General features: G+C 40.7%; 2 protein-coding genes and 1 long non-coding RNA gene across 3 annotated transcripts; 2 read left to right on the forward strand and 1 right to left on the reverse strand.

Annotated features, from left to right (window-relative positions):
• Nucleotides 1–1,884: 1,884 nt before the first annotated feature.
• On the reverse strand, nucleotides 1,885–26,141 carry LOC106583432 (interferon-induced protein 44). The gene is made up of 9 exons (XM_014167588.3): nucleotides 26,053–26,141; nucleotides 25,878–25,909; nucleotides 6,626–6,706; nucleotides 6,302–6,335; nucleotides 5,957–6,161; nucleotides 5,682–5,825; nucleotides 5,071–5,242; nucleotides 4,811–4,911; nucleotides 1,885–4,682 (listed from the first exon to the last, which is right to left on the reverse strand). Exons 5-9 carry the CDS (start codon nucleotides 6,140–6,142, stop codon nucleotides 4,509–4,511), a joined length of 777 nt encoding a protein of 258 aa, XP_014023063.3. The 5' UTR covers nucleotides 6,143–6,161; nucleotides 6,302–6,335; nucleotides 6,626–6,706; nucleotides 25,878–25,909; nucleotides 26,053–26,141; the 3' UTR covers nucleotides 1,885–4,508.
• A 9,388-nt stretch (nucleotides 26,142–35,529) lies between these two features.
• Nucleotides 35,530–40,059, forward strand: LOC106583377 (uncharacterized). Its single transcript, XR_014382198.1, has 2 exons — nucleotides 35,530–38,367; nucleotides 38,950–40,059. It is a non-coding gene; the product is annotated as an uncharacterized LOC106583377 (long non-coding RNA).
• Nucleotides 40,060–67,134: 27,075 nt separating this feature from the next.
• On the forward strand, nucleotides 67,135–71,155 carry LOC106583430 (interferon-induced protein 44-like). The gene is made up of 7 exons (XM_014167581.3): nucleotides 67,135–67,170; nucleotides 67,626–67,659; nucleotides 67,799–68,003; nucleotides 68,137–68,280; nucleotides 68,643–68,814; nucleotides 68,963–69,063; nucleotides 69,284–71,155. Exons 1-7 carry the CDS (start codon nucleotides 67,137–67,139, stop codon nucleotides 69,485–69,487), a joined length of 894 nt encoding a protein of 297 aa, XP_014023056.3. The 5' UTR covers nucleotides 67,135–67,136; the 3' UTR covers nucleotides 69,488–71,155.
• The last annotated feature ends 934 nt before the right edge of the window (nucleotides 71,156–72,089 follow it).

A 72,089-nucleotide genomic window follows, 5' to 3' on the forward strand; every position in this document is an offset into this window, starting at 1 on the left:
TGGTTGCACTTTGAGTTTAATCCACCTGAAAAGACAGCACAAATAATACACCAAATATTGTGGTTAAACTCAAATATACTGATTGATAAAAAAAACGTATTTTTTTGAAGAAATGTTTAAAAAATGAATAATTTTTGTGAATGATATCATAAATAGGACTGGTGCAGTTATGTCACACATGCAGCTAACACAGACATGGAAATGTCTGCTCTACCCAAAATTACAACCAACTAATTGCAGCATTAACACAAAAATGGAAGAGGCAAGTACAGTTAGGGAAAAAAGTATTTGATCCCCTGCTGATTTTGTACGTTTGCCCACTGACAAAGAAATGATCAGTCTATCATTTGAATGGTAGGTCTATTTGAACAGTGAGAGACAGAATAACAAAAAAATCCAGAAAAACGCATGTCAAAAATGTTATAAAGTGATTTTCATTTTAAGGAGGGAAATAAGTATTTGACCCCTCTGCAAAACATGACTTAGTACTTGGTGGCAAAACCCTTGTTGGCAATCACAGAGGTCAGACGTTTCTTGTAGTTGGCCACCAGGTTTGCACACATCTCAGGAGGGATTTTGTCCCACTCCTCTTTGCAGATCTTTTCCAAGTCATTAAGGTTTCGAGGCTGACGTTTGGCACCTCGAACCTTCAGCTCCCTCAACAGATTTTCTATGGGATTAAGGTCTGGAGACTGGCTAGGCCACTTCAGGACCTGTGCTTCTTATTGAGCCACTCCTTTTTTGCCTTGGCTGTGTGTTTTGGGTCATTGTCATGCTGGAATACCCATCCACGACCCATTTTCAATGCCCTGGCTGAGGGAAGGAGGTTCTCACCCAAGATTTGACGGTACATGGCCCCGTCCATCGTCCCTTTGATGCGGTGAAGTTGTCCTGTCCCCTTAGCAGAAAAACACCCCCAAAGCATAATGTTTCCACCTCCATGTTTGACGGTGGGGATGGTGTTCTTGGGGTCATAGGCAGCATTCCTCCCCCTCCAAACACGGCGAGTTGAGGTGATGCCAAAGAGCTCCATTTTGGTCTCATCTGACCACAACACTTTCACCCAGTTGTCCTCTGAATCACTCAGATGTTCATTGGCAAACTTCAGATGGGCATGTATATGTGCTTTCTTGAGCAGGGGGACCTTGCGGGCGTTGCAGGATTTCAGTCCTTCACGGCGTAGTGTGTTAACAATTGTTTTCTTAGTGACTATGGTCCCAGCTGCCTTGAGATCATTGAAAAGATCCTCCTGTGTAGTTCTGGGTTGATTCCTCACCGTTCTCATGATCATTGCAACTCCACGTGGTGAGATCTTGCATGGAGCCCCAGGCCGAGGAAGATTGACTGTTCTTTTGTGTTTCTTCCATTTGCGAATAATCGCACCAACTGTTGTCACCTTCTCACCAAGCTGCTTGGCGATGGTCTTGTAGCCCATTCCAGCCTTGTGTAGGTCTACTATCTTGTCCCTGACATCCTTGGAGAGCTCTTTGGTCTTGGCCATGGTGGAGAGCTTGGAATCTGATTGATTGATTGACTGCATCTGTGGACAGGTGTCTTTTATACAGGTAACAAACTGAGATTAGGAGCACTCCCTTTAAGTGTGCTCCTAATCTCACCTCTTTACCTGTATAAAAGACACCAGGGAGCCAGAAATCGATCTGATTGAGAGGGTGTCAAACACTTATTTCCCTCAATATAATGCGTTTTTCTGGATTTCTTTGTTGTTATTCTGTCTCTCACTGTTCAAATAAACCTACCATTAAAATTATAGACTGATCATTTCTTTGTCAGCGGGCAAATGTACAAAATCAGCAGGGGATCAAATACTTTTTTCCCTCACTGTAGGTTCTAATTTTCAGAGTACAAGCTCAATGAACACTATGAAAGCTTTAAACCAAGTTTATTCTGCCCAGAGGGTCAATACAGCTGCATTAGACAAAAACATGGTTTCAACAGTGGTTGTGTACATACCCCACTTTGGGTGGAGTCTCCTCCTTATCACTAAATTATCCTCCTTATCGCATCATTATTGCTAGGCAGAGAGTTGAGTGACAGGGCCTTAAACGGTTCCTCCCCTTATCAGTACTGCTACATGTGATTGTTTTCCCTGCACTCAGCCCCTCTCAAGCTTACTTATGGCACCCCTCATGTCTCTATTATACCTAATGATTAATAATATATAACGCTCAGAAACCAAACCTATCACCTTCATTGCAAAACAGTGTATTTGAATCAATTATTTGGTGACATAGTATAGTATAGTTTTATCTAAAAATGATAACTTTTTTAATGTTTCTAATGTTTTTATTTTTATGAAATTTCACTGAGGAGGATGGTCCTCCCCTTCCTCCTCCTCTATACCTATATCACAGGAGGTTGGTGGCACCTTAATTGGTGAGAACGGTCTCGTTGTAATGACTGGAGTGGAATCAGTGGAATGGTATCAAATACATCAAACACATGGTTTCCAGGTGTTTGATGCCATTCACATGGTGTGAAAGCTGATACTTTGTCATGCAAGACTACAAATCCATGCTGGAATCTCTGATACCTTTGCTGCATAGAAGTAGTAGAAGTAGAATAAGAAGTGTACTGCTTTAAAATGGAGTTAGCCTCAAATGTCCTGCCCATGCTGTCACAGATGCTATAATGGGACAGATACAAAGATGAGATGTCTCAGTAAATACTTTGCTGTCAGCTAGCCATAGACTTGTTAGACTTCTTACTTTCTATCTGTCCCATTATGTCGTCTGTGAGAACATGGGCAGGGCCATTGAGGCTATCTGCATTTTAGAGGAGGCCAGTGGGAAGAGTTAAAGGAGGACAGGCTCATTGTAATGGCTGGAATGGAATTAATGGAATGGAGTCAAACGTGGTTTCCATATGTTTGATGCCGTTCCATTTATCCCATTCCAGATATTACAATGAGCCATTTTCCTATAGCTCCTCCCACCAGCCTCCTCTGCTCCATTTTAAAGTAGTGAATTTCTTATTTTAGTACTTCTATGAGTTGGTAAACAAACTGAAAGGGTGCACACTGCCACCTGGAGTGTGTTGTTTGAAAAGGTTGTTGTTTACTTCCACCTGCAGTTATGGAATGTTTGCTAATGAGTATCATTCTTTGGCTGACCATTCCTGATGACCTGGATGGAATTATGTGATCCTTCCTTAAACATAGAAAGTCCCACCCAGTTGACTACTTCAAAATGGCGAAATTCCTCAATGGCGCTGTCCATGTTAAAACGGGCTTCACTAGAGTTATCTATCTAATGGGGCATTCACATGCCCATGAGAATTGGGAAAGCGTGAAGTGGGAAGTTGTAAATCCGACATGATTGTGTTCAAGTTGTTTTGATGTCGGGAACAATTCTTTAACCCAGAAAATTTTACGTAGCTTGCTTAACATTGATAATATGGTAAAACTAGCTACATTATCCATTTAAATACATTTTTAATTGTTAAAAAGGTATTTGTCGTCACAACTCGGCAACTCGGGTAGCAACTCGGGTAATGACAAACTCAGTTTCCCAATTGTATTTATGACTTGGAGGGTTGTTCAAGTGAAATTTTCCAGTTGAAACCACAAATTTCAGAGTCAATGCAGCTTTTCATCGACTCTTCCATATTTTATTTAACTAATATTTGTTGGCTTATTTATGCATTCCCTCTTGTATAGAATGCTGTCAGATATCAGATATTTAGAATGTGCCATGTCATATATATCTCTACGGAGTTGAGTTGCGATGAGTGCCGGCGGAGTGTACCACTGACTACATTGAGTCGCTATCAGTCGATACTTGTAAAAATGTCTATGTTTGTCCTGTGTAACTACAAGCTTTTCTTTGGGTGCTGAAATCCGTAGTTTTTATATATGGATTACGGGGTACAGTTTGGCAGACGTCACATAAAATTCTGTTTTTTTTCAAAAACAACTGATTTCAGCACCCGAAGAAAAGCCTGCAGCTGCACAGGACAAACATAGGTACAAGAAAAGCATTAAAGAATGGACATTTTTACAAGTATCAACTACTCGATGTAGTGGCGGTGTACTCTTCTTGGCACATCACACTAGAAACCTGTATGGAAGACATCCATATTACACAGGGATCTAACTAGAGCTACTAGCTAACTAAGATGAACCAGTGTGGATTTTACATGGAAACCAAAGAGTTCTTTATGATGACAACTGAATAACTGTTTTAGGTTCTAGACAGCACCTACATATAACACCCAACAGTGTACACTTGCATTAGATAAGCTAGTATCCTTGATAGAATGCAAAACATGATGCATAGATAACTGACATCATTGGACTTTATGAAGCAATATGAAAACATTGAAAAGAGAACGTTCACTCCAGCCTTACTTCATCCAGCCTTCAAAACAAATGTCCTATTTCCAAAGGGGGATAGCTTATCTGAAATTAAATCTAGACTATATAGACTTAGTAGTGTACTCGATGGCTCACTAATATCCTAGTGTGTGACACTCATGCAGGTGTGTGACACTCATGCATGTTGTTGGAGGTCCCAGATGTAGTCATTGGCAAAGTTCATAATCTGAGTCATGGCGTTCAGTATCAGGATGTCCATGTCGTCATCCAGCATCTCCTCCTCATGGTAGTTCTTCACCGGCAGGATGCAGTTCATGGGAAAGCCCAGCTCATTACTGCAGATCTGCATCTGAGAAATGTTGGACAAAAATGACTTATGTTTTACCTGAGTTGGCAGGATTTTTGCTCTACCTGAGTAAAGATTGAATGTGATTTGATGTGACTTCAGGATTACATGTAATGTAAAACATGACTCACCTTCTCTTTGATTGCCTTGCTGGTGTAGATGTTCTTCACATCCCTGTCCACAAGATCACAAGCCTGGTCTGGCATGGTCATGACAACAACTTGAGGGATTCCTGTTGTAGAAATGATTGAATGGAAGGGCTAATATATAGGTAACAATGTTTCAAGTAGTAATAAAAGTGAAGGTCAAGAGCTATCTACAGCCAAAGGCCACTTCATAAACACGGCATGAGAAAGACATAAAGAAACATAGAGGGGTTGGAATAGCTCACCCATTTTACTGGCTTTTTCTCTGACCTTCCTCATCTTCGCTGTGACGTCACTTGACATGAGAGAGATTTTGTCCGCTGGTACAACACTCACCAGACAGTGAACCTTGTGACTTGATGTAGGAATCCTATTGTATTCTGGACTTTCCTCAGTTAATGGCCAGCAAGGATTGAACTGGCCCAAGGAAAGACAAGACTGGTCTGACAGGACTTCTCTGCTTAAAACTATTGCTAGTTTGTTTTGTTAAATTTGGCATTGAAAAAATTGATTATTTGGCTGGTGTTGATACACTCTTAGAGGAAAAGGGTGCTATCTAGAACCTAAACCCCATAGGAGAACCCTTTGAAGAGCCCTTTTTGGTTCACGGGTGAAACCTTTTGGTTCCATGTAGAACCTTTTCCACAGAGGGTTGTTCATGGAACCGAAAAAGGTTCTACCTAGACCCAAAAAGGGTTCTCCTATGGGGACAGGCGAAGAACCCTCTTGGAGCCCTATTTTCTAGGAGTGTAGAAAGAGCAGAACTATTGGCATTGTTTGTCAGGTTAAGGAAGGCTACATTTACAGTGTAATATTATTTGCGTGTGTATGTATACATTAGTGTATGCTGGTTTACCTTATAGCCTTCTGGTAGATGGCCCTTCAGGGCATTGATGATGTCTTTAGTTTGCATCCCTTTTTCTTGTGCCTCCAGACCCATGACATCATTGAATGCAAAGGGTAGACGGGAATTTCCATCTTTAATGTAGTGTGTTTTATACTGAAAATAAACATTTTTAAAACACTCATGGCAGGTATTTGTGTACAAAGGTATTTCTAGGGATCCATGTTTTATCCATTAATAGTGTTTTGTGATCAGTGGCACTACATTCCTAATTTATAGTAACTTACTGTCTTGGTGAAGCTTGTGCCAGAGGTAGCTGCTACCAGGGCACCAGATGTTGTGCGTCCTTGGAAGACATTGTTGACTGAGTTGATGAAGCTGGACTTCCCTGCTCCGACTGGTCCATGTAGCAGGCATCTCAGCTGACCCACGTCAGGATCATTCAGTTCAAAGTTCCTCAGGACCCTCACCATCTCGTCCCTGTGTTGTTTACTGTCAGAGACAATGATTTATCATAAATTTAGCATAGCACACTGTTTGCACATCACTTGATATTGATTGTAACATCCTTTGCATTCTTTTTTGTTGTCTCCTAGTTATCCTCCATACTTGGTCAGTCAGTACGTACTTACCTCCAAGATACTTTCCTCCAAGGGCTGTCAAATTCTGCATGACACATGGGAATTTATTTTTATTAAATGAACTTGGCTGTAATTTCTCGTTTCCAATTCCCCCCAACACTTTCAAAAGATATCTTCATCTTAATTTATATGAATCTACAATAATTCATGATTTTTCACACAATAAATCAGAGTACAGTCAACTTGATATATGCATGACTTTAGACTTTTGTCAATGCATGCTCTAAAACAGAGTATACAGATCAGGTGTCAATTGTATTTTTACTGATATGTCTCATGCTGTTTCGACAATACGGCATGACTCATGTCTCTTACCCTTCTTTGGTGGTGGTGGTGGTGGTGGTGTGTGGGTGTTGGTGTTAGTGTTGGGAAACGCCAATCATCTTTGAACATATGCTATTTGGGGGTGAATAGTATGTCATTTATGTACTGCAACTCTCACAGTCTGCTAAGGGCCACATGAAAATAATATTTGCATATATTGGTCAGATTTGATTTCAGATTGGTTCCTTCAACGACAGACATACAGTCAGGTCCATAAGTATTTGGACAGCGACACAATTTGCATCATTTTGGCTCTGTACGCCACCACAATGGATTTAAAAGGAAACAATCAAGATATGCTCACGCCATAACACTACCTCCACCATGCTTCACAGATGAGGTGGTATGCGTCGGATCATGAGCAGTACCTTCCCTGCTCCATACTCTTCTCTTCCAATCATTCTGGTACAAGTTGATCTTTGTCTCATCTGTCCATAGAATGTTGTTCTAGAACTGGACAGGCTTTTTAAATGTTTTTTGGCAAACTCTAAACTGGTACTCCTGTTTTTGAGGCTTACCATCTTGTGGTAAACCCTCTGTATTTACTCTGGTGAAGTCTTCTCTTGATTGTTGACTTTGACATAGCTACGCCTACCTCCTGGAGGGTGTTCTTGATCTGGCCAACTGTTGTGAAGGGGTTTTTCTTCACTAGGGAAAATGATTCTGTCATCCACCACAGTTGTTTTCCATGGTCTTCTGGGCCTTTTGGTGTTCCTGAGCTCACCAGTGCAATCATTCTTTTTAAGAATGTAACACAGTTGATTTGGCCACACCTTTTGCTATCTCTGATGGGTTTCTTTAGATTTTTCAGCCTAATGATGGCTTGCTTCACTGGCAGTGACAGCTCTTTGGACTTCATATTGATGGTTAACAGTAACAGATTGCAAATGCTACACTTAATAAATTCTAGACCTTTTATCTACTTACTTGTAAATTAACTAATGAGGGAATAACACACCTGGGGAGGGCACCGCGTCCCAGCCAATTGTCCAGTTACATTTAGTCCGTGAAAAAGAGGGGGCCCACATATAAAAAGTGCTGTAATTCCAACACCGTTCACCCGATGGATGTAAATACCCTCATATTCATTATTTAATTTGAACTCCATTTGTCACAACGTCCACAGAAGGTGGTGCCTCTCCCCGGTCGGGCGGCGTTCGGCGATCATCGTCGTCGGCCTACTAGCTGACACCGATCCATGTTTCAGTGTCTGTTGGTTATGTCTGTTTTAGTCTGCCCCTGTTCCTTGTTTGTCATTAGTGGGGGGTATTTAGTTTGTCTGTATGGTTTGGGATTGGTGCGGGATTGTTGCTTGTTACGTTTATTGTAGTGGGCAGGTTTACTGTATGTATTGGATTGCGCAACGTATTTTGTTAGGCATTAGGGTTGCCGGGCTGCGCCCTGTCTATTTGGAGTTTGGAGCTGTTCTCCTTCCTTTTGTTGATTGTGCACCCTGCCTTGTTGCTGTGTTTGCTCTTGGCCGTATTAAACGTCTGTTCAACGGACCTCAGTCTCCTGCGCCTGACTTACCCCTTTCCTGCTATCTTGGATAACGTGAAACCAATATTTACATTTACGTCTTTTAGCAGACGCTCTTATCCAGAGCAACTTACAGTAGTGAATACATACATTTAATTTCATGCATTTTAATTTTAAACATAAAAAATGTTCTGGCCCCCTGTGGGAATTGAACCCACAACCCTGGCGTTGCACACCATGCTGGCGTTGCAAACACCATGCTCTACCAAAACAATAATAACTTGGTCAATGTCCAAATATTTATAGACCTGACAGTATTTAGAGTATTGCTGATTACTCAAGAATCGGAAAGTGTTGCAAAATGATGTGAAATAATACAGTCATTATACAGTTGAAGTCGGAAGTTTACATACACTTAGGTTGGAGTTTTCAACCACTCCACACATATCTTGTTAACAAACTATACTTTTGGCAAGTCGGTTAGGACATCTACTTTGTGCATGACACAAGTAATTTTTCCAACAATTGTTTACAGACAGATTATTTAACTTATAATTTACTGTATCACAATTCCTGTGGGTCAGAAGTTTACATACACTAAGCTGACTGTGCCTTTAAACAGCTTGGAAAATTCCAGAAAATGATGTCATGGCTTTAGAAGCTTCTGATAGGCTAATTGACATAATTTGAGTCAATTTGAGGTGTACCTGTGGATGTATTTCAAGGCCTACCTTCAAACTCAGTGCCTCTTTGCTTGACATCATGGGAAAATCAAAAGAAATCAGCCTAGACCGCAGAAAACAAATTGTAAACCTCCCCAAGTCTGGTTCATCCTTAGGAGCAATTTCCAAATGCCTGAAGGTACCACGTTCATCTGTACAAACAATAGTACGCAAGTATAAACACCATGGGACCACGCAGCCGTCATACCGCTCAGGAAGGAGACACGTTCTGTCACCTAGAAATTAACGTACTTTGGTGAGAATAGTGCAAATCAATCCCAGAACAACAGCAAAGGACCTTGTGAAGATGCTGGAGGAAACAGGTACAAAAGTATCTATATCCACAGTAAAACGAGTCCTATATCGACATAACCTGAAAGGCCGCTCAGCAAGAAAGAAGTCACTGCTCCAAAACTGCCATGAAAAAGAAAGACTACGGTTTGCAACTGCACAAAGATCATAATTTTTGGAGAAATGTCATCTGGTCTGAAGAAACAAAAATTGGAGGAAAAAGGGGGAGGCTTGCAAGCCCAAGAACACCATCCCAACCGTGAAGCACAGGGGTGGCAGCATCATGTTGTGGCGGTGCTTTGCTGCTGACTGGACTAGTGCACTTCAAAAACTAGATGGCATCGTGAGGATGGAAAATTATGTGGATATATTGAGACAATATTTCAAGACATCAGTCAGGAAGTTAAAGCTTGGTCGCAAATGGTCTTCCAAATGGACAATGACCCCAAGCATACTTCCAAAGTTGTGGCCAAATGGCTTAAGACAACAAAGTCAAGGTATTGGATAGGCCATCACAAAGCCCTGACCTCCAATCCTATAGAACATTTGTGGGCAGAACTGAAAAAGCGTGTGCGAGCAAGGAGGAACTTACTTTCCGTTTCAATTTTAAAAATATATATATTTTAATCGGCATTAGCACAGTATACATGATCCCACTTATAGCTCCAAGACAGTGGCAATTTGAAAAAACAAATAAAGTTGATTGTGCTGATTTACTGGCACAATGAACAATGTTGCGCGCCATATTTTTAACATTTTATTTTGTATTTTATTAGGGATCCCCTCTAATCTAACTGGGGTTCAAACAAACTAAGGCACATCACACCACTATTTATCCACAACACAACATACAACAATACCACAGTGTAGGTGTGTGTAGAGTGCATGTGCTAGCATGTGTGTATGCCTGTGTGTGTCTCCTGACAGTCCGTGTTGTTCCATAAGGCGTAGTTTTATCGTTTTTTAAAAATCTGATTTTACTGCTTGCATGAGTTACTTGATGTGGAATAGATTTCCATGTCTTTGTGTAGTACCGTGGGTTTCCTGGAGTCTGTTCTGGACTTGAGGACTGTGAAGAGACCCCGAGTGGCTTGTCTTGTGTGGTATGCGTGGGTGTCCGAGCTGTGTGCTAGTCGTTTGAACAGACATCTCGGTGCTTTCAACTTCTCACAAAGACCAGACGTGATGCAGTCAATCTCTCCTCTACTTTGAGCCAGGAGTGACTGACATGCATGCCATTTATGTTAGCACTCTGTGTAAATTTAAGGGCCAGCCATGCTGCTCTGTTCTTGGCTACTGTAATTTGCATATGTGGATTTTAACCATATCACTGGGCAGTAGTCCAAAACTAGGGCCTGTAGGACTTGATTTGTTGCCAGCAATATCAAGAAAGCAGAGCAACGCTTTATTAAGGACAGACCTCTACCCATTTTAGCTACCGTTGCATCAATATGTTTTGACCATGACAGTTTACAATGCAGGGTTACACCAAGCAGTTTAGTCTCATCAACTTGCGCAATTTCCACTTTATTCATTACTAGCAAAACAGCTCCCACAAGCTTCTTATTATGAATTTATTTCAGCCAATCATCAGTGATTTCTGTAAGTGCCGTACATGTTGAGTGGCCTTCCCTATAATCATGCTGAAAGTCAGTTGTTTCTTTTTTACTGTGAAACAACATCTGGTCAAACACACTTTATTTCCCAAAAGTTTACTAAGGGTTGGTAGCAGGCTGATTGGTCGGCTGTTTGATACAGTAAAGGGGGCTTTGCTATTTTGGGGTAGCGGAATGACTTTTGCTTCCCTCCAGGCCTGAGGGCACACACTTTCCTATAGGCTTAGATTGAAGAGATGTGTGGTGGAAAATTACAAAATGAGTCATGCTATCCTGTGTTTTACTACTTTGAGAACACTATGCTAGTGTTTTTTTCTAACCTGATACAAACTTGTCTTTGTGTGACTTAGTCATAAGCTCTATAGAGGTGAGATGATGACTTGGAATGAAATAATAAAGTAATGAAATAAAAAATGTAATATACACAACAAATATTTTATTAAAGTATTGTGAAATAATGATAGTTAATAATAATATCAGTAATGGGCAGTCACTACCATCATTGTAATTTATCAATTGTTTATTAAATTCTGTGTTGTTTGAGCATTCAACCCACAACACAGTGCATTTAATGTTAAAAAAAATATGGAAACCGAAAATAATGTAAATTTTTTTATTATCAAAACCAAAATCAAAAAGCTCTAATCACTCTCAGCACTATTAGCTACACTATTCAGTGCCTGTTTTTTTTACATAAACTGAAATTGAGGGAACAGTATACAGTCGTGGCCAAAAGTTTTGAGAATGACACAAATATACATTTTCACAGTCTGCTGCCTCAGTTTGTATGATGGAAATTTAAATATACTCCAGAATGTTATGAAGAGTGATCAGATGAATTGCAATTAATTGCAAAGTCCCTCTTTGCTATGCAAAGGAACTGAATTTAAAAAAAACTTTTCCACTGCATTTCAGCCCTGCCACAAAAGGACCAGCTGACATCATGTCAGTGACGCTCTCCTTAACACAGGTGTGAGTGTTGATAAGGATAAGGGTGGAGATCACTCTGTCATGCGGATTGAGTTTGAATAACAGACTGGAAGCTTCAAAAGGAGGGTGGTGCTTGGAATCATTGTTCTTCCTCTGTCAATCATGGTTACCTGAAAGGAAATACATGCCGTCATCATTGCTTTGCACACAAAAGGGCTTCACAGGCAAGAATATTGCTGCCAGTAAGATTGCACCTAAATCAACCAAAAATCAATCGAATCATCAAGAACTTCAAGGAGAGCGATTAATATGTTGTGAAGAAGGCTTCAGGGCGCCCAAGAAAGTCCAGCAAGCGCCAGGACCGTCTCCTAAAGTTGATTCAGCTGCGGGATTGGGGCACCAGCAGTACAGAGCTTGCACAGGAATGGCAGCAGGCAGGTGTGAGTGCATCTGCATGCACAGTGAGGCAAAGACTTTTGGAGGATGGCCTGGTGTCAAGAAGGGCAGCAAAGAAGCCACTTCTCTCCAGGAAAAACATCAGGGACAGACTGATATTCTGCAAAAGGTACAGGGATTGGACTGCTGAGGACTGGGGTAAAGTCATTTTCTCTTATGAATCTCCTTTCCGATTATTTGGGGCATCCAGAAAAAAAGCTTGTCCGGAGAAGACAAGGTGAGCGCTACCATCAGTCCTGTGTCATGCCAACAGTAAAGCGACCATTCATGTGTGGGGTTGCTTCTCAGCCAAGGCTCACTCACAATTTTGCCTAAGAACACAGCCATGAATAAAGAATGGTGCCAACACATCCTCCGAGAGCAACTTCTCCCAACCATCCAGGAACAGTTTGGTGATGAACAATGCCTTTTCCAGCATGATGGAGCACCTTGCCATAAGGCAAAAGTGATAACTAAGTGGCTCGGGGAACAAAACATCGATATCTTGGATCCATGGCCAGGAAACTCCCCAGACCTTAATCCCATTTAGAACTTGTGGTCAGTCCTCAAGAGGCGGGTGGACAAACAAAAACCCACAAATTCTGACAGACTCTAAGCATTGATTATGCAAGAATGGGCTGCCATCAGTCACGATGTGGCCCAGAAGGTTATTGACAGCATGCCAGGGCAGTTTTCAGAGGTCTTGAAAAAGAAGGGTCAACACTACAAATATTGACTCTTTGCATCAACTTCATGTAATTGTCAATAAAAGCCTTTGACACGTATGAAATGCTTGTAATTATACTTCAGTATTCCATAGTAACGTCTGACAAAAATATCTAAAGACACTGAAGCAGCAAACTTTGTGAAAATTAATATTTGTGTCATTCTCAAAACTTTTGGCCACGATTGTATACTGAACAAAAATATGAAATGCAACATGTAAAGTATTGGTCCCATGTTTCATGAGCTGAAATGTTCCAAAAGCATTTATCTCAAATGTTGTGCACAAATTGGTTTACATCTCTGTTACTGAGCATTTCTCCTTTGCCAAGATAATCCATCCACCTGACAGGTGTGGCATATCAAGATGCTGACTAAACAGCATAATTATTACACATAATTATTACATAATTATTACACAGGTACACACAATAAAAGGCTGCTAAAATGTGCAGTTTTGTGCAGTTTTGTCACACAACACAATGCCACAAATGTCTCAAGTTTTGAGGGAGTGTGTAATAGCCATGCTGACTGCAGGAATGTCCACCAGAACTGTTAACAGAGAATTGAATGTTAATTTCTCTACCATAAGCTGCCTCCAACATCGTTTTAGAGAATTTAGCAGTACATCCAACCAGCCTCACAACCGTAGACCACGTTTAACCCCGCCAGCCAAGGACCTCCACATCCGGCATCTTCACCTGTGCGATCGTCAGAGGAGGGGGGGATGCTGAGGAGTATTTTTGTTTGTAATAAAGCCCTTTTGTGCATGGAAAATAATTCAGATTGGCTGGGCCTCCTGTCTCCCAAGTGGGTGGGCCTATGCCCTCCCAGGCCCACCCATGGTTGCGCCCCTGCCCATTCAAATAAAATACAATGTCATATGCGCTGAATACAACAGTTAGCATATCCTTAGCCCTTGCAGTTCAAGAAATATTTACTAAATAAACTAAAAGTAAAAAAATATAATAAAAAAGAAACAAGAAAACAACATAACAATAACGAGGCTATATAAAGGGGGTACCGGTACCGAGTCAATGTGAGGGGTACAGGTTAATCGAGGTAATTTGTAAAGTCACTATGCATAGATAAAAAAGAGCGAGTGGCAGCAGTGTAAATAGTCAAAATGGCCATTTGATTAACCTGTTATGGCTAGGGGGCAGTATTTTCACGGCTGGATAAAAAACGTACCTGATTTAATCTGGTTACTACTCCTGCCCAGTAACTAGAATATGCATATCATTATTGGCTTTGGATAGAAAACACTCCAAAGTTTCTAAAACTGTTTGAATGGTGTCTGTGAGTATAACAGAACTCAAATGGCAGGTCAAAACCTGAGAGATTCCTTTACAGGAAGTGGCCTGTCTGACCATTTCTTGAACTTCTTTGCCATCTCTATCTTTTACAAAGGATCTCTGCTCTAACGTGACACTTCCTACGTCTTCCATGGGCGCTCAGAGCCCGGGAAAAACCTGAATGTCGTCATCCCAGCCCCAGGCTGAAACACATTATCGCCTTTCTCAAGTGGCCGATCAAGGGACTGTGGGCTTAGGCGCATGCCCTGGCCGCCCCCGTCTTTGTGATTTTTCCTCTGTTTGCCGAAAAGGAGATTCCCGGTCGGAACATTATCGCTTTTTTACGAGAAAAATGGCATAAAAATTGATTTTCAACAGCGGTTGACATGCTTCGAAGTATGGTAATGGAATATTTAGAATTTTTTTGTCACGAATTGCGCCATGCGCACGACCCTGATTTACCATTTCGGATAGTGTCTGAGACGCACGAACAAAACGCCGCTATTCGGATATAACGATGGATTATTTTGGACCAAACCAACATTTGTTATTGAAGTAGCAGTCCTGGGAGTGCATTCTGACGAAGACAACAAAAGGTAATCAAACTTTTATAATAGTAAATCTGATTTTGGTGAAGGCTAAACTTGCCGGGTGTCTAAATAGCTAGCCCGTGATGGCTGGGCTATGTACTTAGAATATTGCAAAATGTGCTTTCACCAAAAAGCTATTTTAAAATCGGACATATCGAGTGCATAGAGGAGTTCTGTATCTATAATTCTTAAAATAATTGTTATGCTTTTTGTGAACGTTTATCGTGAGTAATTTAGTAAATTCACCGGAGGTTTGCGGGGGGTATGCTAGTTCTGAACGTCACATGCTAATGTAAAAAGCTGGTTTTTGATATAAATATGAACTTGATTGAACAAAACATGCATGTATTGTATAACACAATGTCCTAGGGTTGTCATCTGATGAAGATCATCAAAGGTTAGTGCTGCTGGGTTTTTGTGACATTATATGCTAGCTTGAAAAATGGGTGTCTGATTATTTCTGGCTTGGTACTCTGCTGACATAATCTAATGTTTTGCTTTCGTTGTAAAGCCTTTTTGAAATCGGACAGTGTGGTTAGATTAACGAGAGTCTTGTCTTTAAATAGCTGTAAAATAGTCATATTTTTGAGAAATTGAAGTAATAGCATTTCAAACGTTTTGAAAATCGCGCCACAGGATTCAACTGGCTGTTACGTAGGTGGGACGAATTCGTCCCGCCTAGCCCAGAGAGGTTAAACTCTTAGACTATCGATACCAACAGAATAAGAACAAGTCATTGATATTAATTACTAGTCTGCAGCTAGGAATTTGGTATCATTGAACGCGAGACCGACAACCGCCGACACATCTGTCCTATAACGACATTAATGAATGTCACTCTGAACTACCCATTCTAACCACGACAGAGAGAGAGAGGGCGGACACTCTCCAACAGAAACAAACTTTTCAACAGAGATCCCGACGACACACTGAGCGTAAATATTGTGGCAAACCTCTTCAAAGTTAGGAGTGTTTGTCACAAATTAAGTGGGAAACTGTCACCAAAGTCAGCCCAGAATGAAAGTTCTTTCGAACATGACAGTACCTGTGTGTTTGTTTCGCTGTCCTGGTCCACCCAGGCCGCAGGTAAGGTCAAGGATAGCAGGGTTCGGTACACAAATCTGGTTCTCGGTAGGTCCAGGTCTAAACGCCAACAGGTAAGTCCAAAACAGTCCAGCTCGTACACGGTAAATCCAGCCAATGTAGATTGTCTCTTTCTCTATGGTTCATAGATCCTTCCTTCCCGCCCTCTCTCTCTCTTCCTGGTTTTTCTTGACCTTTTATCTGTGGGTCGGCTCCACCTTCTGAGGGTTCCCCTTGCTTCTGGGAATTGTAGTTTTGGCAGTCGGCCATTTTGTGAACTGTAGTTCTGATCGGGGTGGCCATTTTAGTGATCGGGCAGAGCCCGTTTATTAGTTCTGCCCTCACATATCTGCCATTTATCACTCGACCCCCTTCTTTGCCACAATATATATATTGATTACAGTTGTTCCCGAATGAGTGACCGTTCATGTGCAAAGGGTTAGCATTTCAATTGTTATAATTATCAACTCTGTAGTGTCTCCTCAGCTGACCCCCCACTCCCCTTTTGTCTAACAAGCCGCCATGCCGGCTTAGCCCAGTAGGGCACATTCCTCTATCATTTCTTTGTTACGATATCTACTGTTTATGCATTTCTGTGAATTACCTAGTTAGTAAATCAATTATTTTAAGACAATTGATGTATGGATGACTCATAGTGAAGACTGGGTTCGTGCAGATAACCAACAATTTACGACGTTTGGAATGAGACTGGCGTGAGGTAAATAATAATTCTTTAATTCGAAGACAAATTGATCAGATACTAAAATATCTGAAAGTTATATTAGGAAAATTATAACTTTGTAATCTGAATATTTTCCTTGGTGCCCCGACTTCCTAGTTAATTACAGTTACATGATTAATCAGGTTAACCTGTTGGGGCTAGGGGGCAGTATTGTCACTTTCGGATGAAATATGTGCCCATATTAAACTGCCTCCTACTCAAACTCAGAAGCTAGGATATGCATATTATTAGTAGCTTTGGATAGAAAACACTCTAAAGTTTCCAAAACTGTTTGAATGATGTCTGTGAGTATAACAGAACTCATATGGCAGGCAAAAACCTGAGGAAAATCCTAGCAGGAAGTGGAAATCTGATGCGTGGAATCTTTTCTAAGCCTTTGCCTATGAAACACACAGAGACTGGTTACTCATTTAGCACTTCCAAAGGCTTCCACTAGATGTCAACAGTCTTTAGAAAGTTGTTTGAGGCTTTTCCGGTAAACACAGACCGAACGAGAAGGTGGGGAATTTGGTTACACAGGGAAGGCCAGCAGTACATTGGCGCACGTTCACGTTGGAGGTTGCTGTGTTCCAAAACGTTTTATAAGACAATGCAATCGTGCGGTTGGAATATTATTGAAGTTCTGATTGAAAAAGGCCCTAAAGATTTATGCTATACAACGTTTGACATGTTTGAACGAACGTAAATACAACTTTTTTTACTTTTCGTCGTCACATTTTCCGCGCGCGCCTCCTACATTTTGAGTAGCCTACTGAACGTGCTAACAACATGGAGTTATTTGGACATAAATTATGAACTTTATCGAACAAAACAACATTTGTTGTGGACCTGGGATTCCTGGAAGTGCCTTCTGATGAAGATCATCAAAGGTAAGTGGATATTTCTAATGCTATTTAATATTTTAGATGACTCCAAAATGGTGGGTGTCGCTAGTGTATTTTTCTGAGCACAGTACTCAGATTATTTCAAAGTGTGCTTTCCCAGTAAAGTTATTTTGAAATCTGGCAATGCGGTTGCATTCACGAGATGTTAATCTATCATTCTTTGAATGACAGTTTAATATTTTATTTACATTTATGACGAGTATTTTTGTAAATTGTGGTGCTGATTCACCGACGGTATTGGAGGGAAAATATTTTCTGAACATCACGGGCCAATGTAAAATGCTGTTTTTATATATAAATATGAACTTTATCGAACAACAAAATGCATGTATTGTGTAACATGATGTCCTAGGAGTGTCATCTGATGAAGATCGTCAAAGGTTAGTGCTTCATTTAGCTGTGTTTTGGGTATTTGTGATGCATGTAGTTGCTTAGAAAATGGCTGTGTGGTTATTTGTGTCGATGTACTCTCCTAACATAATGTAATGTTTTGCTTTCGCTGTAAAGCCTTTTTGAAATCGGACAACGTGGTTCGATTCAGGAGAAGTGTATCTATAAAATGGTGTAGAATAGTACTATGTTTGAGAAATTGAATATTATTAGATTTGTGGTTTTGAATGTGGCGCTCTGGCTATTGTCAAACTCGGGCCCGCTCACGGGATCGACGTCGTAAGATTAACCTCTATGGGCTAGGTGGGACGCTTGCGTAACAGCCAGTGTAATCCCTTGGCGCGATATTCAAATACCTCAAAAATGCAAAAACTTCTATTTTTCAAACATATGACTATTTTACACCATTTTAAAGACAAGACTCTCGTTAATCTAACCACACTGTCCGATTTCAAAAAGGCTTTACAGCGAAAGCAAAACATTAGATTATGTCAGCAGAGTACCAAGCCAGAAATAATCAGACACCCATTTTTCAAGCTAGCATATAATGTCACAAAAACCCAGAAGACAGCTAAATGCAGCACTAACCTTTGATGATCTTCATCAGATGACACACCTAGGACATTATGTTATACAATACATGCATGTTTTGTTCAATCAAGTTCATATTTATATCAAAAAACAGCTTTTTACATTAGCATGTGACGTTCAGAACTAGCATACCCCCCGCAAACTTCCGGGGAATTTGCTAACAATTTACTAAATTACTCACGATAAACGTTCACAAAAAGCATAACAATTATTTTAAGAATTATAGATACAGAACTCCTCTATGCACTCGATATGTCCGATTTTAAAATAGCTTTTCGGTGAAAGCACATTTTGCAATATTCTAAGTACATAGCCCAGCCATCACGGGCTAGCTATTTAGACACCCGGCAAGTTTAGCACTCACCAATATCAGATTTACTATTATAAAAGTTTGATTACCTTTTGTTGTCTTCGTCAGAATGCACTCCCAGGACTGCTACTTCAATAACAAATGTTGGTTTGGTACAAAATAATCCATCGTTATATCCGAATAGCGGCGTTTTGTTCGTGCGTCCCAGACACTATCCGAAATGGTAAATCAGGGTCGCGCGCATGGCGCAATTCGTGACAAAAAAATTCTAAATATTCCATTACCATACTTCGAAGCATGTCAACCGCTGTTGAAAATCAATTTTTATGCCATTTTTCTCGTAAAAAAGCGATAATGTTCCGACCGGGAATCTCCTTTTCGGCAAACAGAGGAAAAATCACAAAGACGGGGGCAGCCAGGGCACGCGCCTAAGCCCACAGTCCCTTGATCGGCCACTTGAGAAAGGCGATAATGTGTTTCAGCCAGGGGGTTGGAATGACGACTTTCAGGTTTTTCCCGGGCTCTGAGCGCCCATGGAAGACGTAGGAAGTGTCACGTTAGAGCAGAGATCCTTTGTAAAAGATAGAGATGGCAAAGAAGTTCAAGAAATGGTCAGACAGGCCACTTCCTGTAAAGGAATCTCTCAGGTTTTGACCTGCCATTTGAGTTCTGTTATACTCACAGACACCATTCAAACAGTTTTAGAAACTTTGGAGTGTTTTCTATCCAAAGCCAATAATGATATGCATATTCTAGTTACTGGGCAGGAGTAGTAACCAGATTAAATCGGGTACGTTTTTTATCCAGCCGTGAAAATACTGCCCCCTAGCCATAACAGGTTAATCTAACTGCTTAACTTTTATCTGTACATGGAATTGTATTGGTTTTTCTTACTAATTTTTTCTAATCTTTACAGGAAAATGCCACGGTCACTATTTGATGTGTGGAGACATTTCACTGCAGCTAATGTAGAAGGAAAAGCTGTGTACATTTGAAAATACTGTGCCAAATTATATGTGAAGAATGCAACAAAGATGCATAATCATCTGGCCAAGTGCATAAAGTTCCCTCAGCGCTCACAACAAGCAACCTTTGACAAAAGTCCCTCTACTTCTATTCGAGGGGAAAATGATGAATCAGACACCTTATCGATATCAACAGCTCATGGTCCTCCTGGAATCAGAAGGTTTTCTGACTCAATGGAGGAACGTATCCAGAGAAATGCTGATGAATGTCTTGCTCAAGCTGTGTATGCAACTGGTTCACCTCTGATGCTCACAGGTAATGTGTATTGAAAGATATTTCTGATTGTTCTGCACCCAGCATACACCTGAAGGGGTTAATCCAAAGCCACATACCTTTTAAAGGGTTAATAAATTGTGTTATGATAAACTGTAAGGTCTCCTCTTTAGGAGACCTCTGTGTGTGTGTGTTAACATCTGTTTTGAGTGTTGTGCCCTTCAGACACTATCAGAAGGTGGAAACCGCCTACATTCATACTCCTCTTGTCTGGGCCCCACCTGGCTATCTGAGGTTCTGAGAATACGACTGGTTTTCTGAGAACACAAGGCTGCCGCAGGCCATATGAAAACAGTCACCTGTCAGAAGATGCTTGGACTAGTTCACCTTGTTATGACCCTATGCTTGTGATGAAAGGTCAAGTTTTGGTCAAACCCACTTCTCAGCTTTTAATTGCTGACAAGATGGTTGCTTCTGTCAGGGGGAGGTTCGGCTAATTAAAATGTTGTTCCCAGTGAAACTCACGCAAGGAGGACTGGGAGAGGCTATATGAGTTACAGGATGTCTTAGACATTTTGCAGAACCTGGGGAGAGCTGTCATATACTGTACTCTGTACCAACTTCTGCCTTTTAATACTTAAACAAAGAGTCTGTGTTTCCTTTTCATTAATAATGTATGTTTGATAATTATATAGACCTGATCATCTGTTGAAGAAATTGAACAACACAGACCTCCAACCAGACATGCTTTATCTACTCATTTGCTGGATGCAGAGTTCAAGTGAAGGTCAAGCATATCATAGAGAAAGTAGACTGTATTGCAATCATCTCTGATGGATCGTCAAATTTTTGTGGGCAAGAAATAATTACCTACATCATCTCCACCCCTCAACCAGTATTCTACAAGAGCACTGACACAAGGGACAACAGACACACCTGTCTCTACATTGCAGATGAGCTGAAGGCAGTCATCAATGACCTTGGACCACAGAAGGTATTTGCACTGGTGACAGACAATGCTGCAAACATGAAGGATGATTTGTCTAAAGTGGAGAAGTCCTACCCTCACATCACACCCATTAGCTGTGCTGCTCATGCATTGAATCTGCAGGACATCAAGGCACTGAAAACAATGGATACACTCTACAAGAGAGCCAAGGAAATGGTTAGGTATGTGAAGGATCATCAAGTTGAAGGGTCATCAAGTCTCTCCAGGAAATGGCCACATCACAGTCTGCCGATATGGACAGCCCCATCAAGAGGATCCTCCCGGATTATGTATTTTGGGAGACAGTGGTGAGTAGCCTGAAACTTCTGAAACCTATAGCAGTAGCCATTGCACAGATTGAGGGAGACAATGCCATCCTGTCTGATGTTCAGACTCTGCTTGTAGATGTAAGAGAAAAAATCTGTACTGCCCTGCCCACTTCATTGTTGCTCCAAGCAGAGGAAACTGCAGTTCTGAAATACATCAAAAAGCGTGAAGACTTCTGCCTGAAGCCCAAACACGCCGCAGCGTACATGTTGGACCCCAAGTATGCTGACAAGAGCATCCTGTCTGGTGCAGAGATCAATAAGGCCTATAGTGTCATCACTACCGTGTCTCGGCACCTTCGCCTGGATAAGGGCAGTTTGGCGAAGTACACTTCCAAGCAAGGCCTTTGGGATGGAGATACAATATGGTAGTCGTGCCAACATATCTCATCAGCTAGCTGGTGGAAGGGACTTTGTGGATCTGAGGCTCTTTCCCGTTGCCTCCATCATCCTCCAAATCCCACCAACATCAGCCCCCTCAGAGCGCAACTGGTCCTTGTTTGGGAACACACACACACCAAAGCACGCAACAGACTGACCAATACAAGGGTTGAAAAATTGGTGGCCATCCGGGCAAATTTGAGACTTTTTGAGCCTGACAACGAGCCATCCTCAACAAGGTTGGAAAGTGACAGTGAAGATGAGGCCTCAGAGTTTGATGTTCAAGAGGTGGACATTGAGGAGGTCCAGGGAGAAGACATGGAAGACAGGGAGGAAGACAACCAAAGCTTTAGTTTCTAGACTATCATTTTACAGATATATGTTAAAAACATTTTTTAGAGATGTGATGGATCATTAGGGATCATTCAATATTCCCTTTCTTTTGTTGTTCAGTGAAATCATCCCATGTGAAGAGTCAACTCAATTAAAGTTCAATTCGTAACTAAATTGTTTTTTATTTTTATTGGAAGGATTTAATCATTTGAAATTATGTCTACTTATGATAAGGTAAAAGGTTTGTTTCTGTCCCCATATGATATCCAAGGAAAAATACATCTACATTGAAATGGCATTAATTTGCATATATTTCAGTTAATTCCCATATATTCCTGTTAATTCCCATAAATTCCCGTTAATTCCCATATATTCCCGTTAATTCCCACGGAAGGTTTCCACCTCTGACTGTTCCCCAAAATGTGCAACCCTAGTGTGGAGTAAAGGTGGTCTAGAGTTTTCTTCCCTCTGGTTGCACATGTGACATGCTGGTAGAAATGAGGTAAAATGGATTTGTTTGCCTGCATTAAAAACCCCGGCCACTATGAATGCCGCTTATGGTATTATACAGCTCATTGAGTGTGGTCTTAGTGCCAGCATTGGTTTGTGGTGGTAAATAGATGGCTACGAATAATATAGATGAGAACTCTCTTGGCAGGTGTAGTAGGATTCAATCTTAGTCCTGTATTGACGCCTTGCCTGTTTGATGGTTCGTCTCTCTCTCCCATCGTGTGGTCTACAGCTTATCATGAGGTATTCTACCTCAGACGAGCAATACCTTGAGACTTCTTTAATATTAGACATCGCGCACCAGCAGTTATTGACAAATAGACACACCCCCGCCCCTCGTCTTACCAGACATAGCTGCTCTGTCCTGCCGATGCACGGAGAAGCCAGCCAGCTTTTTATTTTCCGTGTCGTCGTTTAGCCACCTCTCAGTGAAACATACGTTTTTACAGTTTTTAATGTCCCGTTGGTAGGATAGACTTACAGTGAGGGAAAAAAGTATTTGATCCCCTGCTTATTTTGTACGTTTGCTTAAACTAATAACATACAAATTATTGTATTTTTCTTGTCTATATTGAAAACATAATTTAAACATTATGTGTAGGTTGGGAAAAGTATGTGAACCCCTTGGCTAATGACTTCTCCAGAAGCTAATTGGAGTCAGGAGTCAACTAACCTGGAGTACAATCATTGAGACGAGATGTTGGTTAGAGCTGCGCTGCCCTATTAAAAAAAACTCAACATTTGAGTTTGCTATTCACAAGAAGCATTACCTGATGTGAACCATGCCTCGAACAAAAGAGATCTCAGAAGACCCAAGATTAAGAATTGTTGACTTGCATAAAGCTGGAAAGGGTTACAAAAGTATCTCTAAAAGACTTGATGTTCAACAGTCCATGGTAAGACAAATTGTCTAAAAATGTAGACAGTTCAGCACTGTTGCCACTCTCCCCAGGAGTGGCCGTCCTGCAAAGATGACTGCAAGAGCACAACGCAGAATGCTCAGTGAGGTAAAGAAGAATCCTAGAATATCAGCTAAAGATTTACAGAAATCTCTGGAACATGCTAACATCTCTGTTGATGAGTCTACGATACGTAAAACACTAAACAAGAATGGTGTTCATGGGAGGACACCACTGAAGAAGCCACTGCTGTCCAAAAAAACCCATTGCTGCACAAATGTTAAATATATGTCAAATCTAAATTCATTGGTCGTATACACATATTTAGCACGTAATCGCGGGTGTAGCAAAATGCTTGTATGAAAAATATACTCGGAAGCAGTGGATGGTGTGTACGCCTCCTGAGTCAGACTAGAAGTCCACTCCGAATACCTGTTCTCCTTCCTCCAAAGGACCATTCTATGGATTATATCTAGTCAAAATTCCCCAAATCACTGTCTTTTTTTGTCCTGGTTTCGTAAGCAATCACTCTTATCCTCTTACGGGTACTTCAGGCCAGGGGGCAGTATTGAGAATTTTGAAAATAATATGTGCCCATATTAAACTGCCTCCTACACAAACTCAGAAGCTAGGATATGCATATTATTATTAGATTTGGATAGAAAACACTCTAAAGTTTCTAAAACTGTTTGAATGGTGTCTGTATAACAGAACTCATATGGCAGTCAAAACCCTGAGACAAATCCTAACAGGAAGTGGAAATCTGATGTGTGGAATCACTTTCAAGCCTTTGCCTATTAAACACACAGGGACTGGTTAGTCATTTAGCACTTCCTAAGGCTTCCACTAGATGTCAACAGTCTTTACAAAGTGGTTTGAGTCTTCTCCGGTAAAAACTGACCGAACGAGAAGCCTGGAAAGTTTGTCATAGGGGGAAGGCCATTACTACTATGACGCACATGTATGTGTGGACGCTTTCATTCCGGAATGTTTTATAAGACAATGCAATCGTCCGCCTTGAATATTATTGAAGTTCTGATTGAAAAAGGCCCTAAAGATTTATGCTATACAACGTTTGACATGTTTGAACGAACGTAAATATATTTTTTTGTACTTTCGTGGCGACATGTTCCGCGCGCTTCGTACATTTGGAGTAGCCTTCGGAACGCGCTAACAAGAAGGAGCTATTTGGACATAAATTCTGAGCTTTTTTGAACAAAACAACATTTGTTGTGGACCTGGGATTTCTGGAAGTGCCTTCTGATGAAAATTATCAAAGGTAAGTGAATATTTCTAATACTATTTATGATTGTAAATGGTTCCAAGAAGGCGCTAGTCTGTATCGCCAAGCCTATTTTTCTGAGCATAGTACCTCGTTTATTGCAAAGTGTGATTTCCCAGTAAAGTTATTTTTAAATCTGGCAATGCGGTTGCATTCACGAGATGTTAATCTATAATTCTTTGAATGACAATATTATATTTTACCAAGGTTTTCGAATAGTATTTTAGTAAATTGTAGCGCTGATTCACCGGCGGTGTTGGAGGGAAAATATTTTCTGAACATCACGCGCCAATGTAAAATGCTGTTTTTATATATAAATATGGGGGGAAGGCCATTACTATAAGAAAAATGTTAATACCTTTGCTGTTCTTCGTCAGAATGCACTCCCAGGACTTCTACTTCAATAACAAATGTTGGTTTGGTCCAAAATAATCCATTGTTATATCCAAATAGCGGCGTTTTGTTCGTGCGTTCAAGACACTATCTGAAAGGGTAAATAAGGGTGACGAGCATGGCGCATCGTAAAAAAGCGATAATATTCCGACCGGGAAAGTGTGTATGCGTACAAAGAGAGAGAAAATAAAAACATCTCGTGCCCTCGTGCACGAGCCTGAGTCTCAGAGTACTCTGACCAGCCACTATCCAAACGCGATAATGTGTTTCAGCCTGGGGCTGCCTCGATATCATTCAGCTTTTTCCCGGGCTCTGAGAGCCTATGGGAGCCGTAGGAAGTGTCACGTTACAGCAAAGATCCTCAGTCTTCAATAAAAAGAGCCAAGATGAACAACAACTTGTCAGACAGGCCACTTCCTGTTCAGAATCTTCTCAGGTTTTGGCCTGCCATATGAGTTCTGTTATACTCACAGACACCATTCAAACAGTTTTAGAAACTTTATGGTGTTTTCTATCCAAAGCCAATAATTATATGCATATTCTAGTTACTGGGCAGGAGTAGTAACCAGATTAAATCGGGTATGCTTTTTATCCGGCCGTGTCAATACTGCCCCCTAGCCCTAAGAGGTTAAATATCTAATCATCACTAATGTAATTTGAAAGTAGTTCTGCAACTTTTGACAACTGACACCAGTTCAACACCAAAACGTTAGAAGAGTTATATACGTATTCACAAGAAACTGCCTGCATAGGAACAATAGAAGAGAATGTCACACATTTCCCTTTTGTACAAATTACAGGGAGCACTTACATACATCGCAGTATAAAGATGTTCCTCTTGCACTACAAAATAAAACAAATTGCTTTAATAATTTAATAAATAACAATAATATAATAGTATAATAACAGTATAACAGTATAATGAACATGTGGTCCTTTACCAATATTTGTAATCAGCAGGATAAATGGTAATCACAATGACTTACCCTGGTAGAATTAGTTCCTCCTGAGACAGATTCTGATAGAGTTGTGAAAAAGGATTGCAGCTTCGTATGCAGTATAAAGCCTATAGTACAATGAGAAATTGACTGGTGCAGTTACTTTCACTTTCCAGTGTTAGATATAGAATAACTAGATAATTCCACAAATGTATCAAGTGAGGAGGGCTGTCTAGCTATCCTATTTCTATACACATTTCTTGTAAATGGAACCATTACAGGAATAGAGGGGCCATAATTTCACTTTCAATATGACTCTGTTTTAGACAGGAGAGAACGATTGCCCCATCTCATTAAGGATCTCAAGTTGAAGGCCGACCAAAATACTGAAGGCGGTTGTATCCAGAAAGCAAGATACTCCATTATAGTCAATGGGAAAATGGCAATCTTTGTGGTCAATATTTTTTTCAGAAGACAATCAAGGTTCCAATACTTGCTTCTACAGTGCCTTCAGAAAGTATTCACACCCCTCGACCACATTTTGTTGTCTTATAGTTTGAAATCAAAATGTATTAAATATTTGTTCTTACCCATCTACACACAATATACCATAATGACATTTTTTGCACATTTATTTAAATTGAAATCTCTCATTTACTTAAGTATTCAATACATGCTAGAATCACCTTTGGCAGTGGTTACAGCTGTGAATGTTTTGGGTAAGTCTCTAAGAGCTTTACACAGCTGGATTGTACAATATTTACACATTATTATTTAAAAAATTCTTCAAGGTCTGTCAAGTTGTTTGTTGATCATTGCTAAACAGCCATTTTCAAGTCTTGCCATAGATTGTCAAGCCGATTTAAGTCAAAACTGTAAATAGGCCACTCAGGAACATTCAATGACGTCTTGGTATGCAAGTCCAGGCTACAATGGGCCTTGTGAACCAGGTTTTCCTGTAGGATTTTGCCTGTGCTTAGCTTTATTCCGTTTCACAAATTCACAACTCGACTGGGGGACCTTACAGAAAATTGTGCGTGTGGGGTACAGAGATGAGGTAGTCATTAAAAAAATCATTTTAAACACTATTATTGCACACACGTTGAGTCCATGCAACTTATGTGACTTAAGCACATTTTGACTCAACTTACTTAGGCTCGCCATAAAGGGCTTGAATACTTGACTCTATACATTGCAGCTTTAAATTAATTTGAAATTTCAAAAAACATAATTCCACTGACATTATGGGATATTGTGTGTAGGCCAGTGACAAAATCTCAATTGAATCAGTTTTAAATTCATGTGGTAACATAACAAAATGTGGGGAAAAAATCAAGGTGTGAATACTTTCTGAAGGCACTGTAATACACCAGATGCATGTCCTTGAACCATTTTTTTTTTAAATCACAAGAAATAAGGATAATTTAGTTGCTATCGGCAGCCTGTAGTACCTGGTCGGCCTTCATTTTGAGATCCTCAATGAGAGGGTTGTCACTACCACAGCCAGTCATAAACCCTGTCTATTTCTATAATCTCTTTTAAAAGATCTAATTTTAAACCTAACCACACTGCTAACCTTAATACCAATTTTTGTTAAGTTCCCACAAGACAAACTCAAAATGTCACTCTTAACAAAGGGAACTAACAAAGAAAATCACTGACAACCAAAACAGAACAGAAAGCGGTTCTGAAAGGCACCCATGTGGGTGCCCACTGAAAGTTGGTAAAGCCACTAGTAAAAGGTTGCGCTCAAACTCGCACCTCAGCTGACATGAAGTGCAGCTCTCCCAACATCTCACAAGCTCACTTGGAGCACTGGGCCAGCCACTCTTAAATAGCACGGGTGAAAACCTGGGATAGCACAGGTGAAACACCTTCCGACTAATGAGATGGATAAGCCAGCACAGGTGTAACACATACTTACTAACGAGGTGACACCAATCGGTGCGCCCTACATGCTAACATGCTACCTCAAAAAATAAATATAAAAGCCCAAACTTGTAACACTAACCCTAACCTTATGAGAGGGGGCAGTCGTTCTCCTGGATTAGGTCAAACTGCAAATGCTATGTCTCGCCATTTTAGCAAGATGGCAACGCGCTAAACAGGTGTCCTGATCTTCAAATGCGACATTGAGATTTCACATAGGGATGAATTGTGTTACATCATTAATGGATTTGTCTATTTATATACCCTGAGTGTACAAAACATTAAGAACACCTGCTCTTTCCATGACCGAGTGACCAGATGAATCCAGGTGAAAGCTGTGATCCCGTATTGATGTCACTTGTTAAATCCACTTCAATCAGTGTAGAAGGGTTGGAGACAGGTTAAAGATGGATTTTTAAGCCTTGAGAGAATTGAGACATGGATTGTGTATGTGTATGTACACACAGTTCATACACGTAATGTTAGCTAGCTAGCCAGCTATCTAACGTCAGCTGGCTAGCTAACAGCAAGCTTAACTAGCAATACAAACCGATTGTCATAGCTAAAGTTAACCAAATAGGTTCAATGTTAGCTAGTTAGCTAGCTAACATTAGGCTATAACTAGCAATGTGAAATGGCATTCTGAGAAAACATCACTAACGTTACACACACTTCATACACATAAGTTAATGTTAGCTAGCAAGCCAGCCATCTAACATCAGCTAGCGTTAGCTAGCTAACAGCAAGCTTTAACTTGGGATCTTTTGTTTAGACATGTAACATCAACTTTTTCCCACTGACCTTTGTCGATAGTGCCTGATAAATTCAGGGCAGCAATGTTATTTAGAGCAAAAGCAACATATTTTCAGTTCTCTATGGCTAGCGTTATATCTTTTGAAAAAAACTGCAGTAGAAAGGATTATCTACGCATAACGATCAGTTCATTTTATAGTGTCACGAACCGGCTCAAAGTGCGTAACAAAAAAGGAGATAAGGAATAACAAAATATATTTAGTAACTAAAGTAAACTAAATATAATTAACAATGGTGTGTGTGTAGTCAGTAATCAGTAGTGTAAGTGAGTGGTTGCGTGCATAAAATGTGATAATGAGGGGTGTTGAAAGGTGCCAATGCAAACAACCAAAAACAGCCACAAAAATGCCACAAAAATGCCACAAAAATGCCACAACCAAAATCTGTGTCTGCATGGAGAGAGTCTCCCCAATGAATGGGGAAGAGGTGTATTTATCCTGGGACACACCCGAGCCCAGGTGTGTCCCATTTCACTGACGACCCTCCCGGCTCCGCCCACCGAAATTCTATTAAGGAAAACAAGAGCAAAGAGACAGAATACGGCAGACAGAGTGGGAGGGTTGTCACAATAGACAAAAGATGCTACACCGCAGACCAATCTGAAACTCATCTCTCAGGCACGTCCAGCCCACTCATTATCTCAGCCAATCATGGCTAGTGGGAAGGTTCCGGCCTTTTTCTTTGGCTAAACCAACTACCAACTCATAATATAACAACTTTATTCATATTTACAGTTGGTATACAAGTTTGTTATTAAGGCATATTAAAGTTCACATGTTCGAGAAGGCATTTCTGCCCAAAAATGCATTTTGATAAAAAAACATTTTTACGTTCAAACAGCTCTCTTGTGAAGTCGTAACTTGCGACATACGCCTAGTTTCCTGAATCGGGTCAAATGTTACTATAACACACATTTAATTGTAACCTGTTAAAATTGCATTCCACCTGTCTTTGCTTTCAAAAACACCTGACAAGCTGGTTTGGAGTGCATTTTTTGTTCCTGAATACACTACGTGAGCAAAAATATGTGGACACCTGCTCCTCAAACATCTCATTCCAAAATCATTCCCATTAATATGGAGTTGGTCACCCATTGCTGCTATAACAGCCTCCACTATTCTGGGAAGGCTTTCCACTAGATGTTGGAACATTGCTGTAGGAACTTGCTTCCACTCAGCCACAAGAGCATTAGTGACGTCAGGCACTGAGTTTGGGCGATTAGGCCGGGCTCGCAGTCAGCATTCCAATTCAACCCCAACGTTGTTCGATGGGGTTGAGGTTAGGGCTCTCTGCAGGCATCACTCCAGAGAACGCGTTTCCACTGGTCCAGAGTCCAATAGCGGCGAGCTTTATACCACTCCAGTCGAAGCTTGGCATTGTGCATAGTGATCTTAAGTTTGTGTGCAGCTGCTCGGCCATGGAAACCCATTTCATGACGGTCCAGACTAACAGTTTGTGTGCTGACGTTGCTTCCAGAGGCAGTTTGGAACTCGTTAGTGAGTGTTGCAACCGAGGACAGACGATTCTTACACTCTACGCTCTTCAGCACTCTGCGGTCCCATTCTGTGAGCTTGTGTGGCCTACCTCTTCAAAGATAGACTTTTCCACTTCACAATAACAGCACTTACAGTTGACCGGGGAAGCTCTAGCAGGGCAGAAATTTGACAAACTGACTTGATGGAAAGGTGGCATCCTATACTCAGAACTTTGTTGAAGGACCTTTGGCAGCATTTACAGCCTCGAATCTTCTTGGGTATGACACTACAACCTTGGCACACCTGTAATTGGAGAGTTTCTCCCGTTCTTCTATGCAGATCCTTCTATGCAGATCCTCTCAAGCTCTGTCAGGTTAGATGGGGAGCGTCGCAGCACAGCTATGTTCAGGTCTCTCCAGAGATGTTTGATTGGGTTCAAGTCCAGGCTCTGGCTGGGTCACTCAAGGATTTCAGAGAATTGTCCTGAAGCCACTCCTGCGTTGTCCTGTTGGAAGGTGAACTTTCGCCCCAGTCTGAGGTCCTGAGCGCTCTGGTGCAGGTTTTCATCAAGGATCTCTCGGTACTTTGCTCCGTTCATCTTTCCCTCGATCTAGTCTCCAAGTCCCTGCCACTGAAAAGCATCCCCACAGCATGATTCTGCCACCTCCATGCATCACCGTAGGGATGATGCCAGGTTTCCTCCAGACGTGATGCTTGGCATTGAGGTCAAAGGCTTCAATCTTGGTTTCATCAGACCAGATAATCTTAGGTGCCTTTTGTCAAACTCAAAGTGGCCTGTTATGTGCCTTTCACTGAGGAGTGGCTTCCGTCTGGCTTGATTCCGTCTGGCCATAAAGGCTTGATTGGTGGAGTGCTCCAGAGATGGTTGTCCTTCTGGAAGGTTCTCCCATCTCCACAGAGGAACTCTGGAGTTCTGTCAGAGTGACCATTTGGTTCTTGGTCACCTCTCTGACCAAGGCCCTTCTCCCCGGATTGCTCAGTATGGTGGGCGGCCAGCTCTAGGAAGAGTCTTGGTGGTTCCAAACTTCTTCCATTTAAGAATGATGGAGGCCACTGTGTTCTTGGGGACATTCAAAGCTGTAGAATTGTTTTGGTACCCTTCCCTAGATCTGTGCCTCGATACAATCCGGTCTCGGAGCTCTATGGACAATTCCTTCGACGTCCTTGCTTGGTTTTTGCTCTGACATGCACTGTCAACTGTGGGACCTTATATAGACAGCTGCGTGCCTTTCCAAAACATGTCTAATCAGTTGTAGAAACGTCTCAAGGATGATCGATGGAAACAGCATGCACCTGAGCTCAATTTCGAGTCACAACAAAGGGTCTGTATACTTATGGAAATAAGGTATTTCTGTTTTTTAGTCTTAATATATTTGCTTTGTCATTATGGTGTATTGTGTGTAGATTGCTGAAGAAAAACATTTTATTTAATTCATTTTAGAATAAGGCTGTAACGTAACAAAATGTGGAAATGTCAGTATACCGCAGTATGTCTCACTTAAACACACACATTTAGCCAAGTAAAAAACATCTGCTCCGTCCTTTGCTGCTTGGAGCCAATGGGTACATATACACCATGGACCCAAATGGATAGCTTCTTACTGCAGCCCAACCTTCACCCAAAGGTGATGTATACATTATTTCCCCCTCTGAAAATCACTGTGCAGTTTATATGGAGCATTGTAAGTAGATTGTACATTTCTTCAGTGGCTCAACTTTGGTTTTAGAAGTGGGTGGGGGGACATAACCTGGCGTGGGTTCTGGGGGTCCTCATAATTTTCTAGCTAATTTCTTGCATTTCTACACAAACTAATATGACCCTTTTGGGGTCAATTTTATTGTGAATAGGAATAGAATGTGGTTTTAAACACATCTACATGAATGTGGATGCTACCATGATTATGGAGAATCCTGAATGAATCGTGAATAATAATGAGTGAGGAAGTTAGACGCACAGATATCATACCCCTAAGACATGCTAACCTCTTGCCATTGCAATAACAGGGGAGGTTAGATTTTTGGGGGAGGTATGATGTTTCTGCATCTATAACTTTTGTACAATAAAATTGACTCAAATTACACAATACATTATTTACCATTAATTTCTATTGGGCAAACAATAATCTGAAACACAACCAAAGCTAACAGCAAATGCATCCAACAAATATGTAGACACAAGCTTGATGTAGTCATTGTGTGCTATGAATGTGGCACCAAAAACTTCACTGTGGGCCTCCAACAAAAACAGGGAAAAGGGAGAATCTGTAGACATGCTGACATAAAAGAACATACTCTTTGTCAGAATTCAGCCAGCCTTCACAAGAGGATAAAATGAATGTGTGCCCTTTTTTATTTTACACCTACAGCAGAGGAATTATATTCAGTTCCACTGACATATAGTACATTCTATGGATGGCATTAAAATGCAATAAATTAATGTATATGAACATGACTGTGCATTCAAACATGTTTGTATACATTCATCATCATCAATAGTGTCCCAAGCCTTCCTCACATTTTTGTTTGACATGTTTTGTGTCATCGGGAAAAGCCTCTATCAACCTTTGATACAGTTTGGAAATCAACTTTAGAGGTTTGTCAGACTGCCTTAAAATACAGTAGTTTCAATCTTTGAAGCTTCTGGTTTGTCCAGTGTTTGCTGCTAAGAGAGAATAAAGTGTTGCATCTTTAAAAGTTCACCTTAGCGCCGTCTTAGACTGATCTTCCCTGTTTGCCTGACCCTGCCGAGATTCGTGTCACCATCTGACCCTGCTCAGATAAGGCAAAGAATTACTTTGGTGTAATTTATATAATTTTATCGAAGAATAGAATAAATGGTTCACTAATTTAAATGACCATTATTCCCAGATCCCAGACTGTAGCCAACCCATCAACTCAACTTTCTATCCATTCACAGGTTGTTACAATATACTGCAAAATTCACCTGAGCTCCGTAGACTGGTCTTACTTTTCACCATCTGATCCTGCTAAGACATGATGAGCGTAGTGTTGTGTACTGACTGTGCACCATGACAGTGAAGCCTGTAGAGCTGTTAATACTGTGTCAGCGTGAAAAGTAGGGAATTAACAAGGGAAACTGACAGATCAATAACATTGCATTGCTATACTGACCAACAAAAACTCACATTACGTTGTCAAAAAACGTCAGAATATCGGTCTTCAATAATTTGGCCGCTGGTTTTATCATTTTATTCAGGTCCACTATAGTGTGGTTGAGGCTAAAATAATAGCTTAAGTTAGTGAGCTAGCTAGATAACGTCTGCCAACTTTTGGCTAGCTCTAATGGTACATCAACTGGTGAAAACTAGCGAAGTTAATTTACTTCTGTTGAAACCAGACAAAACAAAGGCTACAAAACATTTCCATACACACAACAGCTGTTAGATACTGCTACCTGACAGATAGCTAGAGGCTAGAGCTGAACTGGCTGTGGTAGCTACTAGCTAGCTGGTTCATTCCCTTCAGACAGAACTTCAGTCGAGAGGGGATGAAACATGTAATGCATTAGCTAACGTTACATGTCAGTTACACTACTAACTCAGCACTGGGAATAAATACTTTTTTTCTGTTAAGTCAAACAGCAATTACCTTGCCAGCTACACCTGTGAAAGTTGCATCCTTGCATTTCTTTGAATGGGGTTAGTTGTAAGTTAGATACAGAACCTAGAGTGTACTGCTTATTGCATGTCATTCCAATTGGATAAGATAACACGTTCATGTTCTTTATCTTATGTAAACTACACTGCAATTCATGTATTTGCATATGTATTTGTGTAAATCAAACTACAAGATTGTCACTGCATGTATTCAACTGAACATTGAATACAACTGAGACTGATTCAGCTGAATGTGTTACTGTACATGGGGCTACTGTTATATCCCTATGTAACTGGTGGTTTCCTCAGCAGCTGCTTGACGTACAGCTGAATGTCCTACTGTAAAACATGGGGGTACTGTGATATCTCTACAGCAGGGTTCCCCAACTGGCGGCCCGCGGTCCGTGTTTGGCCCGCAGGTGATTTTATTAGTTTTGTGAGCAAAAAAAATACAAATATTTGTATTTTTATTGTTGGACATTAAAGACTGTAAAAATACCAGCAAATCAGCTCTAAGTGATTTTAGATTAGGAAATCTGTTCCAAAATATTCCCATGCATAATTGAGATACTGTATACAGTATGTGACCGTATACAAATGTAATCAAGGTTTGAAATGATTCTGTTTTAGTAAAATATTAAAACCATTTGGGCTTCTTGCGGTCAATTTGCATTTGTCAAATTATTTTAAATTATGTTCCGGCCCCCTAACCATCCGCTAAAAAAAAATCTGTTTGATGATCCCTGCTCTACAGTATGTAACCAACTGGTGCTTTCCTCAGCAGCTGCATGACCTACCAGAGTCTGTAACACTTGACTTCCTGGATGTTGAGTTGGAGGACAGCTCCAAACAGGAAGTGAGTAAAACAACATATGACATATGCAGTGTGCCATATACTGTAGTCAGGGGTGAAAGTAAGGCTGTATGGTCCAGTAAATAAATAGTTGGGGTACACCGTATCAGTAAAATGTGAGCCTATCACAATAATTAAAACAAAATGTCATAAACTGTAGGCTATTACACAACTTTATGTCATTACCCCATATCAGAGGCATAAAAAATGAGTGAATGGACTTGAACGGGTGGTAGGCCTGTAGCCTATACTCCAAAATGCGATGTGGTTCGACGACACCACTGAAATTTTGCCAAGGCATCCATGAGTGGCCGACACCGAGACACCCGAGGGCAATAGTGGAAGCTTACATTTTGGCCTAATGACAGTCGTAAAATGTTAATGAACTTTTGGGTGTTTTGTGTAACAGACATCTCCTTCCTTTCACCACTGTTTGGAGACCAAAAATATGTTGTGAGTGAATGAACATGTGCTTGTAGCCTAGTAAAGGAGCCCTTTGAAGTGATTGTTAGACAATCTGATGAAAACATCATGACAGGTTGTGTTTATGCCACAATAAAAGGCTCAGCATCATCAAGCTGCACATAGCGCCCTGGACCAGAGCTAGTCCTTTCCTTAGCGTCAACGTAACACTGAAGTAATGGGTGGCTGAAGACAGTCCCTCTCTTTCAGTTGCAGATCTTCAATCTCTGCTGCCCGGCACCTTTGAATCAGGGGGACACATGTTCCTGGCTCCCAGGTACAAAGATGGGTGTGTGTGTGTGCATTCCTGACTGACTGAGTGACTGTGTGTGTGCTATGTGCTTGTGTAATCTCATCTCTGTCTAAACCGGTCTTTCAGGGAATACTGCAAGCGTTTGCACATCTCTGACAACAACACACAGTTCCTGGAGAACTTCCTGTCTCTCATGGTGGAGATCACACCAGAATCTGAAGACTGTGAGTTTCTCCTCTGTGTGTCTGTATCTTGTATTATTAAGGGCCATGCCATTAACCCTACAACAGGTCTGTTGAACCGCTGAACATTATATGGAAGGACACTTGAGGCACAAAGCATTCTTTTGGGCAGTGTGCAATGTGAGTTTTTCACCTGTGATATTTTACAAAGACTGACAGGTTACTTTAATTGTGTGTGTGTGTGCGCATGTGTATCATCACAGGTGATCAAAGACTCATTCATAACCTGATTTTGGATTCTGGAATCATCTGGCAGCTAGCATCTAGAGTGTGGAAGAACAAGGATATCCAAACGTGAGTGAACTCATCACATAATCAAATAAAATGATATTTGTCACGTGCGCCGAATACAACAGGTGTAGATCTTACAGTGAAATGCTTACTTACAAGCCCTTAACCAACAAAGCAGTTTTAAGAAAAATACCCCCCAAAAATTAAAAATAGAAATAAAAGTAATAAATAATTAAAGAGCAGCAGTAAAATAACAATAGCGAGGCTATATACAGGAGTCAATGTGCGGGGGCACCGGTTAGTCAAGGTAATAGGTACATGTAGGTAGAGTTATTAAAGTGACTATGAATAGATAATAAACAGAGAGTAGCAACCATTTGATTAGATGTTCAGGAGTCTTTTGGCTTGGGGGTAGAAGCTGTTTAGAAGCCTCTTGGACCGAGACTTGGCGCTCCGGTCCCGCTTGCCATGCGGTAGCAGAGAGAACAGTGTAGAACGTTTTGAGGATCTGAGGACCCATGCCAAATCTTTTCAGTCTCCTGAGGGGGAATAGGTTTTGTCGTGCCCTCTTCACAACTGTCTTGGTGTGCTTGGACCATGTTAGTTTGTTGGTGATGTGGACACCAAGGAACTTGAAGCTCTCAACCTGCTCCACTACAGCCCTGTCAATGAGAATGGGGGCATGCTAGGTCCTCTTTTTCCTGTAGTCCACAATCATCTCCTTTGTCTTGATCACGTTGAGGGAATGGTTAGAGAGAATACAGTAGACGGTTTGTGTTCAAAGATGATTGATGACCTATTTTATGTGTCACGTAGTTATGCCCATATATGTACATCCTGTCCTTCCGTTCTCACGCTATCGAGTGAGTTCTTATGTAACCTGATAGTTCATCTGTTTATGGTAAAGCATGTGTTTGCATTAAAGTTGTCAAGATGATTGATGTGTAGTGACCTTGTTGAACTATGGAATGTGTTTGAACATTTTAAAGAGTAGAGTAGTGTCTCTTCTGTTTATGATGATGTATATGAAACAGTAATTTCCGGGGGGTAGGGTATTGGTCAGTATAAGTAAAGAGCTGTGAACACTACGAGCGACACGAAGCCTCGAGAGAGATAAACCACTGAAGACTCTAAAGAAGAAAGAAATAAAACATGGCTCCTAGACCAATTTTAGGTGTATTGTGATTTAACTACAATGAATGAAATCCCTTTCTCTCTCTCTCTCTCTCTCGGTCTCTGTGTGTGTGTGTGTGTGTGTGTGTGTGTGTGTGTGTGTGTGTGTGTGTGTGTGTGTGTGTGTGTGTGTGTGTGTGTGTGTGTGTGTGTGTGTGTGTGGACAAGGATCTGTAGCGGGGTTGTGTGTGGGAGGTCGTTCGGTTAGAAGCAGAGAAACATGCTGATAACATTATTTTCTAAGAAAGGAATTAAAGAAGAATTATACATGTAAACATTTAAAGGATATAAATGGCATTTATGTATTCATTTTTGAGTTTGCAACCCAATGTGACACTTTGAATACATCACAGAAGACTGAAATGTAACATAACACATATTGTGTTTATTGAGATGTACACTGAGATGCTCATTTGGGCAATATTCCCCTCCAGTGATTCCCCAACATCTTGTCAACATGGGACCCAAAAATGGAGCAGATATCATATACCAACATATCTTTATAGACATGTATCCATAACAAGGCTTAGGAGGCCCTTATAGTGTCCAAAAATGTCTCTAAAATGTCACATATTTTAAACATCTTCATTTTCATGCATACAACTTGTCAACAAGTATTTTTATGACCAAATGCACATTCTTTAGTGTAGACATACATTTTTTATGATTTCATGACTGTTTGGTAGTAGATCCCTGAATGGTCAGAAATCTGTTCAAATAGAAGTATGTTTGTAGCACAAAATATCTTACAGGTAGGCCCTCTTTCACTCTCTCAACATGTAACAAGCTGACAGGCTCCCAGAGGCAGGGTCCCAGCTCACTCAACTGCCCCTCCCCTCTCCAACAGCCATCAGCCTAGAACAGCATGAAGATGGAACTGCTAAAAGATCATCTATGTAAGGGCTTTGATAGTCGCGTTGCAGGAATGAGGCGCAGGAAGCAACGAACACAGGGAGTGGTGTTTTTAATAACACTGAAGCAAAAACAAAGTTCCCAAGCACAGGGGAATAAACACAATGAGCGACAATGCAAAGCCGACACGAACAAGAAGTCGACATACAATAATCAATCCCGCACAACAAGGAGCGGGCCAGCTAAACTAAATAGCCCCTCTAATGGCTAATTGACCACAGGTGTCCAAAAGCAAAAAAAGGGAAAAGCAAAAGGGAATCGGTGGCAGCTAATAGGCCGGTGACGACGACCGCCGAGCGCCACCCGAGCAGGAGGGGGCGCCACCGTCGGTGGGAATCGTGACAATCTAGGAATCCTCCCTTCCTCGTGGAGCTTTTTGAAGGTGAGTTGAATATTGAATGTGATTTTTGTATATAGATACTGTATATATTATTTAAGAATGATTTGTCTTAAATGTTTTCATTGACATATGTTTTTTTAATGAAGGCTATTTATCCATTCAGCGCTAGCCATTGTTTTTATTCATACTGTTTGTAAACAATAGCTTCTGCCCTCTTAGGTTCTATTTGACTCTCTTATTATATCAAATCCACTCAGACTAGAAAGTACGAATAGAAACGATAATTAGAAACTATGACAAACTATGATAATAAACTGTGAACAACGATGAAGCCATGTATGTCTGTGTGTGTGAGTGATTATCTATTATTTAATTGTGTAATATTACACTCTCTCTCTCTCTCTCTCTCTCTCTCTCTCTCTCAATGTATAACATTTCACTCAATGTATACCAAAGTAACAAATATTAACAACGTTTCAATGTTATGTATTGCAACAGTTCTGAAAGACAATGACATACACTTTTTAGGCAAAATATTAATATAATGTGTTACATAGTGTGCATCTGTGATAACTTTATGTAATAGATCCTCTCTATCTCTCTCCCTCTCTCTTTCTCTCTCAGGCTATGAAAAAAGACAAAAGACATGACATTGACTCCTGAGTGTTGAACTTTTGCCCACTCTGTAGCCTCCCTGGTTATTATATGACCCTGATGGTCATCTACGATTGTTGGAACGTCTTTAATAACAATAAGGGGCATATGTACTCTTAAATGTCCACTCAGCACAGCCCTCGGAGCATGGTTCCTCTCTAGTTTTAATCCTAGGTTTATGACTTCTAGGGAGTGTTTCCTAGATGCTGTGAATCGGCATATGCATTGATGGGTCTTAGATTTTTAGACTGGGTATCTGTAAAACACTGACAACTGCTGATGCAAAAAGGGGTTTTAAGAAATACATTTGGTTGATTGAAAGATTTGTATTATTATCAAAATAATATAACAATAGTATTATTATAATCATAATCTTTATTATTATTATGTTACAGGTGTGACATACCCAGAAATGTCAACGTCTTGTCAAGTGCTCAAATCTGTACAGCAGCCCCAGACAATCATGTACAGTAGGTCCAATTTACAAGAATGGGTTTACAAGGCAGTGATGAAAACAGTTTATATGAGCGCTAATTCAAACATACAATGATATATATTCGATACAATTACCCATTCAAAACTAGTGTTACAAAATCACTTCTCATTGTGTTCATTTCAAGGTTTCACAAACATAAAACAACTATCTAGTTAATGTTTCTTGGACTAACACACTGTTGAGTTTCCTATTTACTGAAGAACAATCATTAAGACAAAACACAAAAAGTTGTAATGTAATCTGTATACATGTCATTCTATACTGAAAACAGGTACATTCTGAAAGATTTTGATGATGTTGATGTGATAACACATCTTTTTATTCATGTCTCAATTTAGGATAATAGTGTTTATTTTAATTTTACTTAAATTGTATTATTTATGTTGTCTCATACCATGCTAATACACTACCAAGCAATGCAAACAGATGTGGAATTTACCCCATAACAGTTGTGTCTTTTTGGATCAAGAATTGATCAAGAATTCCAATAGGCGTGATCAGATCCTCTTTCCATGCAGGCATCATATAATGCACAGCCACATGCAAATCCATAAACTCCACCAATAAAACATTGAAAACCTTAACATGACTGCTGGCAATGTCATTATTTTTGTCACCATCCATCAATGGTTGAATTGTGTTATTTTTATTTGTACATGCGCTGAGCTTCCAAAGGCTGGAGCCAATCTACATGGTAAATTAAAAAGACCCAAGTAAAACGTATGTGAAAAGATGTGGTCAAAGTATAAAACTTTGCTGTTTTTTGTTTGTTACAACAAACCAGGTCTTCCTAACATTTACCATAACTACTAATCCTTACATCCTGAATGTATATGGTCTCCCAAATATTCACCGAGGCACACATGGGAGAGCTGGGACCACATGCACTTTTAAGTAATTGAGCCGAGAACATAATTTCTATATTGTAATTAAAATCATTGACCCATAAGAGAACACATGACCAAAGCAAGGCATGATCCATATAGAATTAAAACAAGATTATTCTTAATGAGAAATATAATCTAATAAACAAATGTTTGCATAACGAAAGACATGAAAACTGCCTCCAACATTGTATTTAGCTATGTATAAAACTTTCATATTGGCAGTAAGGTCATTGAGAATATAAAATAGTTATTGTGGGTAGTTTAGGGGCAAATATACTGAAGGTTCATGAATGTTAAAGATTTGTTCACAGTGGGGATTTTGAAAGAGGGGGATTAGAACCCCCAAAGTAATAGCGGTAAGAAAGATCATGATGGTCATTTGAGATTCAGGTTTAGGGGGGTAATATCTTTATGGAAACCACTATTCACACTATCTGGATTATAAACAATTACAGACATAGAGAACCATCACGTCAATAAGGTGTACAGGGATGAATGGCTATTCAATGTACAACAGTAGTCTTCTGTAACAAGCAATACGTATTAAATATGTTTACATACATCCACGACTGAATGGTTTCACGAACTCCTTTAAAGCTTTTGTAAGTAAGTTGTAACAGGCCTCATTCAGCTGTCTGAATTAATCTAGAGACACCAAAAAATCTATGTTTAGAGAAGCTTGTAGATTATACCACAAGTAAGGGGCAAAGAGCTGATTTACCTAACTCTGTACAGACCAAAGGAATTTCCAGAGCTAGCAATCCCTGAGACTGTATGATAGAGAGAGAATACAGTAGACGGCACACGTCAAACGTGATTCACAAATGAAAAATGATTTACAAATGAAAAAGAATCGAATCAGCAATTACATAATATGCAAATAACTATTGACTTTTTCATTTGTAAATTATTATTAGAACACAAATGAAACCTAGAGTTGGGTTTAAATAGCTATGGGGGGAATGAAAAAAGTTGTATATGTATTAGGTTGTGAAGATCTACATGTAAAAAAAAAAAATACTCAATGCTGAACTAAATCAAAATATGTCTACAACTCACAAGTAGAAATACATAATATATTATATATATATATATATATATATATATATATATATATATATATATATATATATATATATATATATGTACCCCATCTCAATATTCCCAAGAGACATATTCTGAACTTCTAAACAAAATTGCAAACTCTTTACACATACTTATGCTATTGCCACACAACATAATTGTCATCGTTGTGTGTGTAGGTGGCAAGGAAGTCAGGCGCAGGAGAAACCAACTTGGTATAACTGGAGTTGTTTAATAAATAATAAACAAACACGAACTCCAAAACCAACGTACATAAAAATAACATGGGTAAAAATACCCGTAGCTCACCAATACAAAATACACAAAATCAATAACAAACAAAACAATCTCGAACAAGGACATGAGGGAAAACAGAGGGTTAAATACACAACATGTAATGAATGGGATTGGAAACAGGTGTGTAGGAAAACAAGACAAAACCAATGGAAAATTAAAAATGGATCAATGATGGCTAGAAGACCGGTGACGTCGACCGCCGAGCACCACCCGAACAAGGAGGGGCATCAACTTAGGCAGAAGTCGTGACAGTACCCCCCTGACGCGTGGCTCCAGCTGCGCGTCGACACTGGCCTCGGGGACGACCCGGAGGACGAGGTGCAGGGCGATCCGGATGGAGATTATGGAACTCTCGCAGCTGGGAAGGATCTAACACATCCTCCACCGGAACCCAGCATCTCTCCTCCGGACCGTACCCCTCCCAGTCCACGAGGTACTGAAGGCCCCTTGCCCGACGTCTCGAATCCAGGATGGATCGAACGGAGTACGCCGGGGCCCCCTCAATGTCCAGAGGGGCCGGAGGAACCTCCCGCACCTCAGCCTCCTGGAGCGGGCCAGCCACCACCGGCCTGAGGAGAAACACATGGAACGAGGGGTTAATGCGGTCTGACTCTGATGCCAAGGGGCCAGAACCGGCTGATACCCCAACACGCACTGAAAAGGAGAGAGGTTAGTGGAGGAGTGGAGGAGTGGCGGAGCGAGTTCTGAGCCATCTCTGCCCAGGGCACGAACGCTGCCCACTCCCTGGCTAGTCCTGGCAATAAGACCTCAGAAACCTACCCACATCCTGGTTAACTCTCTCCACCTGCCCGTTACTCTCAGGGTGAAATCCCGAGGTAAGGCTGACCGAGACCCCCAGACACTCCATGAACGCCTTCCAGACCCTTGACGTGAACTGTTCTAATGATTTAAGTGTATGTACCTAGTATGTTGTATATGTATAGATGTTAACTTGTTATGGATAGGGGGCAGTATTTTCACGGCCGGATAAAAAACGTACCCGATTTAATCTTGTTGTAAATCTGAGTTTGGTGAGTACCAAACTTGGTGGGTGTCAAAATTGCTAGCCTGTGATGGCCGGGCTATCTACTCAGAATATTGCAAAATGTGCTTTCACCGAAAAGCTATTTTAAAATCGGACACCGCGATTGCATAAACAAGTTCTGTATCTATAATTCTTAAAATAATAGTTATGTTTTTTGTGAACGTTTATCGTGAGGAATTTAGTAAATTCACCGGAAGTGTTCTGTGGGAATGCTAGTTCTGAACGTCACATGCTAATGTAAAAAGCTGGTTTTTGATATAAATATGAACTTGATTGAACAAAACATGCATGTATTGTATAACATAATGTCCTAGGAGTGTCATCTGATGAAGATCATGAAAGGTTAGTGCTGCATTTAGCTGTGGTTTTGGTTTTTGTGACATTATATGCTAGCTTGAAAAATGGGTGTCTGATTATTTCTGGCTGGGTACTCTCCTGACATAATCTAATGTTTTGCTTTCGTTGTAAAGCCTTTTTGAAATCGGACAGTGTGGTTAGATAAAGGAGAGTCTTGTCTTTAAAATGGTGTAAAATAGTCATATGTTTGAAAAATGGAAGTTTTCGGATTTTCGAGGAGTTTGTATTTCACACCACGCCCTATCATTGGATATTGGAGCGGTGTTCCGCTAGCGGAACGTCTAGATGTAAGATTAAGCTGACTTTAAAAAAACATATTCATGAGTTAGTTAATTAAGAAGCTGAATATAAAAAGGGGCTTCTTGTATAGAAATTTGTCAGGCCTCTTGCTTAATAGTACAAAGCAGAAAATTCAAGTGATGTTCTTACTGGTCCTAGACTATGGCGAAATCATCTATATGAATGCAGCTGCCACTTCATTAAAGCCTTTAGATGCATTTGACCATAGAGCCCTTTGTTTTATTATGGGTACAGTTTCAGTACACATCCCTGCATTCTCTATCAGAAAGTAGGCTGACCCTCTTTGAGGTCATGTAGGTCCATTCATTGCTCTCTTTACCTTTATAAAGCTCTTTGGTGTACTGTAAACTCCCTCTGTAGCTAACATCTACAATTACCATTAGACGTACAAGTCGGAGTTATCATAAGAGAGAATACAGTAGAAGGCACTGTGATTTATGACGCTATGTCATGGGTCACGTGTGTATGCCCATATATGGGAATCCTGTCAGGACATGCTGGCGGGAAGTTATCACGTGCTCTAGGGAGTGCCCATATATGGACATCTTGTCGTTCCCTTTCTCATGCTTTAGAGTGAGTGTTAATTTATGCATATAGTGCATCTGTACCTTTGAAGCTGTCATGATGATTAATGTGTAGGGACCTCGTTGAACTGGGGGATGTGTTTGAACATTTCAAAGAGTATGGCCCCCACCCTGTTGTTGTGACCTTAGGGCTGTTGTCTATGAAACAGGAATGTCCGGGGGTATTGGGGGGCAGATGCATTATAAATAAGCCCCAGAACACCACAAGCGCCCACGATAAACCACCAAAGAAATTTAAAATAAACCCAGAACATTAAACAGAAAAGTCTCCTAGGCCAATTGTAGGTGTACTGTCACGGCCGTCGCATGAATTGGACCAAGGCACAGCGGGTATGTGAATGCTAATTTTATTTAACGCTAAACAAAACAAGAAAACGATGAGCGGACGACCAACAGTCTTGTAGGCTCACACAGCAGTACAAGGAACAATCTCCCACAATCCCCAAAACAAACAAACTCCTAATTATAGGACCTTCAATCAGAGGCAACGATAAACAGCTGCCACTAATTGAAGGCCCAACCCCAATTAACTAAACATAGATCTACACACCCTAGAACAGACATAGAAATATACAAACATAGAACATAGACCAAAACCCCGGAATACATAAATCAAACACCCCTCTACAAAAACACACACCCCGAACCACATAAAACAAATACCCCCCTGCCACGTCCTGACCAAACTACAATAACAAATAACCCCTTCACTGGTCAGAACGTGACATGTACTTTGTTCCTCGTGTCAAGAACCCAATGACAAAAGCATCGAGGACATTTCGCTTTACGGCGAAAGCAAAACATTAGATTATGTTAGGACACCACCTAAACAAGAAAAGCCACACAGCCATTTTCCAAGCAAGAAGAGGCGTCACAAAAACCAGAAATACAGCTAAAATTAAGCACTAACCTTTGATGATCTTTATCAGATGGCACTCATAGGACTTCATGTTACACAATACATGTATGTTTTGCTCGATAAAGTTCATATTTCTAACCAAAAACCCCATTTTACATTGGCCCGTAATGTTCAGAAATGTTTTTCCTTCAAAAACTTCTGGTGAATGAGCACATCAATTTATAGAAATACACATCATAAACGTTGATAAAATATTAAACTGTTATTCAAAGAATTATAGATAAACATTTCCTTAATGCAACCGCTGTGACATTACATTTCATGAAAAATGTAATGGAACACAGCTACCTCTCATGTGATTACGCGCCAATGAACGCGCGCCTTTCCTGAGTCAACAACTTCCAACTTCCTTTGTTCGCTCTCTGTTCACCACATTTACAGTAGAAGCCTCAAACAACTTTCTAAAGACTGTTGACATCTAGTGGAAGCCTTAGGAAGTGCAAAATGAACCCTAAGTCACTGTGTGTTAGATAGGCAATCACTTGAAAAAACTACAGCCTCAGATTTCCCACTTCCTGGTTGGATTTTTCTCAGGGTTTTGCCTGCCATATGAGTTCTGTTATACTCACAGACATCATTCAAACAGTTTTAGAAACTTCAGATTGTTTTCTATCCAAATCTACTAATAATATGCATATCCTACCTTCTGAGACTGAGTATCAGGCAATTTAATTTGGGCACGCCTTTCATCCGGACGTCAAAATACTGCCCCCTACCCTAGAGAAGTTAAGACTACCATGAAACGCTCTGTTTGCCCCTGACTTAGCCCAGTGCATTAAAAGGTCATTAAAGGGGGTCAAATGGATCTGTTTAAGTCATAAGTACAATTACCCTTTCAAAAAAAGGATGGCATGATTGAATGAGACAGCCACCACAGGAGACTGTCCCAAGGGACATCCTCCGGGGAAAAAATCAACATTTGTTATGAGGTACCACTATGTACATATAGTAACCTACTGTGTAAGGGCTGTAAACATTTGTTAACCATTCATAAGGATATGCTGAGAAGTCTTTTGGAAGGTCAGAGGTTAGATAGGTTTAAAAACCATTGGTTCCTACAAGCATACCTACACGTTCGCACTCCCGAGGGGAGAGACAGAGGTTATGAGATCGCCCCAGGACCCCCCTCACACACACACAATTTTGTTTTTAACTGTATTCATATAAAATAAAGCATTTTGCTCCTTGATCAGGATTATCTCTCAGTGTGTCAACCCACAGCTCGTAACCTGACACCTACCATGCAGCCTGCAGCCTGGACACACACACACACACACACACACACACACACACACACACACACACACACACACACACACACACACACACACACACACACACACACACACACACACACACACACACACACACACACACACACACACACATAGGGCCAGAGGAAGAGCTGTATTCACTGAAGGTAAATACATTTTTATTTTTAAAACCCTTGTATTTTCTTCTAAAATGTTCATACATAAATGCCATTTATATCCTTTAAATGTTTACATGTATAATTATTCTTTAATACCTTTCTTAGAAAATAACGTTATCAGCATGTTTCTCTGCTTGTAACCGAACGACCTCCCACACACAACCCCATGTTGGGGGGTGACATAGGTCATTTGCTCCCCCCCGGATGCTACAGATCCTTGTCAACATACACACACACATGGAGAGCGAGCGAGAGAGACAGCAATTTCATTCATTGCAGTTAAGGTTGTGTGTATTTCTGCTTTTCTGCTTGAGCTGGCTCTCTTTGAGATTCCTGTTTAAATGAAGGTAAATAAATACATAATCATAATCATTTGCCATTATTTCATTTCCTTTTGGCAATTGTTGACATTTTATTTATATCCGTGACACAAATATACCAGTTCTGTTATTTATTGTGTCAAAAATACTTTGGATAAAAACAAACATTTACCTTTGAAATTATGTAGTGCACTGTAGGTTATTTACGAATGAACAGGATACATTTAAATGCAAAGCAATATTAAATAATTGAAATTTGATCACACAGAGAGAAATAGTATAGGTCTGAGTTGGTCTCAGCTTGGACTATTAGCTGGTAGAGGTTTCAGAGGATGACTACTGTACTATATCAAACAGGGCGATGTTATGTTGGGCTTGGGTAGAAACCACAGTTAGATACAAGGTTAGTTCAGCTCATGTGCATTTTTATATGAGCACAGGATCCTGCACTGTGTACCTAGTGCCTGCCTGTGAAACATTCACTCCCACAGATCCCGGGTTGTTTTAGACACTGGGCGGGATTTTGGGTGAATGAATGAGGAGACGATGCAAGGCTCCCATCGAGGCTTTACTGCAGACTACCAGACCATCTGTTCTGCTGTGACACCAACACAGAGGAACACAGTGGACAAGCACCATCAGTCATCGCTCACTCAGAGCATAGAGGACATGCCCCCACGCCATGCATCCCTCACCGTGTAGTACCCAGTGGCACGCTACTGATCCAAGGTCAATTTTATGTTTTGACTACTGTATATGTTAAAGATTGTAATTTTCAGTCACCTTTCACAGGATAGTCTCACACACACACACTTGCACATGCACTCACAACTCTCTCAGTACAGAGAGCGCAACTAGGACACACAATCTGAGACTTGAAAATCAGGGATGATGAGTTCCAAATATAGGTAACAATGTGATCCCATGATGACACGACAAACACACAGACAGACATAAACAGGCACTCACCCATTTCAGCTGCTGGGCTCCACTGATGTACTGGAAGATTCTGTTGATCTCCTTTTCCATGCGTCTGGCCCAGTGCATTATCCTGTAGACACACAGAATGGACCTGAGGTGTTACTAGAACCAATACCAGCACATCTGCATAAGCCCCATTAATACTGAAACAATAGGAGGTTGTTATGACCAGGACCTTGCTTATGTTCCCCAAACTAGCTTTAGCAGTTCACTTTCCCCTCATAACACACACAAATGTCTACAACACACTCTTACTGAGCTAAAGAGAGAAAGTGGACAACCAGAACAACCTAAAAGAGGGAGAGAAGCACACCAGGCAGCTCCCCACTTTATGTTTGTTCTATGGCCAAACACCCTTCTAGCTACCCATGGCCCCTCAACTTCTGACACTTTGGAAGTCTCCATCTTATTTCTATCAACACACCCTAGAGTACCTTCAACCAGTTTCCCTAAGCTGTTTCCTTCACTTGTTGTTGTTCTCCTGATTCAATAACATTTAGACAGGAATCCCTGCATTTAGACAGGAATCCCTGCATTTAGACAGGAATCCCTGCATTTAGACAGGAATCCCTGCATTTAGACAGGAATCCCTGCATTTAGACAGGAATCCCTGCATTTAGACAGGAATCCCTGCATTTAGACAGGAATCCCTGCATTTAGACAGGAATCCCTGCATTTAGACAGGAATCCCTGCATTTAGACAGGAATCCCAATTCTGATATTTTTTTCACTAATTGGTCTTTTGACCAACACATCATTTCTGAAAAAGATCTGATATGGAAAGATCTGATGTGATTGATCACCAATTAGTGGAAGAAAGATCAGAATTGGGCTTCCTGTATGTACACAGCCACTCATTTACACACGTAAGTGTTGTGATGTGCTATTTTTTTCTACCTTTTTCTAACCTGTGTTATTTTTGGGTTCAGACTGAATGCAGAGGTATGGGCTGCTCACAACTGACAGCAGCAACATGGACCTGTTAAATTGAGAAGAAGGGTGTTTATATAGCTGCGTATACGCATGGCTTCCCTCTTTTAAGTCTGTTAATTGTGCATTTCTTTCTCAATTTGCTGGAATTGGCCTTATATTATATATTAAACCTACTTTACACATCCAGTTGTTTCTCTATTTCTAACCCACCCACAATCACAATATGCTCTTTTTAATTTTATTTTTTAATTTTGCAAGTCTAATTCCTATCATGGTAAAGCAGAAGTATCTGTGCTCTTTCGGATAGTAATAATAGCTCATATGGTGCTCTTCGATTTCCAGGTTTGTGGCATTGATGAACAAAATGATGTAATCTTTACTTCAAATCAGATGTTTATATGTTATGTAAAGAAGACATATGTACGCATTGTATACTTTTTTGATTTATTTTGAAACAATGTTTTTGGAGTTATGTGATTGATGGCTGATTAGGTGCATTCTTGTTGATGAAATATGCCTAGTAAGCTAGTAGATGGCTCAAAAGAACATGTCATATACAGTATATGCATATACTTCATGCAGGAGCCAGACGGGTTTAGCCATAACAAAAAATGTGTCACCTTCTTTGACTTTTTCTGCTGCCTTTGAGACACAGTTCGATCCTACCCTGGAGCACTATTTGTTGACTTATTAAATCTCGAAACAATTACAATACAGTAACTATTGGTCACTTTATTATATGTTTTTCTAATATGTATTTATTATAGAATTGTGTCAGTTAATATTGATCATATTTATGATAAACCTTCAGTTTATTAAACTGCAATCTAGAGAGTTGAAGGCCTAGATAGTTCTAATCCTAAAATATAATGGATCATACATAAAATAAACACTTACCATTTATTTACATATTTACAGACTGTGTGTTTGTCTGAAGGATAGTGTGTGCATGTTGTGTTTTATTTTTTCCTTGTCAGCCACTCATCTTCATAAAAAGCTGAGGTCTGGAACTCCCTCCACGTCATCTCTCTCTCCATTCCTTGGTTTCCTGATGACTCACCCTGAATTTAATTCTGTTTCTCTATTGATCACTACGTTCATTGTGGAGAACAAACATCAGTTTGGCCTGAGCGAAGTGGATGGGTTGCCAGGGAATGGCCTTGGTACATAAAACAAATATTTTACAGGACAATAACCAACATATTTGCCTGCCACTCCTGTACATATGACAACTGTTGGGATGCTGCTTAGCCACCATATGACAAAACCTGCACACACTCCCAGAGATTTGCAGGTCTGCCAACTTCCTTTTGGTCCTACATTTTAATCAGAGAAATATGCAATAAACCAAAGACGTTACTTTAAATTTGAATTTACTTTATTGCACACTGTCTTTAAATAAAAAGCATACATTAAATTGTAAAGTTATTATAATGTATTTACATTTGTGTGTGTGTGTATGTGTGTGTGTGTGTGTGTGTGTGTGTGTGTGTGTGTGTGTGTGTGTGTGTGTGTGTGTGTGTGTGTGTGTGTGTGTGTGTGTGTGTGTGTGTGTGTGTGTGTGTGTGTGTGACTGAGAGAGAGATATCATGAGAGGGGGGCATGTTATTAAACTCTGGGGAAAAAAGCACACTGAATTTCCTCCTACTGTGCACATTCAGCAATACTGTATAACAATATTATCAACCACACTTTGATTTGATATATATATATATATATATATATATATATATATATATATATATATAGTAAGAGTCATTATGTAGATATTTATAATGGATATGTAGACCTTTATATCTCCAATCCTAAAATAAAATGGAGCATACATAAAATAAACAAGTAATTGCAATTTATTTACATTGGGGATAGTGTGTGTGACAGAGAGGGAGACAGATTCTATGTTGACTATGATGTTACTTTAATTATTTCGCCTCTATGGCCTATTTATTGCCTTACCTCTCTAATCTTCTGCATTTGCACACACTGTACATAGATTTTTATATTGTTTTTTTGACTGTACGTTTGTTTGTGTAACTCTGTGTTGTTGTTTTTGTCGCACTGCTTTGCTTTATCTTGGCCAGATCGTAGTTGTAAATGAGAACTTGTTCTCAACTGGCCTACCTGGTTAAATGAAGGTGAAATAAAATAAACATTTTTTTTTAAAGTAGCAGTTATGATATGGTTTGGCTTGAAAAGCTTTTTTCGCCTGGTCACATAAAGCCGATGTGTTGTGCATTGAAGTCCAAAAGCAAAGGGAAAAGGAGAGAAGAGGAGAGTGGATAGATGTGAGAAGAAATACAACGCGGGATCAGGGGTGTATTCTTTCCGCCGATTCTGGTTAAAAAAATAATCTTAAATGGAAGCAAACTGAACGAAACTGTGAAAAAAATATCTGAGGCCCGCACCCAACCCTAACCCGCATATATAGAAAATGTGTTATAGGCTCCAGTCAAAGGCTGCAGAACATTTTTTTTGACAGGGGTTGCAGGATTTTGATTTGCCTGATTTAGATATGTTTCTGCTTATAATTTCCAACATTTTTGTAGGGCTATTTGTTAGGCAACTTGTCTATAATTAGATACATTTAGCTTCTCTTTTGTTGTTATTTGTTGCCCTAGAAGACTAAATAAACCCTTGCTCAACAGTGTAAGGTTCTGTATTTATTTTCTTAGTCAACCTTGTGTTCGGTTCCGTTGTGTTCTTGAACGTCGCCCTGTCTTTCATTTTTGTTTATTGATTTCACCTGTGTTAGTTACTCACCCGGTCTCATCAGCTCCTTATTTAGTTCAGTTCATTCTGTTTGTGCCTTTGTGAGGTATTGTTCGTTTTGACTCTACTAAGCCTTTTCCTAGCTTTTTTTGTTTTGTTTGTGAGAACCAGTTATAGCCTTCAGTCCTAGTTTTGTTTCACCTGCCTGTGTGCCTACCTGTGTATGACCATTGCCTGCGTGTGACCACGATTCCTGCCTTCTGCAAAGGAGAAATAAACACCTGTCGCGCTCTGCGCGTGATTCTACACCTTTTTCTCCCTAAGTATTCATTACAAACAGAATAATGTAATAGAATGAATGCTTCAATCTAGTTGACATCGGTAAAATGTTCTCAACTTTAGTTTTTAAGTTAATTACTAGAGTTAATTACTTAAGTTAATTAGTAAGATAATTTAAGTTAATTACTATTGCATCAAATGGTTGTTTTAAGCAACAGATTAGGGAATTCTTAGAACACTTTCATCTGTGTGTGTTCTACTGAGGATGGGCCTCTGGGAGATTTAACACTTACAGAAGATTTACGATGTCTTTGGGTGATAAGCCTAACAAGACCGCATTCCATAGCATGAGTTAATGTTTCTGTACTGGGGTACCAGGGGAGATGGCTCTAGGGCCAGACCCTGGTCTCTACACAATGAGGACAGTATTTACAGCAGATACTGTTTTCTGTTAATTATTATTATTAGTATCCTTTTGACCCATTCCATACATCTGTTGTTTGTCATGAACATACAGGAGGATGGACTTTGCTATAAAATTCTGTGACTCAAATCCGCTCGTTGGGCTCTCAACGAATCACCTCCGGGGGGCTTGTTGACAAGCTCCATTACTGCAGTAATTAAATAATAAAGCTTACTTGTTTTGAAGAAATGTAAAAGTCTCTCCTTTTGATGATAATAATTCCACGACAGGTCATTAAATATTGTGTGGCTGATGTCAAGTCCTCTAATAATACTAGCCGCATGAAAATTGACATCCCTGTGTTTTGAGAGAAAAGTCAGCGTTTTACAGGTGTTGCTCGCGGTTTAAGCAAGAAAACAATAACTGATTCAATGAATTGAACGAAGTGCTATGCATTGCCTATATATGAAGGGCCTACATAATGTTAACTTTCACAGTAATTGCTTTTGTTTTTAAGTTTTGTGCGAATGAATTGCAAATGCATCATAAAAAAATATTGCGCCTATTTAATGCAACCCTTGCTGTTAATAGTTCGCAAAGCAGCATACAAATTAGCTAAATGTTTGGAACAAGTTTACTTTCTCATCCATAGCCTAAAAACGCTAGATCATCCTCATGTTAAATGGTACCAACCACCACTGATGTACACTACCGGTCAAAAGTTTTAGAACACCTACTCATTTAAGGGTTTTTCTTTATTTTTACTATTTTCTATGAAATAACACATAAGGAATCATGAAGTAACCAAAAATGTGTAAAACAAATCACAATATATTTTATATTTGAGATTCTTCAAATAGCCACCCTTTGCCTTGATGACAGCTTTGCACACGCTTGGCATTCTCTCAACCGTCTTCATGATGTAGTCACCTGGAATGCATTTCAATTAACAGGTGTGCCTTCTTAAAAGTTAATTTGTGGAATTTCTTTCCTTCTTAATGGGGGGGGGGGGGGGGGATAGACAATAGCCCTATTTGGTAAAAGTCCATATTAAGGCAAGAACAGCTCAAATAAGCAAAGAGACACAACAGTCCATCATTACATAGACATAAAGGTCAGTCAAACCAGAAAATGTCAAGAACTTTGAAAGTTTCTTCAAGTGCAGTCTCAAAAACAATCAAGCGATATAATGAAACTGGCAATCATGATGACCACCACATGAATGGAAGAGCCAAAAAAACCTCTGCTGCAGAGGATAAGTTCATTAGAGTTACCAGCCTCAGAAATTGCAGCCCAAAAAAATGCTTCACAGAGTTCAAGTAACAGACATACAGTATCTCAACATCAACTGTTCAGAGGAGACTGTGTGAATCATGGTCGAATTGGTCGAATTGCTGCAAAAAAACAACTAAAGGACAGCAACAAGAAGAAGAGACTTGCTTGGGCCAAGAAACACATGCAATGGACATTAAACTAGTGGAAATTTGTCCTCTGGTCTGGAGTCCAAATGGGAGATTTTTGGTTCCAACCTCCGTGTCTTTGTGAGGTGCTTTGTGGGTGAACGGAGGATCTCCGCATGTGTATTTTCAACCGTAAAGCATGGAGGAGGAGGTGTGATGGTGTGGGGTTGCATTGCTGGTGACACCGTCTGTAATTTATTTTGAATTCAAGGCACACGTAACCAGCTTGGCTACTACAGCATTCTGTAGAGATACGCCTTCCCATCTGTTTTGGGCTTAGTGGGACTATCATTTATTTTTCAACAGGACAATGACCCAACACACCTCCAGGCTGTGTAAGATCTATTTTACCAAAAAGGAGAGTGATGGAGTGCTGCATCAGATGATCTAGCCTCCACAATCCCCCGACCTCAACCAAATTGAGATGGTTTGGGATGAGTCGGACAGCAGAGTGAAGGAAAAGCATCCAGCAAGTGCTCAGCATATGTGGGAACTCCTTTAAGACTGTTGGAAAAGCATTCCAGGTGAATCTGGTTGAGAGAATGCCAAGAGTGTGCAAAGCTGTCATCAAGGCAACGGGTGGCGATTTGAAGAATTTGTTTAACACTTTTTTGGTTACTACATGATTCCATTTGTGTTATTTCATAGTTTTGATGTATTCACTATTATTCTACAATGTAGAAAATAGTCAAAATAAAGAAAAACCCTTGAATGAGTAGCTGTCCTAAAACTTTTGGCTGGTAGTGTTTAAGTAATATAATTAAGCAAGGCCTGAGGGGGTGTGGTATATGGTGCAATGTGGAGTGCCTGGATACAGCCCTTAGCCGTGGTATATTGGCCATATACCACAAACACCCGAGGTGCCTTATTGCTATTATAAACTGGTTACCCACATAATTAGAGCAGTAAAAATAAATGTTTTGTCATACCCATGGTATATGGTCTGATATACCACAGCTTTCAGCCAATCAGCATTCAGTGATCGAACCACCCGGTGGCGCAGTGGTCTAAGTCACTGCATCTCAGTGCTTGAGGCGTCACGACAGACACTCTGGTTCAATTCCAGGCTGTATCACAACCAGCCGTGATCGGGAGTCCCATTTTGCTGCACACAATTGGCCAAGCATCATCTGGGTTTGGCCCGCTGTAGGCTGTCATTGTAAATAAGAATTTGTTCTTAACTGACTTGCCTAGTAAAATAAAGGTTAAATACATTTTTTAAAATCATAATTCTGAATGAACTCTATCCATCTGGGAATCCTCAAAAGTATCTCCCTTCATGGACGGTGTAGCAGGAACTGGTGCAGCCGGTAAATTAAATACCACAGCAGATGACTCCTGTGACTACAGCTGAATTGCTGGGGGTGGAATATCTGAAAGAGAAAGGACCTAATTTCTTAACTGAGAATAACCATGCAGCTAAACAGACAATGATTTTAAGGCCTAGATTCAATCAGATCAAGCATTAACCGGCGAAAGCCGACACCCGCATGGCTGATGTTTTGGCGGTGACTGAGGTGTAACGGCATTGGAGCTGTCAAATTGGTGAGCAGCTGCTCTTGATCATTGTCAAGAAGCCACATCCAAGTTTGGAACGAGAAAGTGTAAGCTATATAGATATTAATGATGCTCAAATTCAAAATCATTAAACAAAATAATAAGAATTTCTTATTGTAAATGTTTTGGTGACAAACTGATGGCAGTTGTGAAAAAAGTCAATAGTTGGAAGAGTTGCGGAGTTAACTGAGCCATTGTTGATTAGATGTTTTTTTCATTAATTACAGTAGGCTATTTTCTCTTGAACCATGTGGTCTATCCACTAGAAATTCATGGACAAATTCTATAAAAAATGAATATCGTATAATATTTTTTTATTAAAGTAGAAATTACCAACATACCATATATTGCCAAAGATTACCTGTTAATTACTAAAATTACAGAACATTCTGGTAACTTTGGTAATTTACGTGTAGTTTTGCATTCCTGTGCACATAAATGGATATTGATTGGATGATGCGGTGTGGGATGGGAGAAGATTATTACTTGGAAATAGTACTATTTGACTCTGGAAACAGAAGTGGTGGTAAACCATTGAGTTCCATGTAGAATAAGGGGCAAGGAGACCGATGATGATGGTGGGGTGAACATTTACTGTTGATATAGTCCACTAGGCTAGAGGGAGGAACTATAGGAAGACATGCTCATTGTAATGGCTGAAATGGAATAAATGGAACGTTTAAAACATGTGGTTTCCATATGTTTTGATGTGTTTGATACCGTTCCATTTATCCCACTCCAGCCATTATTATGAGCCCGTCCTCCTATAGCTCCTCCCACCAGCCTCCTCTGATATAGTCATACTTTTCCTAAACAGGGGATGCGCTTAGTATCATAAACCTCTGCTGAATATTTTATACATTACAAATGCAGACAGTTTTCTGGAAGGGTGTGTAACAGTAGTGTTACCTGAAAACGTACCTAAACAATGTTGTGCACGAATTTGTACATCCCTGTTAGTGAGCATTTCTCCTTTTCCAAGATAATTCATCCACCCGACAGGTGTGGCATATCAAGAAGCTGATTAAACAGCATGATCATCATACAGGTGCACCTTGTGCTGGGGACAATAAATGGCCACCTTAAAATGTGCAGTTTTGTCACACAACACAATGCCATAGATGTCTCAAGTTTTGAGGGAGAGTGCAATTGGCATGCTAACCACAGGAATGTCCACCAGAGCTGTTGCAAGATCATTTAATGTTAATTTCTCTACTATAAGCCACCTCCAACGTCGTTTTAGAGAATTTGGGAGTAATTCCAACCGGCCTCACAACCGCAGACTGCTGATGTCAACTTTGTGAACAGAGTGCCCCATTGTTGCAGTGGAGTTATGGTATGGCCAGGCATAAGCTACAGACAAGGAACACAATTACATTATATCGATGGCAATTTGAATGCACAGAGACACTGTGACGAGATCCTGAGGACCATTGTCGTGCCATTCATCTGCCACCATCATGTTTCAGCATGATAGCATGGCCCCATGTCACAAGGATCTGTACACAATTCATGGTTGTTGAAAATGGCCCAGTTTTTCCATGGCCTGCATACTCACCAGACATGTCACTCATTGAGCACGTTTGGGATGCTCTAGATCGACGTGTACGACAGCGTGTTCCAGTTCCTGCCAATGTCCAGCAACTTCGCACAACCATTGAAGAGGAGTTGGGCAAATGCTGGTCACACCAGATACTGACTTGTTTTCTGATCCACGCCCCTACCTTTTTTTAAAAGTGATCTGTGACCAACAGATGCATATCTGTATTTCCAGTGAAATCCATAGTTTAGGGCCTAATTTATTTATTTAAATTGTCTGATTTCCTTATATGAACTGTAACTCAGTAAGATCTTTGAAATTGTTGCATGTTGCATTCATATTTGTGTTCAGTATACAGTGGGGCAAAAAAGTATTTAGTCAACCACCAATTGTGCAAGTTCTCCCACTTAAAAAGATGAGAGAGGCCTGTAATTTTCATCATAGGTACACGTCAACTATGACAGACAAAATGAGAAGAAAAAAAATCCAGAAAATCACATTGTAGGATTTGTAATGAATTTATTTGCAAATTATGGTGGAAAATAAGTATTTGGTCACCTACAAACAAGCAAGATTTCTGGCTCTCACAGACCTGTAACTTCTTCTTTAAGAGGCTCCTTTGTCCTCCACTCGTTACCTGTATTAATGGCACCTGTTTGAACTTGTTATCAGTATAAAAGACACATGTCCACAACCTCAAACAGTCACACTCCAAACTCCACTATGGCCAAGACCAAAGAGCTGTCAAAGGACACCAGAAAGAAAATTGTAGACCTGCACCAGGCTGGGAAGACTGAATCTGCAATAGGTAAGCAACTTGGTTTGAAGAAATCAACTGTGGGAGCAATTATTAGGAAATGGAAGACATACAAGACCACTGATAATCTCCCTCGATCTGGGGCTCCACGCAAGATCTCACCCCTTGGTCAAAATGATCACAAGAACGGTGAGCAAAAATCCCAGAAGCACACGGGGGACCTAGTGAATGACCTGCAGAGAGCTGGGACCAAAGTAACAAAGCCTACCATCAGCAAGGGCATTGAAGATGAAACGTGGCTGGGTCTTTCAGCATGACAATGATTCCAAACACACCGCCCGGGCAACGAAGGAGTGGCTTCGTAAGAAGCATTTCAAGGTCCTGGGGTGGCCTAGCCAGTCTCCAGATCTCAACCCCATAGAAAATCTTTGGAGGGAGATGAAAGTCCGTGTTGCCCAGCGACAGCCCCAAAACATCACTGCTCTAGAAGAGATCTGCATGGAGGAATGGGCCAAAATACCAGCAACAGTGTGTGAAAACCTTGTGAAGACTTACAGAAAACGTTTGACCTGTGTCATTGCCAACAAAGGGTATATAACAAAGTATTGAGATAAACTTTTGTTATTGACCAAATACTAATTTTCCACCATAATTTGCAAATAAATTCATAAAAAATCCTACAATGTGGTTTTCTGGATTTGTTTTTTTTCTTCTCATTTTGTCTGTCATAGTTGAAGTGTACCTATGATGAAAATTACAGGCCTCTCTCATCTTTTTAAGTGGGAGAACTTGCACAATTGGTGGCTGACTAAATACTTTTTTACCCCACTGTACATCGGGTGTAATGGAAGCAAGTATTGGTACCATGATTGTCTTTAAAAATATATATAGTGTTGCAAAGAAGGGGGCCGAGTGATAAATGGCAGATATGTGAGGGCAGAACTAATAAACAGGTTCTGCCGTCTCACTGAAATGGCCACCCCGACAAGAACTGTAGCTCACAAAATGGCTAACCGCCAAAAACTACAATCCCCAGAGGCAAGAGGAACACTCGAAAGGTGGTGCCGACCCACAGATAAGGGGTCAAGACAAACCAGGAAGAGAGAGAGGAAGGGGCTGGGGGATCTATGAACCATAGAGAAAGAGAAAATATATATCAGCTGGATTTACCCTGTATGACCTGGACTGTTTGGACTTACCTGTTGGCATTTGGACCTGGACCCACTGAGAACCCGATTCGTGTACCTGTGACAGGGTTGGTTATGTTTCCACTTGCCTCTAAAGAAAGGTGTATTTAATGTTAAAGCATTCTTATTGGTTGGATCAATTCCTATGACAATAAGGCGTGTTGTTATTGGCCCCGCTTGCAGATAGGGGGAGATCGTGAACATCAGGTCTCCCCAGTATGAAAATGTTGCAAGGGGTAGGTCACGTTGTGAATACTGTTTTCTATTTTACAATGTGTTCAAGTTTGCTGTACATTGCTGATTTATACTTGTGTAGGTATATGGTACCTGTTGGGATTGAGGGGCTTTCTGGGATGTGCTTTGGTATATGATTGCTGTATATAACTGTGTTAGCTAGCATGCACCGATGTAATGCTCACATAAGCCCACTGCTAACACAGTTGTTTTCATGCTTCAGATTTTACCATCAACACCCATCAATATCATTAAGTCCTGCACAACTAACGTGCTGTTTCCTATTTAACAACAGATAATAAATAATGCTCAACTGGGACCACTGGCTGGGTGATATATTTGGACAAAACACAACGCAAGGAGAGTATGATTAACATCTGTTACACTAGTGCCGAGACTCGTCTTGCCTTCGCCGGACGTGACGTGGAGGGTTCCGAGACCCAGCTTCAAGAAGTACTGTGGTTGCTGATGCACACCAGAGGCTTAGGTTTCGCATTCTGCACAAGTGGAATTCTCAGGGAGCTCCTGGTAGCATGAGTGAGTGCGGGAAATATAATATACTGTTTATTACTTGTATGTGGTGATTGTCACGTCCTGGCCAGTATAAGGGTTAATTTTTATTGTAGTTTGGTCAGGACGTGGCAGAGGGTATTTGTTTTATGTGGTTCGGGGTGGTGTGTTAGTTAGGAGGGCGTTTGATTTATTATTTCCGGGTTTTGAGTTATGGTCTATGTTTATGTATTTCTATGTGTGGTCTAGTGAGTGTGTTTCTATGTTGAGTTAATTGGGGTGGACTTCCAATTGAAGGCAGCTGTTTGGTGTTGCCTTTGATTGGAAGTCCTATATTAGTTGGGTGTGTTTGTCTTGTATTTTGTGGGAGATTGTTTTTGCATTGCGTGTTTTTTGTCAGCCTGCAAAACTGTCATTTGTCGTGCTTATTGTTTTCTTGTTTTTCAGTGTTCAACGTTTGGTTAATAAATCCAGAAAATGTACACCAACTCTGCTGCATATTGGTCCACCTTTTCGGATGACGATTTCGCTATGTCGTCCTCCGACGAAGAAAGCCGTGACAGTGATAGAATGATTATTTAGTGATGTAATTGTGCTGTTATGCTAGTAACTTTCCGACGCCAGTTAACGTGAGTGCGACGCCATTATTTGCCATATGGTGGTGACAGCTATTTATGAAGGCGTTTCTTGTTACTTTTCTTTGTCGATTCTTGGTCTTGTTAGACAACTACTACTAACTACTTGTTAGTGCAACTACTACTGAACTTTTATTTTGAGTGCATTATGTTCAAGCTGATTTTATTGATATTATTGACCGTGAAACTAAATGCCATACATAAATAAACTTGAATTACAAAAGCAACAAACCGTGACGCAGAGAGGGAAAAAACACACTACCCAAAGGACATGTGGGACAAACATCAACTTAAATATGGCCTCCTGGCAACAAAATCACACAAAAATAATCAATGGAAATCCAATTTATCAACCCATGGAGGTCTGAATTTGGAGTCACACTCAAAATTAAAGTGGAAAACCACACTACAAGCTGATCCAACTTTGATGTAATGTCCTTAAAACAAGTCAAAATGAGGCTCAGTAGTGTGTGTGGCCTCCACGTGCCTGTATGACCTCCCTACAACGCCTGGGCATGCTCCTGATGAGGTGGCGGATGGTCTCCTGAGGGATCTCCTCCCAGACCTGGACTAAAGCATCCGCCAACTCCTGGACAGTCTGTGGTGCAACGTGGTGTTGGTGGATGGAGCGAGACATGATGTCCCAGATGTGCTCAATTGGATTCAGGTCTGGGGAACAGGCGGGCCAGTCCATAGCATCAATGCCTTCCTCTTGCAGGAACTGCTGACACACTCCAGCCACATGAGGTCTAGCATTGTCATGCATTAGGAGGAACCCAGGGCCAACCGCACCAGCATATGGTCTCACAAGGGGTCTGAGGATCTCATCTCAGTACCTAATGGCAGTCAGGCTACCTCTGGCGAGCACATGGAGGGCTGTGCGGCCCCCCAAATAACTGCCACCCCACACCATGACTGACCCACCGCCAAACCGGTCATGCTGGAGGATGTTGCCGGCAGCAGAACGTTCTCCACGGCGTCTCCAGACTCTGTCATGTCTGTCAAGTGCTCAGTGTGAACCTACTTTCATCTGTGAAGAGCACAGGGCGCCAGTGGCGAATTTGCCAATCTTGGTGTTCTCTGGCAAATGCCAAACGTCCTGCACGGTGTTGGGCTGTAAGCACAACTCCCACCTGTGGACGTCGGGCCCTCATACCACCCTCATGGAGTCTGTTTCTGACTGTTTGAGCAGACACATGGTCATTTTGCAGGGCTCTGGCAGTGCTTCTCCTGCTCCTCCTTGCACAAAGGCGGAGGTAGCGGTCCTGCTGCTGGGTTGTTGCCCTCCTCCACGTCTCCTGATGTACTGGCCTGTCTCTTGGTAGCACCTCCATGCTCTGGACACTACGCTGACAGACACAGCAAACCTTCTTGCCACAGCTCGCATTGATGTGCCATCCTGGATGAGCTGCACTACCTGAGCCACTTGTGTGGGTTGTAGACTCCGTCTCATGCTACCACTAGAGTGAAAGCACCGCCAGCATTCAAAAGTGACCAAAACATCAGCCAGGAAGCATAGGAACTGAGAAGTGGTCTGTGGTCCCCACCTGCAGAACCACTCCTTTATTGGGGGTGTCTTGCTAATTGCCTAGAATTTCCACCTGTTGTCTATTCCATTTGCACAACAGCATGTGAAATTTATTGTCAATCAGTGTTGCTTCCTAAGTGGACAGTTTGATTTCACAGAAGTGTGATTGACTTGGAGTTACATTGTGTTGTTTAAGTGTTCCCTTTATTTTTTTGAGCATATATTATTATATATATATATATTATTATATATTTTTTAAATGGAGAGTTTTGGGAGAGGTAGGAGAGTTCTCATGTTTAACCCTTCACCGCCAGTGGGTAGGGGGACAGCTATTTCTCCACTTACATCCACACCTCTGGCCAGGCCAACTGGACAGGCAAGTGTGCGCCTTCCACATGATTTAGAGCTACCTCAACTCAGTGCATTCGAGGCAGTTTCACCTAGTCCTAGGAATGGGGATGTGTCTATGGATTTCCTGGCGGGCATTGTTAAGCAGATAGGTTACTCCATAGGGGAAAATATTGCCTCTTGTTTTGAATCAAAGGCTATGGGAGATTGGGTGGGACTTCAGAATGATAATTATGTTGGTAGTACCAAAGTTGGGGCCAGCTCTAGTCTAAATGTAGTGGTGAAAAATGATGTCAGGGAACCAGTGTGTTTCAGGGGGGATGGTTCAGAGGAATGCACAGTGCATGAGTGGGAGGACATGTTAGTGTACATGCAGAAGGGCTATGGTGGGCAGGAGAGGTCAGATGAAGTTTTGGGTAAGCTGACGGGGTGGGCACGTGACGTGGTAAGAGTAAACCTACGCAGTAACCCAGTTGACTTAAGCCAGGGCCCTAGACCGGTTTTTGACATTTTGAAGCATTACTTTAGCGACACAATCAACTCTGACATGCCCCTAGCTGATGTTTATTCTACATTGTCAATGGAAGTGGAGACTGGATGAATAGACTGAATAGGGCCATAGAGGTGGCAGAGGATTGTTTGAAGAGGCAGAACAAGGACATAGACAATCCATCACGTGTTCTGACTGTCATGTTCATCAAGCACTGTCCGAACCCAGAGCTATCATTGATATTCATGTGCAAACCATTGCATGAGTGGACGGCTGTGGAGGTCCATGGCAGGCTGGAGGAGTACCTGAGGAAGTGCAAGGTTCCACGTCCCTTGCGGCTGGCCCCACTGGTCACCACACTGACGCAGGAAGTAAGTAGGCCAGTGTCGGCTGTTGCAAACTGCCCGGACCCCTTGCCGCAGCCCACAAATGGCTCATCCGAGGCATTGGATCGTGTGATTGCCATGCTTGAACGGGTCTTGGAGCAGAGGCCACAGCAACCTATAGGCGGCTATGATAACAGCTTAAAGAGGAGGCCCCGGAGAAAGGAGAACATCCTGTAGGTGTGTGTGAATTGAATCTGTCTGTGTATGGCACCAGCGTCTCTGTACCTGTTCTAGTAGTGGATGGCCAACATGATGAGCTCATCCTAGGCAGCAATGTGATAAAACACCTCATCAGGGAGCTGAAGATGACCAGTGACTTCTGGGAGAAGATGTCATCATCTGAACACAATGGAGATGACAAACTGTTCCGTCTGCTGGCTAATGTAGAGAGATGGAAAGGAACCGAAGTGCCAGAAAGACTGGGCACGGTAAGGCTGAAGCGGGCAGTCACATTGGAGCCTATGCAGGAGCATTTAGTCTGGGGCCGGCTGTGTACGCCTCAAAATGTATCCGCGGGCAGTGCTGTCGTTATTAAGCCTACGAGGGCACGCTCAAGACCGAAAAACAATCTAGTCAATCCAAGTTCCAATGCCGTTTAGCAAACTCCAGGTGGTGTTATGGTCAGATGACATGAAAATAGAGTTTTTGGGGCACACACACCAGCGGTATTGAAAATAGGGGATCCAATCATTTTGACCCCTAGCGATTTATATTAAATTATATATTATTTTTTTTTGTGCATACAATCTAGCTCAATATTTTGTATCACTTAACTTAGTATTTTTTTCATCTTTATCAAGGGATCTAATAATTCCGGACTGCACTGTATCTGTATGTGGTCCTAGCTGCTGTGCAGACATGACATACACTATTTTCCTGAAATTGTATTTTATTTAATCTGTTACATACCGAACCCTGCTATCCTTGACCACGCCTGCGGCCTGGGCGGACCAGGACACAGAAACCAACATACATGTACTGTCCTGTTCGAAAGATCTCTCATTCTGGTGTGATTTTGGTGACAGTCTCCTGCTTAATTTGTGACAAACTCTCCTAACCTTGAAGAGGTTTGTCACAGTATATATATTTACACAAATATTTTCTAATGGAAGAATCCTGCTTTCTGAATACAACAGCCTGCAGTATTCCTGTCGGCCTTCATCTTGAGATTCTCAATGAGATGGGGCAGTTGTTCTCCCCTGTCTGAATAAACAGGATCATATTGAAAGTGAAACTATGGCCCCTCTATTCCGGTAATGGTCTAATTTTCAAGAAATGGGTATAGACATAGTAGAGCTAGACTGCCCTCCTCTCGATAGATTTGTGGAATTATCTAGTTATTCCATATCTAACACTGGAAAGTGAAAGTCAATGATGCAGCACATATGGTGGTTCATTGCACCAGCATATTACACTTTCAATTGTAGCCTATATAAGTGAAGTAGCAATCATTGTTTCACAATTATATCAGCATCTCAGTCTCAGGAGGAACTAGCGCTATCAAGGTAAGTCTTTGTCATTACCATTTTTTTCTGCTTCTAAATATTGGTAGAGGACCTGCTTGATATACAGTAGAATTTATTCTTCCCATTTGCAATGCAAAAGGCAAAATCTAATTGCTATACTACAATGTTTGTAGAAGATTGTAATTTGTGCACAAAGGAAATGTGTTACATTGTCTCCTATTGTTCCTATACAGCTTCTAAATTTTTTTAAGTCTAAATTTAACTAGGCAAGTCAGTTTAGAACAAATTCTTATTTTCAATGACAACCTAGGAACTTGTTCAGGGGCAGAACGAAAGATTTTTACCTCAGCTCAGGGATCCAATCTTGCAACCTTTCGGTTACTAGTCCAATTCTCTAATCACTAGGCTACCTGCCGCCCCACATTATGGGGAGGTTTCCTGGAAACAGATTAAGCTTATACGATAAATACACAATAACACATTTTACTATAACACAAATTGAAATGTAACCTGTTAAAATTGCATACCAACCATCTTTGCTTTCACAAACACCTGAAAAGCTAGTTTGGAGAGAATATTTTGTTACTAAATACATTACAAATGTACTGAAAACAGGTTATCAAGTCATTTCATAGAGCATGTTAGAATTGAAAATGTGTTCATTTGTGTGAAATTTCCTGTATCGAATCCTGGACTAAGAAGCACTGTCAACAGAGCCATTTGGCTTGCTTTTCATTCAACCTTTATTCTGCCAGGGAGTCATGGTGAGACCACACTCTTTTGCAGATGATTCTTGCATATAGTCCAGGACAAGGCTTTAGTCTAGGACCAGGTTTAATCTTAATGCAGAGACTCCTAGAGAGTGTAGTTCTTCCTGATTGCTTATTACCTCTAGGTGTTGATGCAGTCATCCCTGCCAGAGGAACTCTCGTGTCCCCCATGGACCGGCTCATACATAAAACATCCTGTACGAGCCGGTCCATGGGGGTTTCCTCCTTAACTCGATTGGTGGCTCGTCAGTGAAAAATAAACGGCTAAATATGCATACTGTCTTAATAAAACACAATTTTCCACCAACATGCTAGAGTGGCTTATGCTCTTTCCTGATGCAGCGCGTGTTCATCCAGCTGTAAACAACAGACTAACGCGGATGTCCAGAAATCTGAAAATGATACTTGTGTTTTATTGAGATAGTAAGCATAGGTTTGAAGTTTTTTCCCACGATGAGCCATTCAATCGAGTTAAGGAGGAAACGGATGCCTTTGCAGCCTGAATGGTGGATGTTTTATGTGCGAGCCGGTCCATGGGGGAAATTAGTGTATTGCTGGCCGAATATATTCAACTCGGACGTGAGATGACAAACAACGTAAAAGGAATAATAGCTCCATCTTGCGTGCCGGTTGAGAAATCTGGGAAACTGCCCCTAAATGTTTTATGAAATAATAGAGGTCAAATTGCTGACTTGCATTGAGTGCTTTGTGTTTCTTACCCAGTAGTTTCTCAATGTCTTAAGCCACCTTCTCATATGTGAGAATTCTACACCAGGCTGAACTGCCGCCTTTGCTCATTGTAGATCTGAAAAAAAAAATCTAAGTACAGACATCATAATTTTGAGTGCAGATATATGTTGTACATGTACTGATTGTGTTATTGTATTTCACATAATTTGCAACAGTTTACAATCCTTTAGTTGTCAGCAACAAGGAGTAACCCAGCATATACACACCATTTGGGGCAGCAGGTAGCCTAGTGGTTAGAGCGTTGGGCCAGTAACTGAAAGGTTGCTAGATCAAATCCCCGAGCTGACAAGGTAAACATCTGTTGTTCCGCCCCTGAACAAGGCAGTTAACCCACTGTTCCTAGGACATCATTGTAAATAAGAATTTGTCCTTAACTGACTTGCCTAGTTAAATAAAAATAAACATACAGTGTGGTCCTGAGTTATTGGATCCCTTGATAAATATGAGCAAAAAAGACAGTATGAATTAAATATTACAAATACTGAGCTATACCGTAAATTGAATGGTAGAAAAAATATAATATATATAAATATTATATATTATTTTATACTAGTACAATTGTACTAGTGAAAAATATTTTGTTTAACAAGTAGAAAAGACAAGGGTTAAAATTATTGGATCGCCTGTTTTTGATACTCCAGCACCCTCCCCTTGCGAAGATAACAACATTGAGCCTTTTTCCAAAATGTTTTATGAGATTGGAGAACACATTGGGAGGGATCTAGACCATTCCTCCATACAGAATCTTTCCAGATCCTTGATATCCTTTGTATGCGCTTATGGATTGTCCTCTTCATTTCAAACCACAGGTTTTCAATGGGGTTCAAGTCCAGAGACTGAGATGGCCATTGCAAAATGTTGATTTTGTGGTCAATTAACCATTTATTTTTGGATTTTGATGTGCTTGGGGTTATTATCTTGATGGCAGATACATTTGCGGCCAAGTTTCATCCTCCTGGCAGAGGCAACCAGGTTTTTGGCAAAAACGTCCTGGTACTTGGTAAAGTTTAAGATTGACAGTTGACCTTAACAAGGGCCCAATGACCAGTGGAAGCAAAATAGCCCCATAACATAAAAGATCCACCACCATATTTGACAAAAGGTATGAGGTATTTTCCAAGGCCAAACCCACCGTTGGTGTATGTGGCCAGAGACCTTTATTTTGTGTCATTATGACCATAGCACCGGTTTCAATCCAAGTTCCAATGCCATTTAGCAAACTCCAGGTGGTGTTATGGTCAGATGACATGAAAATAGAGCTCTTTGGCCACACACACCAGCAGTATTGAAAACAGGGGATACAATAATTATGAAATTATATTATTTTTTTGCATACAATCTAGCTCAGTTTTTTGTATTACTTATCTTAGTCTTTTTTTTTCATCTTTATCAAGGGATCCAATAATTCCGGACTGCACTGTATCTGTTTGTATGTGGCCCTAGCTGCTGTGCAGACATGACATACAATATTTACCTCAAATTGTATTTTTATTTTCTTCCTCCGAAAAGCAGTCATGGGTGGTAAGGAAAGCATGCCACCAAAGACAGGTAAGAGATGTGACTTACTGTGGGAACAGCATGAGACATACAGTATCAGTTAAAATACAATTAAAGCCTGATCTGTATACTCTGTTTTAGTGCATGCATTGACAAAAGTCCAAAGGCATGTGTAACAGAGGTAAGAATGTGCCATAAGCTCACTCCACAGATAGCTTGAAATGTCGTGGCTGTTGCCACCCGTTGGTAATGTTGTCAAGCAAGGACCGTCACGTGTGTTTTGCGAAGCAGAGCCTCGCTGGTTCGAGACAGCAGTTGGACAGTGAGGAGGCTAGATGTTAGCAGCACACTGACCTCTGTGAAACACGCACCTATCTAGTTGACAATACTCTCATTTATTGTCTTAACAATTAATTATTGTGGTGGCTAGTTGGTGAAACAAACAGAAATATGGGAATTGGAAACTGGAAGTACATTTAATCAAAATTCATTCCCATGTGTCACAGAATTTGACAGCCCATGGCGGGATCAAAATTGGGAGTAAGTATAGTCTGACCAAATATGGACAATAGGGGACAGAAAATATATATACATATATATGAGTGTACAAAACATTAAGAAAACCTTCCTAATATCCTCATTTTTCCCAAATCCTTCATTGTAACTCTCCACCTGACAGTAAACAAGAGAGAGACACCATGGTGGCTGCACTGAGGAACTTTAAACTGAGCGATCCTGACATGGGGCAGCTGAGATGCCTGCTATATGGACCAGTTGGAGCAGGGAAGTCCAGCTTTGTCAACTCAGTCAACAATGTCTTCCAAGGACGAGTAGCACATAATGCCCTGGTAGCTGCTGCCTCTGGCACAAGCTTCACCAAGACAGTAAGTTGCTATAAATTAGGAATGTAGTGCCACTGATCACAATACACAATTAATGGATAAAATATGGATCCCTAGCATACCTTTGTATACAAACACCTGCTATGAGTATGTTTTAAAACATGTTTATTTTCAGTACAATACACGCTACATTAAAGATGGAGATAAACGTCTGCCCTTTGCATTCAATGATGTCATGGGTCTGGAGGCACAAGAAAAAGGGATGCAAGCTGAAGACATCATCAATGCTCTGAAGGGCCATCTACCAGAGGGTTACAAGGTAAACCAGCATACACAAATGTATACACATGCAAATAATACTAGACCGTAAATGACCAAACAAACAATGCCAATAGTGCTGCTTTCTACCAGAACCTAGTATCTCTTTATTCAATGCCTAATTTAACAAAACAAATAAATAATAGATTCAAATAATATTACACTGTAAATGTAGCCTTCCTTAACCCAACAAACAATGTCGATAGTCCTGCTCATTCTACCAACAACAGCCAAATAATATAATATAATATAATATTATAATATAATAATCATATTCTTCAATGCCTAATTTAACAAAGCAAATGAGTAATAGTTTTAAACAGAAAAGTCCTATCTGACCAGTCTTCTCTTTTCTTGGGCCAGTTCAATCCTTGCTCTGCATTAACTGATGAAAGTGGAGAATACAATAAGAAGCCCAGGTCAAGTGACAAGGTTCACTGTCTGGTGAGTGTCGTGGCTGCAGACAAAATCTCTCTCATGTCAAATGACGTCATAGTCAAGATGAGGAAGGTCAGAGAAAAAGCCAGTGAACTGGGTGAGCTCTTCCAACCCCTCTATGTTTCACTGTGTCTTTCTGTATTAATGAAGTGGCCCTTAGCTGAAGATAGCTCTTGAATTTTCACTTTCACATGGAGCCGTGTTACCTATAGCTTAGCCCTTCCATTCAATCATTTTTACAACAGGAATACCTCAAGTTGATGTCATGACCATGCCAGACAAGGCTTGCCCGCTGGTGAAGATGGACGTGAAGAAGATGTACACCAGCAAGGCAATAAAAGATAAGGTAAGTCATATTTTACGGCTCATGCCATCCTGAAGCCACGTTAAATCTTGAAGTCATTCAGAACTGACCCATTAATGACTCAGATAAAGCAAAAGTCCTTCCCACTAAGGTAAATCAAATGTCCTGCTCACTTCATGTAAATCATAATTCCTGCTTGTTTGGGTAAATCCAAAGTCCTACTTACTCAGATAAAGTCCTTTTTGTCTCCAACATTTCTCAGATGCTGATCTGCAGTAATGAGCTGGGCGTTCCAATGAACTGCATCCTGCCTGTGAAGAACTACCATGAGGAGGGGATGCTGGATAACGACATGGACATCCTGATACTGAACGCCATGACTCAGATTATGAACTTTGCCAACGACTACATCTGGAACCTCCAACAAGGAAAGGAGAACGGGGGATGCCATGTCTGCTGCATTTAATCCAACCCCTCTGAATTGTCTGTGCCAGGGGAGCAGTTGTTGCTGGGGGTTAACGGACTTGTTCAAGAGCAGCTCGGGGATTCAATCCAGCAACCTTTCAGTTACTGGCCCAAAGTTCCTATCTGCCAGGCTACCTGCCGCCCCATGAATGAATGGCACACACCTGCATGAGTGTCACACCACCTAAATCAAGCGCTCAGAGATTAGTGAGCCCTGCAGTATACTCCTAAATTTATATAGCCTAGATTTAATTTCAAAGTAGTTAAAGGTTAATATAGTCTTTCAAGGTCAATGCAGTTCTCCTTTTAATATGTTCATATTGTGGTTGTATCATTTCACTTAATATAAAAGCCTAAATATACTGTTTTAAAGGCACAATATGCAGATGCATGACAAAAGCTTGAAAGTATGTGCATACACTGAATATGCATTAGACTACTTTAAACCATACCCAACAGCGTACACTTGCATTAGATAAGCTAATAGGACAGGTTCCAAAGTGTGATGGGAAATTTCTATTGGATTCTTGTATTGGAATCCTACAGCATCTTATAGGATGACATCCCATAGGAGTCCACTAGGACTGGTTCCAAAATCTGATAGAAAAATCCTATTGGTCACACTGCAAATTAACTCCCGTATTGAATCACTCCCATATTGTTATTGTGTTGTCAATACTGTCCTGTCAGGATCCAAATAGGCCAGATCAGGTTTGCAATGAATGACTTTAACCAGACCCCCTCTCACCCACAGAGGGGGGGGAGGAGGGAACCGGTGGGGGTTAACAACTCACACCTTGTTGTAAATCAAGGACAGAACATTCAGTTCTCTCTCTCCAAATTCACCCAAGGAATATGCTTGTTTTATGAAAAAATTTTCCCGCCCGAAATTCTAACACGTTCAAAAGCGAAAACTGGATCAATATTTCCAACATAGAACCTGGGGAATGGTCAGAGGCGATCTAAAGAACACTAATGTAGTTTTGGTTGTTATTTTGTGATGTCATAACAAATGTTATGAAGGACATACTGTAACTTGGAAAGTATACCCTCTACATGTGTGAAGTTTCCATCCCATGCGTTGTGCATGAAATATGAAAACGTTTAGAAAGTGTTGTTGTTTTAAGATATCGATGTGATTTGAGTAACTATAAGAGGAAATTGTTTCTATAACTGTGCACAGTAAGTAGTCACCACCCCCTTGAGTGAGGTCAGAAAGCGTGTCAGCCTGACAGAACTGCCATTTTAAACAAACTGTATAATATGATTGATATAGAATTTTGTTATCAATGTTTATAAACTTCAATTAATCTACTCAGTCTGCAACCCAGAATTTGTAAAGTTCTGGTTTAAATGAAACAGACAGAATTTCCAGCTTACAATAGTCAAATCAATGTTTATTCACGAGGGCACTCTCCAGTTCATATAGAAAGACATCCATTTTATACCATGCTCCTTACTTACGCACACACATGCACACAAACCTTTAGGAGAGTTATCTTCTTCTGCAGAGTCCTCAACACTGTATATCACTACCCAGCCGCCAGTTCCGTTCCCCCGAGATTAGGGAAACCTTGAGGGGTACTCCCTGTCCTATCATAAATTCTCAGAGTTCTAGCCAGGTCGGTTCAAACCCAGTTTAATTGTTCTTGGTGTTTTCTTAAGCACACACACATTCCTCTCTTTCCCAGTCCAACCTAGTTAGACTTATGTTTAATATTGTAATTATTCCTTATACATGCTACATAACCTATAATCCCTAATGGTTAAGTTTCAGGGTAGAATTATTTAATCATTATCTTTAAACTTATACATTATTTTATCAATGATGGGTTCAGAATTAACATATCAGACCAGAGAGACATAGAGCTGCAGCTGCACATTTAGAGTGGTCTAAACTTTGAATCTCAACACGAGAAAGTCACCTCCCGGACAATCACTGGTACGGCTGATCAGCTGTCCTAAAGTAAAGTATGTAGAAAGCGAATTGAAGTGGGACCATTCTACTACTCTGCTCAAACCACCGAGGTACGCTATTCTTATCACCCAACTGGGAACCATCAACTTGGCTGGCTATCCTATCTTCAAATAAGCATTTTCCAGAGTGAATGGAAGGAGAATAAACTCTGCAGTTCTGTTCAGGACTACACGGCAAGTCACCGGATACCGGACAACTACAGAAAAGGACAACAGTAGAAGACTTGTGGAACCATTTTGGAACAATTGGAGCTTTACAAGCATGCCGCGAAAAGGCCAAACCCCCTTTCCAAGGCAGCCCGGTTCCGGAGACACACGGCAAACCAAGGAATTGCACATTGTGGTGGCTAATTTCCGCATTACCAAATGAGGAGTTACAAAACACACCAGTCCGAGTTAAACTACATCTTTAATACTTAAGATACTTTTGCAAAAGTTCTTGACCCCACCAATGCATTCTCTCGAATGAATCATTTAATGAGGTGCTTACAGAATGGCTCAGGGATCTTTTATAGCAACGATACAGCCCCTTCAACGTACATTGACAAACCACAGATACTTAGTAACAGTTCACAAAGGTTACGTTTTGTATGACAGATATCCATAAAACACATCAGACAGTAACT

Source organism: Salmo salar, chromosome 22 (genome assembly GCF_965601325.2).
Source record: "Salmo salar chromosome 22, fSalSal1, whole genome shotgun sequence".
Classification (NCBI taxonomy): Eukaryota; Metazoa; Chordata; class Actinopteri; order Salmoniformes; family Salmonidae; genus Salmo; species Salmo salar.

Bases quoted from the DNA above. Each gene is read 5' to 3' on its own strand.
- LOC106583432 (XM_014167588.3), bottom strand. From the start codon at position 6,142: ATGGTGAGGGTCCTGAGGAACTTTGAACTGAATGATCCTGACGTGGGT. The intron at 5,826-5,956 runs GTAAGTTACTAT...GTTTATTTTCAG, and splicing joins GCACAAGCTTCACCAAGACA to TATAAAACACACTACATTAA. The intron at 5,243-5,681 runs GTAAACCAGCAT...TCCTTGGGCCAG, and splicing joins ATCTACCAGAAGGCTATAAG to TTCAATCCTTGCTGGCCATT.
- LOC106583430 (XM_014167581.3), top strand. From the start codon at position 67,137: ATGGGTGGTAAGGAAAGCATGCCACCAAAGACAG. The intron at 68,004-68,136 runs GTAAGTTGCTAT...GTTTATTTTCAG, and splicing joins GCACAAGCTTCACCAAGACA to TACAATACACGCTACATTAA. The intron at 69,064-69,283 runs GTAAGTCATATT...AACATTTCTCAG, and splicing joins GCAAGGCAATAAAAGATAAG to ATGCTGATCTGCAGTAATGA.